General features: G+C 47.4%; 1 protein-coding gene across 2 annotated transcripts; it reads left to right on the forward strand.

The window, feature by feature from the left end:
* The first annotated feature begins 15,759 nt into the window (after positions 1 to 15,759).
* On the forward strand, positions 15,760 to 56,608 carry Syt13 (synaptotagmin 13). Of its 2 annotated transcripts, XM_076929304.1 has the most exons (7): positions 15,905 to 16,032; positions 30,407 to 30,526; positions 42,072 to 42,297; positions 44,394 to 44,528; positions 46,696 to 46,997; positions 51,968 to 52,097; positions 54,041 to 56,396. In XM_076929304.1, the coding sequence occupies exons 2-7, from the start codon at positions 30,518 to 30,520 to the stop codon at positions 54,343 to 54,345; spliced, it is 1,107 nt and encodes a 368-aa protein (XP_076785419.1). In that variant the 5' UTR covers positions 15,905 to 16,032; positions 30,407 to 30,517; the 3' UTR covers positions 54,346 to 56,396. The 2 variants fall into 2 exon arrangements, with proteins under 2 accessions (XP_034352269.1, XP_076785419.1); XM_034496378.2 differs by lacking the exon at positions 30,407 to 30,526 and having other exon boundaries at positions 15,760 to 16,032; positions 54,041 to 56,608.
* Positions 56,609 to 60,948: the final 4,340 nt, after the last annotated feature.

Genomic DNA, 60,948 nt, shown 5'->3' on the forward strand with positions numbered 1-60,948 from the left:
AAAGAGTACTCAAGCCACCAGGCTGTGCTCCAATCCACTGGGTCCTCTCTGGCCTTGCTCCTCCTTGCCTGGTCTCTTTATCTTTTCTCCTCAGGAAGACATGGAACAGATCAAGTAATCCCAGCACTCAGGAGGCTGAGGCAGGAGGATTGAGAGTTTAAGACCAATCTGGGTTTCATAGTGAGACTCTGGAAAGCAGAGAAGAGAGGGTCAGGCATGGAGCACTTGGTTCAGGCCTACTTGGTTGGCTTTGTGCTCCCTCCCCTTGGGGTGCTTGCCACTGAGACAGTTGAAGCACAAGGAGTCCCTAGACAGTCGTCTGTTGAAGTAGCCGCTAGCTTCCTACCTGTTGGGAAAGATTGAGACAGGACTGACTACTATGGAGGCCGTGGGTATAAGGGGCACATGTGCAGACAGGAAGTGTGGGTGAAGGGGTGCAGCCTCTACCAGTCCTGGTCTGGGGAGGACTTTGCTGTTGTCAGTGGCTCTCAGTGTCCCCTTATTCTCATACAGGTCCCCTGGAACTCTGGGGGGGGCCGGGGGGAGAGATAGAAGGTGCTCACACACATCAGGCCCCTGAGACCACAGGCTTCCAGCATAGACTCTCAGCCATTTCTGGGACATAGTTCTGCTGCTGTGGTCCCTGCTCAGTGGAGAAGCCAGGCCAGGAGGCCATAAGATGGGGCAGGCCAAAAGAACCAACAAGGCAAAAGGTGGGGAGAGACTTTGATGTTTGAAACCCCTCCAGGCTTTGGGAATGTAACTGGGACCCGCGTGTTTATAGGCTGCTGCAAATGGGTCATTTAGGGCTGGGGTGGGGGTGCAGCCAGGAAATTGGGGTTTTATGGCCCACTAAACATCAATAACAATTAAGCTCAGTTGGAGATCCCACGGCCCTCCTGGTGGGTTCGAAGCACTAAACAAACGCAGAGTAAGAAAGCCTCCCATTCTGCAGTCCCAGAGAAGCCAGAACCCTGCCAAGCCTTCTCCTGCAGCAGGGGAGCAGGGGCCACTCAGCTCTGGGTACTTCCCTTAGTTTTGTTTTCCAAAGAAACAAAGGCTGAGTGATAGTTTTTCTCAGAGAGAAAGGCAAGGAGAGGGAAGGAGAAAAGGAGGGAGGGAGGGAGGGAGGGAGGGAGGGAGGGAGGGAGGGAGGGAGGGAGAGAAAAAGGAAAGGGAGCTACCTTCTAAATAGTTCAAACAAAAGGATGGACCACCACGATGTTGATTGTGTAAGTATCACAGCAGGCTGTAATGGCCTTCACCTAGTCACTTGGACAGTTCTTTAGGCAGGCAGGGATCAGCACCCCTCTCCCCCTTCATAAGAGAGGAAAGAGACCTTGGCAAGGAAAGAGCACTTGCTGAAGGTCAGTACACATCTGGGGAGTTCTGCTTGTTGGGGCTGCACTAACTGCTGAGGTGGACTTGCCCTGCAACCTGGAACTTCAGAGTCTTTTAAGAAAAAGCCTGCCCTTGTCCTTGGTCATGAGATAAGCTCACCAGTTAGTGAGCAATGTGTACCACTGTAATGCTCAGATCTCGCTCTCAAAAGACAGGGCCAACAGGATAGGTGATAGATAGATAGATAGATAGATAGATAGATAGATAGATAGATAGATAGATAATACACACACATACACACATACATATTTATATATATTGATACATAGACGATAGGTAGGCAGGTAGGTAGACAGGTAGATGATAGGTTCATAGATATATAAATATATTTACAGATAGATACATAGATAAATGATAGTAAAATGATAGATAAAAAAAGAAATAGAAAGGAAAGAAATGGATTGGACATGACGGTCCCTAAGTTTCAGCACCAGATGAATTAAAAAAAGAAAAAGTATGACCGTCCTTGGGTATGGTGGAGAAGAAGGTTACTGTAGATATGTGGGAGAGTATAGCCAAAGGCAAGGACATCTGAGGGAGGCCAGAGTGGACATGTCCAGGCTGAGCTGTACCTTGTGGGGAGGGGAAAGGGAAAAGAGAGGGGAACCAGGTGCAGCAGCCAGGAGGCCCAAAGTAAAAAGACAGCAGGTGACCAAAATAATTGAGTTATATAGGGAAGAACAGTCCAGCCTTTTGGGCTGGGGAGTTCAGGGATCTGGGTGGAGTGTACCAGTCAGGAGGATCCTCTAACAAGATGAAGGATGAGGGAGAAAGTGGTGGCCAGGTCCACTTTGATGTGTTAGACAGGCACCTCAGTCATTTGTCCTGGTTTGAAACCTAACAGTTGGTAGGTAGTCAGTCAGACAAGTGATAGATAAACGGTAAACTGAGTGAAGGAAAAGGAGCTAGTTAGGGTGACCGGCGATAGTTTTCAACACCTCTGAAAGTTTCGGGATGTTGCAACCAAGAATCCAGTTGTTTGGAAACAAATACACTGAGCACTTGAAAAATAAATATATGGTCATGGAAATAAAAATTAAGGTGCAAGTACTCCCCAAAGCAGGCAGCTAAAGGAAAGCAGGAAGAGATTTGTCCAAGAGGCTCCTCTCCTCAGTAGTGTTCCAGGGAGATAACTGGGGAAGCAGTGAGATCCGAGAGCAAGAGGACACAAGTGTTTAAACCACAAGGTACCCAGAGTGCCCAGCCTGACAAACGGAAGATGCTACACACATACAGGCTTTCTGATGAAGCCCAGATTCTGGAAATCAGAGAAAAACAAACAGAAAGATGTCACCACCAAATGAGCAATGTCACTGGCATCTGACACACTGACCATAGGGCAATGGTGTAGAACAAAGTCCATAAAATTATGAGGGGGAAATCAGCTTCAGTCTCCATGCTGTGGCCAAGTAGTCAGCAGAGTGTTAAGATAAAAGGAGGGGAAAGATACACTTGAGCTTTACCAGGAATCGGACCGTTTCTTTCACCACCTCCACCCCAACACCTTTTCTGAGGAAGTTACTTAAGGATGTGCTCCAATAATAAAGTAAGTAAACCTCAAGGGGGGCGGGGGTATAACAACCGAAAGCCAGCCCAGCTGCAAAGGAGAGAGAAGACATCAGTGTGTGTCCCTGGGTCAGTGGCTCACAGCAGGTAATGGTTTTGTTCTTAGAGACATTGGATAGCAAGTCAGTTTGGGGAGTCTTAACAAAGGGAGGAGGAATTGCTACTGACATCTAGTTGATAAAGAAAGTCTGCCACTGTCCCACAAAGCACAGGAAAACCGCCCCACACCAATGGAGTTCTTCAGTGCAAAGTAACAAGTGCAAGCAAAGTAACAAAGTAACAAGTGCAAGCAGAGTAACAAAGTAACAAGTGCAAGAGCCCCATGAAGATCCACTCTGTCCTTTACATTTTAGTGTGTGTGTGTGTGTGTGTGTGTGTGTGTGTGTGTGTGTAGGAAACCCAGAGGTTATGTTAGGTGCCTTTCTCTATTGCACTCCACCTTGTATTTTGGGACAAGATGCTTTACTGAACCTGGAGTCCATTGATTGGCTATGCTGGCTGCCCAGTGAGCTTCAGGGGTTCACCTGTCTCTGCCCTGCGGTGCTGGGGTTGCAGACATGCACCTCTGCACCTGATTTTTATGCAAGTCCTAGGGATCTGAACTCAGGTCTTAATGTTTGTGAAGCAAGCATCTTACCTGTTAAGCCATCTCCAGTCACCACTGTCTTGTTTGTTGACTGACACATCCCCAAACTGCAGTAAGTTCTTATTGAAAGAGTGTGTGGTGAACATGACTGGTCGGCTAGATTGACAAATGTCTGAGAAGCTAGGTCAGTATGAATTCTGCCTGTACACCAGTCTGATTCCAGTCACCACATCTTAGAGGAGGGGTCCCAAGCTAGGGTGGCACAGGGTTCTCAGGGCTGAATCATAGGCAGATTTACATGGTTGTGGCAGGCACACGATTCTGGGGAAGCCATCAGAAAGCACTTGGAGAGTAGCTGCCAGTGTGGAGAACTCCCCCCGCCGTCGTACCCCCTTCTGTCTGCAGAAGCAAGATTCCCAGGAGGCCATTGGATTCTCCATAATTGGAACCTCTCAGGATGACATTTTATCAGCACAATGTGGAGTCCAGAGATCAGGAATGCTGACAAAGCTCTGAGGACACTTCCCCTGGGAGATGCTATCTGGCTGCTGTAGTAAGCCCTCCCCCATCCCCGTATACCCCCATGTCCCCATCTGTAAAATGCCTCCCTGCCCCCTCTCCTGTAAAATGAGGGCACAAACTACCACCAGGGGCTTCATACATACTTGGGGAGCAGAGCTGTTGGTGCTTCGGAGATGTGTGTAGGAGGCAATGCTGAGGGATGAGGCTAGCCTGAGCGAGTCTGCCCTCACTCTCCTCCCATCACTGTGACTGGAATCCCTCCTGCACCCTGAAAGTACCTGTTTCACACTCTACAACACTGTTTACAAGGACAGCAGTCATTCCAAGGCCAGTGTATATTACGTGACAAGCATTAAGCTGAACCTCCATGACCATTGTATAGACTCCTCACCACTTTCAGACACAGCCTTCATGATACTGTTTTGTCCAAGGCTTTCCAGGTGATTTTCCCGTGGGACTCAGGTTCACTGGGACCACTTTCTTCTAGCTTGACAAAAGCACAATGCTGTTCTCAGTCTGCCTGACCACTGAACAGACATGATCCAGGAAAGCCAGGGGCTCTGGCCAAGGTTCCTCTTGCTCAGTCAAGCCTCAGAGAGGCCTGACAGTCTCAGGATATTCGTGGCCTCTTCCACAAGTGGGAAGTAGTAGAGAAACCAGCAAAAGTCTGTGCATAGAGTCAGTTAGGAGTTGAATGTCCCATCCTGGACAGGGCTGGCACAGGGGTTGTCAGTGTCAGTTGGTATCATTATAGAGAGATGTAGTGTTCCTGGCTCTGTTTTCTGTTTTGCCCTGCTTTCCTAAGGCCTTCTTTCCAGAGTAGACTCAGCAAGATAAACGAGACAGATAGGCAATGTGCTGTGTACGTTCAAATGCTTGAAAAAGTAACGAAGGAAAGACGACCAGGAGGTGATGGAGCAAGAGACAGGGAGGGTGAAGCAGCGAGATGGTGATTTCAGATGTATCAGGTCCCTTGAAGGCTGTTTAGAGAAGACTAGGCTTGCAGCAGACCCAGAGAGGGAACAATTCCTGAGATGGCCTCTAGGGGGAAGCATTTCCTCATTCAAGAAACAACTTCCATCTAAAACTATTTCTAAAACAGGGGCGTCTTTGACACAGAACCTGAAGAGCCACTGGGGAGAGAATACTACTCTCTGATCTGGTAAACAGGGGTGCCCACACTATAGGAGCCTGCTGTGACATACTTAGGACCTATGCACTGTGTGCATCCTACTTCAAAAATAAGTCACAACGACACCCACACCTTAAGCTTTTATTTTAATCTGAATCACAGTTGCATTGTTTTGCCCCCGCCCCCACTAGCAAGAGCTGCCATTCTCCTTGGATTTTACGTAATCGATTAGTACCGACAGAAAGCTCGGGAGTGTGCTTGACAGGTAGGAAGCACCTAATGACTGTCAGCCTCATCTCCGGAGCACACCCACAAAGCCGCCTTTGTGATTGCTGCTCTGTCCCCTGTTCTACAAGTAGATTTCCCTGGAGTCTGAAAGCAGACTCCTAGAATGCTGAAATTTTCACCAGCCTGTTAAACATGATGATGATGATGATGATGATGATGATGATGATGATGATGATGATGATGTTCTCATGAGTACAGTTGCCCAAGGAGGCTAAAGGTATTGGATCCTCTGATCTGGAGTTACAGGTAATTGTAAACCATTTGAAATGGGTCCTGGGAAACAGAACACAGATCCTCTGGAAGAGCAGTAAGGGCTCTTACCTGTTGGAGCCCTTACTCTCCTACTTTTATGAATAACTCGCCCTATTTCATAAGCAACTTTAAAGGCACCAATTACCCAGTGGATCTGGGCAAAGCACTCATCTTGGGTTCCATAAAGTGAATGCCCCAGACTTCTCATTTGTTGGTTGACTTCTCAATTAATTAAGAAGTAGAATTATGTTGTGCTTTTCCATTTATTTATTTATTTATTTATTTATTTATTTATTTTCTTTACATCCTAATCACAGCCCTCCTCTTCCCACCCCACCCCCCTTACTCAGTACCCTCTCTCGCTTTCTCCTCTGAGAAAGGGGGGGGGGGGGGAATGATCTCTTGAGTATCAAGTCACTCACTGCAGGACTAGGCTCTCTCACTGAGGCCAGACAAGGCGGCCCAGTTATAGGGACAGGATCCACAGACCCTGTTGTCTAACAGATTTTGGAACAACCCCTGCTCCAGTTGTTGGGGAACCCACATGAAGACCAAGTTGCATATTTGCTACATATGTGGATGGGGGGCTAGGTCCAGCTCAGGTATGCTCTTTGGTTGGTGGTTCAGTCTCTGGGAGCCCCCAAGGGTTCAAGTTAGTTGATTCTGTTGGTCTTCCCATGGAGTTCCTATCCCTTCTGGGTCCTTCCATCCTTCCCTCAACTCTTCCACAAGACTCCCTGAACTCCTTCTGATGTTTGGCTGTGTGTCTTTGCATTTGTTTCAGTCAGCTGCTGGGTGGAGCTTCTCAGAGGACAGTTATGCTAGGCTCCTATCTGCAAGCATAACAGAGTATCATTAACTGTCAGAGATTGCTTCTTGCCCATGGGATGGGTCTCAAGTTAGGCCAGTCATTGGGTGGCCATTCCCTCAGTCTCTGCTCCATCTTTGCCCCTGAATGTCTTGTAAGCAGGATTTTGGGTCCAATGTTTTGTGGGTGGGTTGGTGTTCTCATCCCTACACTTGGGACAGTTAACCTGCCTGGCTACTGGAGGTGGCTACTTCAGGTTCCATATCCCCCACTGCTAGGAGTGTCAGCTAGAGTCACCCCCACAGACTCCTGGGAGTCTCCCCCATCCCAGGTCTCTGGGTCCTAGAGATAAGGCCTCTCCCATTGCCCTCTCCATCCCCTCTCCCACTTAGTCTCACCCCCATCTGCCTCCATTGACCGTTTTACTTCCCCTTCTGAGTGAAATTCAAGCATCCTTGCTTTGGCCTTCCTTGTTATTTTGCTTCTTTGGTAGCCTCATTATTTTGTACTTTAAAGCTAATATCCACTTATCAGTGAGTGTATACCATGCAGGTCCTTCTGGATCTGGGTTACCTCACTCAGGATGATACTTGCTAGTTCCATCCATTTGCCTGAAAATGTTATGCTGTCCTTGTATTTTTAATAGCTGAGTGTTCCATTGTGTAAATGAACCACACTTTCTGTATCCGTTCTTGAGTTGAGGGGCATCTGGGTTGTTTCCAGCTTTTGGCTATTACGAATGAAGATGCTATGAGCATAGTGGAGTACGTATGGTGAGGCATCTTTTTGGGTCTATGCCCAGGAGTAGTATAGCTGGGTCTTCATGTAGAAATATTTTCAATTTTCTGAGAAACTGCCAGATTGACTTCCAGAGTGGCTGTACAAGTAAAACGTGTGTTTTGATAATGATATCAACAGATATTAAAAGGTCTGGATATGAAACCAGCTGTCCCTAGGTAGGTGGGAGATAGGGTTGAGGGGAGAAGGGTGAGGTCAATTAGGGCGTGGGCTGTGGGCTATGAGCATCATAGAACAGACTGAGCCATCCGGTGTGGCCATAGCCATGTAAAGCTGTGACTAACCTAGGAAGCTGGACCAGTGGAGGCCAGTTCTGGGAAGTAATACTGTCCACTTCCTCAACACTGGGATCCGAAAGATCCTGTGCATTTGTTTGTAAGGCTGCCCCTGATCAGTAAGAAAAATAATCAAAGGTTTTAATCATGCAACTTAAAAGCTCTGCTCTGAGTAACTTAACAATACAGAGAATTAGGAGGCTGGAGAGATGGTTCAGTAGTTACTAGCACCAGCTGCTCTTGGAGAGGACCCAGGTTTGGTTCCCGGCCTCCCCACAGTTGGTTGCAGCCACCCTATTCCAGGGTTCTGATGCCCTCTTCTGACCTCTACAGGGACTAGCCACACATGTGGCAAACAGACATACAAGGCAAACTATTCATATAAAAAGTAAAGTAAAAGATACAGAATTTTTTTTAAAAAGAGTATTACTTGTCTTAGTATGAATCCAAGAATAATAGGATATCATCTCGTTGTTTATACCAGTTAGTTCTTGATATGTAACATACACTCCAAAACTCATTACTTAATGGATCTCAGAGTTCTGTGGGTGGCATTTGGCTGGGGAGGTTCTTCTAGCGTCTGCTTGGCTCAGTCATGTGTTGAAGTGAGTGACCAGTCATCTGGGCAGCTTTGCTTCAGGGAAGGGCCTGCTGCAGGTTGGGGTCATAGGAATAAGCAGCTCACTTGAACGGTCATTGTCCTTTGAGATCTACTGGGCATTGTCACATGATGCCTGGGTAGGATTCAGTAATGGACCATGGAAGCTCCCAGGGTGCCTTGGGAACTACATTTAAGTTAATAAGGGATGTTAAAGATGAAAAGGAAATTAATAAGAAAATTCTAGAGGTTGTGCCAGAGTTAAATTCTGAGTAATGTAATTTTCAATTTCTTCCTCTCACTTAGCCTTCCCTGACCATGCCTCTTTCTCTTTCTCTTCAAGAGAAGATGCTAGCTAGCAGTTTACTCTAGGGTAAGCTTTGCATCTGTGAAACACCTCCCACCCCCACCCCGACCCCTGCCTTGTAGCTGTGGAATAGGGACTGTTACTTGTACTGACAACTTGGGGATTTTGATTTCTTTAAAAATCACGTAAATATTATAAGAGTATGTTTTCATTTTAATCCCAGGTATGGAATATGGGGCCCCTTCAGGTTGTCCACAGCAGCTATGATTTACCTTGTGCTCTAGCAGGGGTGTGATTTTTTTGCCGGCAGCAGATAGTCTCTGTGATTGTGTGACATTGAGATTTCTGGGGACTTTTCTGAGGGTATATAAATGTTAGGGCCCCTAGAGGTGGGGTGGATTGTTGCTTGTTGCTTGGTTGCTGTTGGCTGTGGTTGGTTAAGTAGTCATGCACAAAGAAGAAACAAGAAAGAGAAGTTAGATATCCTGACAATGAAGATCAAACTTGCCCCATGGAACTCAACTTCCTTAAGCAACAGGAAGTAGTTTAATGATAATGTCACCCCCTTCCCCCTCTATCCTTTTTTTCCTCTCCTGTCTAGGGTTAGGAGGTTGAAAGGGTGGGGGGGGAAAGGGGTGGCGAAAAGTGGAAGAAAGAAGAATCTACAAAGTAGCCAGAGACTCCCCTGAGTTGGCTTGACAAGCTTCCCTGAGACTCTTGTTCAGCCTTTGTTTCCTCGCAAAGTGGTGAAACTCTCCACTTTGTCTTTCCAAGACACTCTGATTTATTGATGTCATGTCACGTGTGTTAATGATCACTGTTTGCACGATCCTTTTTACGGGTCACTTTTGTGTCTAAGACATTGTGAGACAAGATTCTATCTCTAAAATTAACTGAGCAACAAAATCTGTGGACATTGCAGTTTACATTTTATTTTATCGTGGACTAGAATTACTGTTCTTTGTATGCCTAACTTAATGTGTGTGTGTGTGTGTGTGTGTATTCATAAGTGTACATGTATGCATGAATGTGTGTGTGTGTGTGTGTGTGCAGGCATGCATGTGAATGTAAGCATTTTGAGTATAATTTTGATTTCCAACCATTTTTGGAAAACAGTGTTTTCAAGATCCTTATTTTGCTCAAACCTAAGTAAAATACAACTCTGAAAATTTAAGACTAATTTGTCTTAAAGGTCATTTGACAACTAAACTGCTAGCCCATACCTTAACTGTTTGAAGCTTACAGATTTAAAAAAAAAGTCACATTTACAAATGATACTAATATCTTATGTTACATCCTCAATATGACTTAGATTCCCTCTTCCACAGTGCATTTGCAACAATGATTCGTCTCTGAGCCTTCAGCCTTGAAGAACAATAAACTAATTTAAATAAATACCCATTAAATGATTAAACTGATGACCCAAATGTAAAGGAAATGACAAACTCAATGGAGACAGAAATGTCTGACTTTAGGCCAGTGTTTTGCCTGCCTTCTGCCCTGAATGAGAAGTCAATGCTTTGAGCAAAGGTGGTTTCTAAATGCCCATTATACCAAGACTTCAATCATAAAAAAAATGTGCCATGTTTCATGTTGTATTTGTAACTGTTAGATATTGAATACCTGATGTCCATGTTTTCTGTTTTTTTAAAATATAGATTTCTTGGATTTTTATGAAACTATAATTATTTTAGGAAAAAATATTTCTAAAGTTTATAAGAAAAAAATTCAAGGAACCATCAAGCAGGGAGAGAGAGAGAGAGAGAGAGAGAGAGAGAGAGAGAGAGAGAGAGAGAGAGAGACAGAGAGAGACAGAGAGAGAGAGAGGTTAAAAATGTATTTTGCTAAAAAGAAATTAAATGTGATACTATATTGTCATCTGGATTCTTCTCTAATGTGAGTTTCTATTTACTTCCCCAAACTGAAATCTGATGTAATACCAAAATAATAGAACAAATAAAAGTCTTAGTTACAAATAGGAATTACAATGATTTAGGTATTGAAGATTAATCTTTCCTAAAATTAAAACTAGCACTTCTCCTAAAGTTATAACTCTACCGTCAAACTTTAAACTTTAGAAAAACTAAATTAAAAGATAATAAATTGTTTTGAGTAGTCTAAACATTAAATAACTTTTTTTAAGTACAAGGAGCTGTAGATACAGAGGGAAACGTGATTAATCTGGTTTAAAATATGGCTTTTCATTGGTTAAAAGGCCTGTTTGCCTCATCTTCTGCCTTTATATCTTCAGCCCATACTGTGTTCTTGATTGTTTCTCTGTGGGTATGGTACTCTCAATATGAGTATATATCATATGTAAATGCTTTGTCAGTTACAGAGGAGGAGAGGATGGACGGGAGGGGAGGGGAGGACGGATGGGAGGAGGGGGAAGGAAGAAATACCAGGTCTAAGTGCTAATGGCTGTTAAAATTTGATGTGGTCCAGGGATTCTTTACACACTACCCGCCTCCTCTCTCTGACTGTCTTCCTGTCACTCCAGCTTCAGCTTTAGCAAATACTAGAAACAAGCCTCTCTAGCGCCATGAAACAAACAAACAAACAAACAGACAGACAGACAAAAAACACCACCAATATTTGGCCTCTACACACAAATGAGACACGGGCGCTGTAGACTGAAGTTCCCAGAAAACAAAAACAAAATTCAAACCAAACCAAACCAAACTGTTGCCCCAGCATTACAGTGTCTTAGGCCCTTTATGCTGTTGAGAAGACCTGGAACGTTGCAGGTCCAGAAGCAATTATCTTGAGCGATCTTTATCTTTCCTAAGTCATCTTTGCTGCCCACTACTGTCTGACCTGCCATCCCGGGACTGTTTGTTAAAAATCTAACAAGCTTCCAACAAGCTTCCAGCAATTCAAAAGCTGAGCACACCATCAGATGGCGTCCGGGGTCCATGCCAAAGAGTGTGGTATGAGTTACTTTTCTGTTGCTGGGATAAAATACCATGATCAAAAGCCACTTAAGGAGGACTTTATTTTAGCTTATGGGTTTTAGTGAGCTAGAGTCCATAACGGCAGGGAAGGCATAGTGTGGCATGGCATAGCAGCAAGAGCAGGAAGCTGGACGGTCACATTTCATCTGCACACTGGAAGCAGAAGGATCAAAACGGGAAGTGAGGCAAGGCTCTAAAACCCCAAAACCAGTCTCAGTGTGGTACTTCTTTGTTAAGACCCCACCTTGGGGACTAAATGTTCAAATATGTGAGCCTATGAAAGCCATTTCTCATTCAAACCACCACACCCACTTTGCTAAAACCTACAAAGGGGCTGCTTCCACCGAGGTACTCTAAGTGACTTTTGACTTTATTTTGTTCTGTTAGCATTAAAAAAAAATGCAGTCCTCACTTGTCTATGGTCAGACCCCTGTCTAAGGACCTTGTCTATAGACAGCCCTTAGAGAGCCTTGTGAGAACAGACATACTATACCACCCGTTATAGGAAAGCATGGTCCACAGAGCTGTGTTCATGACATCACTTGGTCACGGCAACAAACCACTGTAACTGGTTCATGTATTTGCTGCATTTACTATTATCAGGATTTTCTAAGGCATTTCTTATAATAATCATGACTGTAAAACGATGCTGGATGCAGACTCTGTGCAGCCTCTGCTCATGGTTTCCCTTAATTGCATACAGGGACTGGGGCTGGGGGTTGGCTGATCTGTGTGTTCTGGTCTTGTGTATTTGCATCCTATGGTGAAATTGTGCCTTGAAGAATTCTCAGAAGCTACCTCATGGTGAGCAGTCATGTGACTGTGTTTGACTTTTTTTTTTCTCCAGGATGAAAGTTTTTCTGGATCTTAGAGATTAGAAGTGACTCCTCCCACTATTTGAACATCCAAGCATATATCAAAATAACAATGAAGGCATTTCATCCGGAGGCTGGGGGTCAGACCTTGGGGAGCCTCCTTCTGCTTGAGATGTGCCCCCCAATCTTGCTCTTGTCCAACCTCTGCAGCCTGGCAGCCAGAATATTTCCAATTATCCACCAGCCTCTTCTTCACTGTCTGATCCATTCTTCCAGGATGACTCTGTCAACCACTTTTATCAGACCACATGATTTCATTTGTCAAAGAAACCCAGCCATGCCTTTTCATTAAAGGCCACTTCTCAGATATCAGTCACAGGAAGTGTAAGTTAGCCCTTTGATGGCATGTGTGAGACTGTCTGGTTGGATAGCAAAGGTATCTTAGCATTCTAACGACCCCTGGGGTTCATCTGTCTTGGGCTCCACTCTTGGCTCTCTAATAGGTTCATTGCATATGAAAGAGATTCGAGGTAAGCTCTTCTTCCTAGGCTGGGGGCCACTGCAGCTGCTAGCATCCCAGTAACCATAGCAACAATGGACCACATGGCAGGTGTCTGATGTCCATCAGACATTTTCTTGTGTTAAGTGCTTTTCCTCCTTCCACCCATGCCTCCCTTAGATTCTATCCTGACTGGTGGCATTAAGAGTCTCCCAGGAGAGCAGCTCAGGCCTAGTGCATTAATTAAGCCTCTCATCTTGTCTTCCCAGAATGTTTTGCATTGCCAAGCTCAGGAGCCAAACCTCCCAGGGCAGTTCTGATGAGAGAGGCTTCTAAATAAAACACAGGAGATGGGTGGGGGTGGGGGTGGGGTGAGAGTTTAAGAAGTACAGTTCACAGTTGTAAACAAATGGAGCTTAATAGGAAAATATTCCTGGTGTACAGCAGGCACACAAGTAATAACTATAGAAAGTCAATGTAATAAAATGGAGTTGATATTGAAAATGGAACTCCCTGTCAGCTGCCAGAACCCCTAGGGAGATGATCACGTGGGTTACTTAACAATTATTGAGTGCCTGCTGTGTGCAGTCATGAGTAACATGGAGCCTCTAACTTTTGAATAAATGAATGAATCTCCAACCCACTAGGGATGACTGAAGAGAAGCAGGACCAACCATGTGGCAACGTATTTGGATCTAAGTTGCTCTATAGAGAACCTTTGAGAGGTTCCATATGTGACAGTCAGGGTCCGATGCAGGCTTCAGAAACATCCATTCTGGTAGATGCTGAAGGGTTTAGAAAAACAAGATAACTGCTTTGAGCAAAGAAATGATTTTCTCCTGTACCCATCCCCTAGGGGAACTGGCAGCCGGGGCTTCCTTCCTCTTCGAAGCTGGCTGCCATGCTGGGAGATGCTCAGGCTACCGGGAGACGCCATGAAAAGAGAACCAAGGGTGCCTGCTGAGGTTTCAGATTGTTTCCTGTGGTGGCCCAGCACCAGCTGCTGCCACTGAGTGGCACTGAGTGCTCCACCACACAGCCCAGACCAGCTGGACCCCTTAGATAACTGCAGTCCCAGAAGACTGCTGAACAGAAACCACCTAGCTGAGCCCAGACAACCTACAGAATCACGCTGTGGAGAAAACCAACTGTTCTAAGCCACGGAGTCCTGGGTGGGGCTCTGTGCAGTGGGTAAGTGATAAATTAGAGAGAGGAAAGGGGGGACCCAGACAGTGATCACACCTGAGGGGAGACAGACAAGAGCTGCTGGACGTCTCCAACTCCAGAGTCATCAGCTGCCTGGAAGCCATGAATTAAATTATGCGGAGCGAGCCCCTTCTCAGAAGCGCCCAGCGCACCCCGAAAGCCCACAAACAACATCTAGTCCTCAATGAAGCAAACCTTCCTCATAGTGAGAACCACCAAACAGCTCAGTTTCCTAGAGCTAAGACAGCCACCCTCCTGGGCAAATTCTCATTTTCCCTCTCCCACAAGCAAACATATTCTCCACATTGTAAGCCCTGTGCCCCAGCAGCAACCTCTGATGTCCTTGGCCCTTGGAAGAGAGGACTTAGAATCTGCAAACACTGAGTGTGGCCTCAGGCTGGTGGCAATGCTTTTAGTGGCCTCGTGTCCTTTCTGAGCTTCAGCATCCTGAGCTGTGTAGGAGGTAAGGTCTCTGCTGGTCAGATCAGCTAACAAATGTGAGCTGGACATGCAGCCCACAGAGAACTATCAAAACACAGGACCCCATGCCAGAAGACACATTTCATCAGCCAGCTCCTGCCATACCCCAGGCTCCCCCATCTCTCTCCTTGTCCACCCCCCACCCCCCACATTCCCTCTCCCAGTCTCTGTCTTTGTCTGTCTTTGGTGGGAAGTCACTGTGAGCCTAGAAAACGAGACAGCTCTACTCCTGTTTGAGTGTTTGCAAAGCTTGGGGCTCTTGGGGGTGTCCCCTTTGCAGCCTCCTTAGCAGCTCTGGGGAAGGGGGAAGGGAGAAGGGTGGTGTGGCAAGCAAAGGGTTACTAATTTGATGAGGTGACCAGCTACCCAGAGTGAGTTCCAGGTCTGGGTTGAAGCCCTGGTTGGTTGACTCTGTGACTTTAGTAAGTTCCAGTCCTTTCTAGGTCCAACTGCCTGTGTATGTACACACATGTGCAGAGAGCATTAAAAATGATTCCAGACAACACTAAAATTCTCATTCTCTCTCTCTCTCTCTGTGTGTGTGTGTGTGTGTGTGTGTGTGTGAATATGTGCATATGTGTGTGCATACATAGAATACTAGGAATTGCTTCATACAATCCTGAGGTTATCACATGCCAATGTGTGTGTGTGTCCATACATGTGTGTCCATCTGCACGTCTGTGTGTGCATACATGTGTGTACATAGAATTCTACTAATTGCTCCACATAACCCTGAGATTATCGAGAGAGAGAGTCAGAGAGAGAGAGAGAGAGAGAGAGAGAGAGAGAGAACTAGGAATGACCCCACACAACCCTGAGGCTATCACCTGCCAATGTGTGTGTGTGTGTGTCCATACATGTGTGTGTGCATCCGCACTCCTGTATGTGCATACATATGTGTACATAGAATTCTACTAATTGCTCCACATAATCCTGAGATTATCACGAGAGAGAGAGAGAGAGAGAGAGAGAGAGAGAGAGAGAGAGAGGCAGAGAGAGAGAGACAGAGAGAGAGAACACTAGGAATGACCCCACACAACCCTGAGGCTATCACCTCAATCAATGTGTGTGTGTGTTTACGTATACATGTGTGTGTTTATGTACATAGAGCACACAAACCTGAGGCTATCATTTACCTGCTCCTGCCCTCCTGGCAATAGGGGGCGAGTCACATGGTGGCGAGGAGGGGGTAGCGGTTGACGTGCCTCTGGGTCAGCCTCCGCCTCTGACGTCCTTACAGCCATCCTCCCTCCCAGCTGGCTGCGTCCCCGCCCTCGGAGTCTAGAGAGCGGCTGGAGCCAGGCGGGAGCGCGAGGTGCAGGAGGCCGGCGGGAGGCGGGCGAGCCGCGGGAAGCAGGCACCATGGTGCTGTCGGTGCCTGTGATCGCGCTGGGCGCCACGCTAGGCACTGCCACCAGCATCCTTGCGCTGTGCGGGGTCACTTGCTTGTGCCGGCACATGCACCCCAAGAAGGGGTTGCTGCCGCGAGACCGTGAGCCCGACCCGGAGAAGGCGAGGCCCGGTGTGCTCCAGGCGGCCCAACAGGTGAGTGAAGGCCAGGTGGGATGGCCGGGCCACCCTATGTTTTGCCAGGCAGGGAAGGGACAACAGACCTGCAGCAGGGGTCGCGGTGGCCCCGAGGAATGGGGGAAGGACATGAAGGAGAATGGGCAGAGGGGAAGATGAGGACTTCAGAGGGCTGGGAAAGGAATGAGGTGTGGAGACAGTGTGCAGGGAGGAGAGGTTTGAGCCTTTGGATCGGGAAGCAGCAGGGTTAGAATACCCTTCGGGGAATGCCTGCAGAAATAGGGGACAAGGGTAGTGGGGTCTTCCAGAGGAAAGAGGGAGACTGTAGGACAAACAACTGAAAAAAATAATCAGAGAGGAGGTAACACCTCCTCCCAGCTGGACAGCAGGAACAGTGGGGGTGGGCTCTAGAGGCAGCCAGTGAGGAGGAGACTGCAAGACCCCCTGCTCCTAGCAGCTGAGCCTCAGCATCCTCGTGGGTCTCTGGAGATTAGAGGGCTTTTATCCCCTTCATTTGTGGCCCTGCTTGAGCTGGAAACGGGCTATGGGCTGTGCATCCCAGGCAGGAATTAGGGTCGGGGAGGTCTGGGTGAAGGACCTTCTTCAAGATCTGTGACCTCCAGAAAGCTTCTCAGGTGGAGGACCGTGCTCCTTGGAGAGCCAGAGGAAGGCTGGCCTTAGGTCAGGCATGCATCAAGGACCTCCCAGGAACTTACAGATTCACTGGTTTTGGTCTTCTGTGAGCGTCTTGCTCTGAGCTGGTCCTCCTTTTCCTAGTAAATTAATTATTCAGATGCCTCCCCAGGTCCCAGAGTGGAGCCTGTGTCATTGAACACAGTAGAGAGTAAAGGGAAATGGCTGCTGTCCTTGAGGCACTTAGAATCCCAGGCAAGTGACATTGTCACTGGTAAACGGGAGCTGGTGAGTGGTGGGAGGTCAGCCTGGACTGGTCTGCAAGCGGGGAGTGGGCTCCCACCACAGTGAGGGTGTGGCTCACTGCCTGTCCCTCCCATCTGGTGTGGATGAGAGACACCTGAGAGACAGATGGCATCCCGCTGCCTTTCAGCGTGGCCCTCCAGCCCTGCCCCCGACTGGGGAGCAGTTACTGTAAACAACCTCCAGTTCCCTTCTGACTGCCCTACTGACCCCCAGGAGCCCACACAGTGTTGATTATCTGCCAAAGACGTGCCAGCCACGCTATTTCTTCATAACTTAAAATCCCCCAAACACCTCATTAGAATAAGTGGCAGCAAGCCAGTCATGGCTTAGTCACCCCCACGCTGCCTCACTGGTAAGACTTTTACATATATTCTTGCTTTTAACCGACCAACAACAGTAAAAGGGAATAGCCCCAGGTTACAAATTAGGAAACACAAGTTCAGAGAGGGCAAGAGACTTGCCCAAGGCCACACAGTTTCTGAGCCCCACTGTCCCTGAGCTAGTCTGATTTAAGATTCCTAACTAGTAGCCCCTCCAGCCAACCCCCTCCTCCCCTGTCTGTCAGGTGCCTCTCTCTCTAGGAAGACTCACCCTTGTGACCCTTTCTGCAGTCTTTGCCTCTCCAGTTTGATTCTTCTTCTTCTTCTTCTTCTTCTTCTTCTTCTTCTTCTTCTTCTTCTTCTTCTTCTTCTTCTTCTTCTTCTTCTTCTTCTCCTCCTTCTCCTTCTCCTCCTCCTCCTCCTCCTCCTCCTCCTCCTCCTCCTCCTCTTCCTCCTCCTCCTCTTTTTCCTCCTTCTTCATCTCCTCCTCCTCCTCTTCCTTCTTTTCTTCCCTCTCCTGGTCTTCCTCCTTCTTTTCTTCCTTCTCCTTCTTGCTCCCTACTCATTATCTATACAGATGGTTTCTCGGCCTTTCAACCTCTTCCTGGAGGATTTTACTTACTGGCCCATGAAACAACCACCCTTATGACTGTGTCCCATATCATTCCTTCTAACGTCCTTTATAGCGCTCCCAACACTGGCAGTCATTCATATTAGCCACCTGCATTACTCATTCCTAATACCTAGAAAATGGCATTTGTGCAATAAGAAACCACTGGCAAACAAAGGCGCCCAGCCTTCTGTTCCAAGAGATGTGGATGCAGGGGCTGCGTCTCTGCAGCCTAGGGCTAGTTCTACAGAGGCTCAGTGATGTCTGCCCATGAATATCTGTTGATAAGCAATGCTCACCCATCTACATTTCTTCTCCTCATTCCTTGGTGCCAGGGAACTTGACAACAGAGGCGAAATCAATAGGTGTGAAAACGATGGCCTGAGAGCTCAAGGTGTCTTGGTGGCCACTGTGCTCTGATTCAGCCACTGACCCAGATAAAGTAACCAACAAAGACAGCGCACTTGGTTTCAAGGAAGCCAAGGAGGCAGGCTCAGGGTGGGAGGTGACTGAGGACAGTCAGCAAGGCTCAGTGAAGCCGGTCCTCAAAGAGAGGATGCTGTGCTGGAGGAGGGAGGCAACTCTAAATATCTGGCTCCAACAGCTTGCAGCTGTTGTGTCCCACTGAGGTCTGGGGTGCAGCATCCGTGCCTCCTGCTTCCAGATCTCATTGGCTATGTTGCTGGGAAATGTCTTTGGTGTCATAGGGCAGGCTGGGAATCTGATTTATGCTCCAAATGAATACACAAAATTGAGATTTGTACTGAAAAAAGAGCCCGAGGTCTTCCCTGGGGTTAAAATCTGCCAGGACTCTATAAATGGAGTTTATGGGGGTCAGGGTCTTGAGTGGGGGAGAGATGATCATGGTTTTGTCACCAGTAACTCCAACTGAAACTTGGTATTTTCTGTAAGTGGGGCTATAAACAAGAAAGCATGGGTGTGTTCCTGATCCCTGCAACTTTGTTGCAGAAAATCATAGCTCATCTGAAACATGCTGCCAGGCTTGCTGATGCTTCTCCCCCAACTCCCCAACAGCCCCTTCCCCCACCCCCACCCCCGTCGTTTATTCCCCTCCCTTCCCATTTTAAGTTATGGCATTTATTAAAGTTCCTGCTCTGTCCTGTGATTTACTACATTAATAAAGGACCAAGCATGTAGCTTTCCCTGGATATATGCTATTGACTATTCCTTTACAGTCTATGTATTTTACCTTCAGATTTTTAATCTTCTTGGAGACATATCTTGGGGCTTCTCTAGATAGGGAAGGGGTCAGGCCACGTTACAAATGGTCAGGAGCTCCTGCTGAGGGCCAGGTGGCAGAGGGTGGAAGCTCTCTGCAGCATCCCCTCTGCAACCCATGCCCTGCTGGCTTCAGGTCACAGGTCACAGTGCTGTACACTAGAGCCAGACTAAGGTCCCTTTGCTCCACCTCACTTGTATCCAGCCTCTGGGGAGATGCAGACAATTCAGTCTCTTACACAGGCCATTCCTGGGTTTCTGGGATCACTGGGAACACCTCAGTCTTCACAGCTGTGAATTTATGTGAAAGCTGCCTTCAGACCCCCTGGCTTAGTTCTCTGGAATTTCCTCTTCCCAGGTTTCCGGTTCCCACTGTCCCTTTTGGCATTCCTGGGTGAGCAGAGAAGCTGCCCTTCGCCTTGATCATCCCGAAGTCTAGAGGCTTTCATTTTAGGGTCCTGTTTCCCTTGTATGACACTTGCTTGACTGTGACTGTAAGTGCCCTAAGTGGATCTTTTCAAGTAACTTTTAGGGTCCCAGGGGACCTGGTATTATCTGTCCTCTCAAAAGCAACATGTAGCCAGCCACTTTGGTAAACTTGCTTGGTCTTTATTGGTACTCACCCAACTCTCCCATCCACACCCCTGCTCCTCACTGCCACACCCAACTCTCACATCTACACCCCTGCTTCTCACTACCACACCCAACTCTCCCATTCACACCCCTGCTCCTCACTGCCACACCCAACTCTCCCACCCACACCCCTGCTCCTCACTGCCACACCCAACTCTCACATCTACACCCTGCTCCTCACTGCCACACCCAATTCTCACATCTACACCCTGCTCCTCACTGCCACACCCAACTCTCCCACCCATACCCCTGCTTCTCACTGCCACACCCAATTCTCCCACCCATACCCTGCTCCTCACTGCCACACCCAACTCTCCCACCCACACCCCTGCTTCTCACTGCCACACCCAATTCTCCCACCCACACCCCTGCTCTTCACTGCCACCAACACCCAGCTCACTCACTTCTTTCTTTCCTTCAGGGTTGAAACATGATGGCTTTCAACAGAAGCTGAGTTCCAAGTTTTCATGGGATGAATAAATGCTGAGTTTATAACAAATAATATATGCATAGTCAAGTCCTTTCTCCCCAAAGTCCAAAGTATGTTCTTCACTTTTCCCATGTCCCTGACAATGTCTGCTGGGAAGCAGGGCATGTGATCCACCTGGATGTGTACATTGAATGAAAACATCTTATATATAACATGAACTAAGAGGGACAAACCCCAAAGTGGGTCATACAGGCAAGTACCCATTTACAGGAAACCTGAAATCAGGCTTGAGGCATGCATGGTGCCATCCTGCAAGACAAGTGTGAGACAGGCTGAATAGAGAATGGGTAGCCTCTGGACTTTGATCTCTGCTCTGCCTCTTCATGTAAGTGCTGGCTACATTCAAAATTTACCTAGCCTTATTGTGTGCTTTTCTGTAAGAAGCTAGGGACCAACATGGTTCCTACTAAGCCATCTCATTGTGACGTAGTGTTTGTGAACATTAGGAAGACCAGGCCAGTACTTTAATGATAGGGGCCTTTAGGCCTGAGATGCCCCTGTACATGGTCTATCACAAGCTATCTCTTGGCACTACCCATTTGCTACTGTTTCTCCATCTGCAACGTAAAAGTCTTGCTCTAGGGACTGGGGCCCCACAACACCATCCATGGGGCCCTAGGAACCCTCTAATTATTATTCTTCTTCTCGTGGCCTCAGTGCAGCACTTCCAGTTTGCTTGTTTTCATTACACTGATGAGTGAGATGGGCCAAGCACATCGGTGGCACCACATGTTAATCACGTCATCCATTGAAGGTTAGTGAGTGCATCTGAGGCACAGCATATGTTAAAGGCGGGTATGCTACTGCTGAGGAGACAGAAGGTGCAGCCAGCAATTCCCATAGAGTGTGTAATGGTGCTGCATGATAGGTAATATTCAGGGAGCCATGGGAAATCCTGAGGAGCAGCAATGCCAGCCACAGTCCAAAGTACATCTTTCTCCAGTTCTGAGAGGCCTCTCTCTGGACATCTTTTAAAGACTGGAGGCCCTGTGAATTGCTAACCCCACTCCTGGAACTGATTGGACTCTGGCTGCTTTAAGAACTGACCTCCATAGGTTCTCAGGCTTTTTCTTATTTGTTATTGCTGTTGATAGTTGTTGATAGGGGCAGGGGAGGCTTGAACCCAATCCTTCCTACATGCTAAGTTCGTGTGGTACTACTGAGACCAGCCCAGCCCACTTCTCAGCTTTTTAAAGGCTTCAACAGCCAGCTTACTGTTAATAAATCCCCTGACTAGTAGCTCTTCTGTCTGTATGAACAACAATTAAAGACCCATTTCCGCAGAGTCGTAAATATTAGGTCTGGCACTGCCATCTACATAAGTTCTTTATATGTACCAGACATTTACCGGTGAGAAATGTGAGAGTGTAAGTAACATATTCATAGGCAGAGCTGGGACATGAAGTCTCACTCTAGAACTAACTTGTTGTTCAGTTAACTAGAGCTTAGTAAGAAAAAGCTAGTCAAAATTTTGTTCAGGCCACTGTTTCCCCATACAGGAGAACAGGTGTCTGTGTCTTTTCAGGTCAATTTCCAAAATATCCCCCTGATGCTTGGATTTTTCTCTGCTTTATACATCTGTCAGCTCCAGGCACTGGGTACAGCTCAGGGCCCTCCTGAGAGATTTTACACAGTAAACATGTTTGGGCTGGTTGCTTAGCAACAACAAAGACAGTATGAATTTTTCATCACAAGATTAGCATAAATTATTTCAGGGAGATGAGCACACAACCGCCAGGAAGTGCTAAGCCCTTCAAAGCAATCACATAGGGTATCTCTGTACCTGGCTGGACCTATCAGTCCCATCCCAATGGCAGGCCCTGACCTATCACATTCCTGGTTCCTCCCCCAGTTTTTCTTTTTGGTATGACTTATAGATTAGTGTAATGATTAGTGTTAATTATCAACTTGATAGAACTTAGAATCACTCAGGAGACAGGTTTGTGGGCATACCTGTGGGGATTATTTTGATTATGTTAACCAAAGTGGGAAGATGCGTCCACTGTGGGTGGCACCATTTCCTGGCTGAGATCCCAGACTAAATACATAGTGAAAGAGAGCTGAGAGCAGGGTACCTTCACTGCCCTCTGCTTTCCTGTTATGAGTGTGATGTGATCACCTGCTCCAAGCTCCTGCTGCCTTGACTCCCCTGCTATGCCTTGAGCCAAAGGACGGCCTTTCCCCTTGTCTACCAGGCATTTTATCACAGCAACAGGAAAATTAGCCCAGAGTCAGGTGTGTGATCTGTTCCCTAGTGGAGCCCATACAGAAAACACTGTTGCACCCTGCCCAGGGTTTTAGATGCTGACCATGTAATCAGCAACTGGGAATGCAGAAGGACTCAGTAGGGGAAATAGCTAAAGCAGCCAGCAGGGGGTAAGGTAAAGAGACAAGGGAAAGAAGAGACCAGTAAGAGGACCCAGAAGAACAAGGGAAGAGGAAGGCACTTGAGTCAAGACCCAGGAACAATCAGAATACACAGACAGGAGCTCCTTCCTGGGCACCTGCCACACTACAGGGGTATTGAGGCCGAGGCTCTCTCTTGGCTACTCTGAGTACAGTTTCTCTGAACGTTCTTCTACTAAAGGGCAACAGTTCACTTCCGCCTTGACCTTAGTGCCTCTGTGTTCAGAACTCACAGAACCTATTTCTTGCTAGCTCTGGGGAAACCTGATTTGAGGATAAAGAAAATAGCTTCATAGAAGCAAGTGTTCTTGTGTGTGTGTGTGTGTCTTGTGCGTGTACATGAGCACTAGAGCATGCATGCATGCATGCAAGCGTCTGCAGAAGTCAGAAGAGGGCATTGGATCACCTGGAACTGGAGGTACCAGCAGTTGTGAGCCACTGGAAATCAAACCCACGTCCTCTTCAAGAGCAGCAAGTGCTCTTCAGCCATCTCTTCAGCCCCCAGTAGAGTTGAATTTTAATAACTAAGGAATTCTCTGAATGGGCATCAGAACTAACACATCTGAGCACACAAAATGCCTTATAACCAAGTTGTAAAAACCAACATGGCAGCAGAGGGGAAAAGAAAACAAGTATTCCTCCCTCCAGTCCTCTCTCCCCTTCACTATCTTTATACTTTTCCTCCTTGTCTCCTCCTCTTCCTCCTCCTCCTCCTTCCCCTTTCCCCCTTTCCCACCTCCTCTTCTTCTTTAAGGGGACTTCAGACAGGGTCTCACTTTTCTAAGTATGTAGCCCAGGCTAGACTAGAACTCACTATGTAGACCAAGTTGTCCTGGAACTTGGAGATCCTCCTGACTTAACCCCTAAGTGTTGGGATTAAAGGTTTGTGCCCCCACACCCGGCCCTCTATTCCTTTTCTTGCCCCTGTAATGACATTTATTGAGCACATACTATGTTCCAGGCTCAGTACTGGGAGATGGGTACACAGTAGTGGCTGCTTTCTCATCTGTGACACAGTGACCCACTCTCTATCTTCATGAAGCATACAGTGCTGTGGGAAGGACCAGAGTCGACAGAAAGGCCAGTATATGTGAAATGAAGAGAGCTGAGGTCAGGCTGGAGGGTCAGTGAAGCTGAGGCAGGCAGCCCACTGCAGCCTCTGGTCAGGTTCGTCCTCATGTATGCTCAGTGTTCTAATGCCTCTGTGGACTGTATGGATTCTATTTAGTTCCTGTGTGTTTTTGTATTAAGGTAAAATCCACACAAAACTCAACCACTTTAAAGTGCATGAACCATGAATCAGTGCCATTTAGTACATTCACATTGTTAACCAGCTACCACTCCACCTAGTTCCGGAATAATACATCACCCCAGCAGAAAACCTGCACCCATTGAGTGGGATCCTCTTGTCCTTCCTCCCCAGGCTCTGGTAAACACCCATCTGCTGCCTGGCTCCAGATTTGCCTGTCCTGGACATTTTATATAAATAGAATCATTTAGCAAGAGATCTTCTGTGTCTGGCGTCTTACAGTTAGCCTGATGTCTCTTTTTACAAAGCTTTATTTTATTTTTAGGTGTGTGTGTGTGTGTGTGTGTGTGTGTGTGTGTGTGTGTGTGTGTGTGTGTGAATCTGAGCATGTGTGTGCAAGTGCACGCAGATGAGGATGCAGGAGTCTGTCTGAGTCCCTGGATGGGAACTTACAGATGGCAGTGAGCTGTCTGGTGTGGGAATCAGGGTATGAACCCTGCTTTGCTCATCTGCAAAACAGCAAATGTTGGTAGCTGCTGCACCAGCTCTCCAGCCCCACCACTCAGAGCATTACTAAGATCTGTCCCAGTGTCCACACATCTCTCCTGTTTTCCTTTCTTTAGTCCTGCTGCCCTGGACATCCCAGCCTGTTGGTTTGTGTTCCTTCAGGACACAATACACATGGGAGTTGAATTCCAGATCATATGGAAATTCTACATGCAGCTTCTGGAGGATCAGCCAAACTGCCTTCCAGAGACACTCTGCTGTTTTCTATTCCCCCAACAATATTCAAGAAGCCAAATTCTGCAACTCTTTTGACATTCATTCTGATTTCCTTCCTTCCTTCCTTCCTTCCTTCCTTCCTTCCTTCTTTCTTTCCTTCTCTCCTCCTCCTTCCTTTGAGATAGTCCCCTTGCAAAAGCTGTGCTTTGGATGTAAGCTATGCCCCGCCCTCAGGTTCACTGTGCTCTAATGTCTGTTGGTCTCAGTTTTGGAAGGTTGAGGAAGTGGCGCCTTGACAAAGGAAGTGGACCACTAGGGGTGGGCCTTGGAGTTTTACAACCTGGCCTTACATCCTGTCTGATCTGTTTCCCGACTGCAGAAGCAATCTGACCAACTGCCTTATCCTCTGGCTTCCTGCCTCTCCCACCATGATGGCCTGGTGTCCCCTAAAACTGCGAGCCAGAATAAGCTCTTCTTCCTGTAAGTTGCTTCTTGTCAGGTTTTGTCACAGCAGCAAGAGATATAACTAAAATACACATGTACATCACTTCATTCTAAAATTATTCTTGTTCATTTATTCTGGCTTATGTTTCTAAGTTCTTCAACTGTTTTTAAACAGCCATTTGATGTTTGCACTGAGAGTTTATTGAAGTGAACCCAGCTATGTCTGAGTGCATCTGAGATACATGTGTCCCAGAAGCAGTGGAGTGTGACACAGTTGAGAAGTCTGTACCTGCCATTCTGTACCTTAAATCCGTTACACACTGTCATGGTCCTCTTCCTCAGCTCCCACCCCACCAACTTTTAGCCCTCCCGGGTCCTGGTGCTTCATCCAGACAAGGGGTGTCCTCTAAGCTCCATTTTATATATAATGTCCTTATGTCTTGATGCTGACAGGCCAGAGCAGTGCTAGGAGAAGCTCTGACAATGTCCCCAATGGCTGGTGTGTGGCCTGTCCCCAAGCTTTCCCACAGAAACTTTCACTAAGTGCTAATTCCTTGGCTAAAGGGCTTTCGTGCCTTTATAGTACAGGAAAGGCTTAGACCGTTTTCACACTGCATTGAAGGGTAATTATGAGATATTTGGAAAGGCTGGTTAAGGTTTTAGGGTAACAAGAAACGCATTATGAGTTTTTCCATTAAAATGACATAGTGTCACTTGCCTTCTGAAGCTTGCTCTATGGGAACAAGTCAGGATCGTGGCATGAGGGGCATTTACACATGTGAGTATGAATGAACAAGAGCAAGGAAGGGCCCTGAGGGAAGTCTGTGGCAAAGACCCAGGGCACGTTGATAGATTTCATTGATCTCCTTTGCCCTTACTTCTGCTCATTAAAGCCAGGGTGTGCTTTACTTTCTTAGAAACTGGCACAGAGCTGGGAGGAAGGCTGAGAGAGTGAGTGGATTGGAGGCTGCATGGGTGATGGCTGGGGAGTGGATGAGCAAGCTGCCTGCAGCCACAGCATGCTCACGGCATAACATGTATGCTCACAGCATAGCATGCTCACAGCATAGGCACAGGGCCGCAGGAGGACTGCAGGTTCATGGGCAATCTCTGTACTTGCCTTTTAGTACAGTGGGGACCCATGAGAGGCGTGGTGTGTAGGCAGACTCCCTCCCGATTGGTTTCCCTCCCTTTAGGCCTTCATTGATTTGCTTGGCATAGGACAAAGTAAAAACTTCACCTGTGGGCATAGGGAGCTGTCTCAGTCTGCAAAGTGCTAGCTGTGCAAGCATGCAGATCTGTTCAAATCAGTGGCACCCATGTAAAAGCCTGGCTTAGTGATGAGTGATTATAATCCAGCACCAGGGAGCCATAGGACCAGGTATCTACTTCTGATCTCCGTGTCCACAAACACACAAGTGCAAGTGTATCTGTACACACACCTAAATCTTCACCTGCCAGGACCAGGCTCTAATACCTGGGAAGTTCATACTGTGCTCGACAAAGGGTCCAAACTGCTTAGAGTGGCTATGCTGCTGAGGTATCATGGAGGGGAGGTGGCAAACAGGACGCTGAAGGAGAGAGAAAGGTGTGTGTGTGTGTGTGTGTGTGTGTGTGTATGCATATTCATACATGTGAACACTTGTGCATGCATATTCATGTATGTGTCTGTGTGGATGTGTGTGTATTTGTGTGCATGAATGCATGTGTGTATACATGTTTGTATGTGTGCCTGTGTACATATGTGTTTGTGTGTGTGCAAATGTGTTTGCATGCATATATGTATATGCATATTGTGCACATATGTTTATGTGCGTATTCATACATATATGTTTGAGTGTGCATATGGATATTTGTATAACAGGAAAGTAGAAGGAAGACTGTGGTGTGGAAGGAAGATTTCTAAAGAATGGGAGGACCAGCCAGGCAGTAGTGGTGCACGCCTTTAATCCCAGCACTTGGGAGGCAGAGGCAGGTGGATTTCTGAGTTTGAAGCCAGCCTGGTCTACAGAATGAGTTCCAGGACAGCCTACAGAAACAGAAACTCTGTCTCGAAAAACAAACAAACAAAAAAAAAAAAACAAAACAAACAAACAAAAAACAAAGAATGGGAGGACCAAAGAAGGGATGAGGATGAAAAGAAAGACATACCTTCAGACTGAAATGTGGCTTAGTGATGGAACACTTGCCTAGCATGTCCTTGGTTCAGTCTCCAGCATGTCACAAAAGGAGTCGGAGGAAGACACAACAGACTACAACTGTCTTCTCTCCTACACCAAGGAGATTCCCATACACATATAAAAGCGGACGGGAAGTATTGGGAGGGAAGAGGGGGATCAGGAAATCGAGTGAGAGAGGGATGCTAGTCGGAAGGGCGAGGTATGGGAGTGACGCATATGCGTGAAAATGCTGTAACGGAGCTCAACTAACACACTCATCTTTAAAAGGTAAGATGCAGTGGTGCATGCTTGTAATCTCAGCACGGGGAGGTAGAGGCAGGAGAGTTAAGAGTTCAAGGGCATCCTTGAGTGCATACCAAATTCAAGACTGACCTGGGTTACATGAGACCCAGTCTCAAAGAATCCAAAATTATGATGACTAAAAATTTAAAGAATGTTCTGGAGAGGACTCAGAGTAGGGGGGAGCACTGCAGGGAACAGCAGAGGATCTGATGGAGGCAGGCCCAGGCCAGGCTGCCCCCCCTTCACATTTGGTAGCGTTGCCTTTCCTGGTTTCAAATCTTCCTTTGTCTCAGTGCCTTTCAGCAAGCAGCACACACACTTCCATTTCCAGTCTAAGGAAGGGCAGGCTGTCAGACAGGGGCAATGGTGTTCTTTTAAGAAAATCCAACCTGACCTGCAGGCTTTCCTATAGCTGTGGAAGTGTGTCCTTTGAAGACCTCATCTCCTACTGTAGGAGTAGCAGATCCTTGAAGCAGCACATGATGGAGGCCCTTTGTGCAAAACATTTACAGACAAGAAGAGCAAAAGAGTGTTAGGAGTGGCTGACTCAAGGCCAGAGTTTTGCAGATGACATCAGGGACAAGGAACCAGGGGATCTTTGGGTTCCACAACAAACACTCTTGAAACAATAGATTACAGAACCCTAAAGGGAAGCCTGGAGGTGAAGATGGTCAGAGTCTGTAGACCAGAGGCAGGAGAGCTCAGCCTGGAGCTGGAATGAGAGAAAGCGCCCTGTCTCAGGGTGCCCTGAGAGTGTCACACCCACCAGAGTCTGAATGGACAAAGTGTTCTTTAGATCCCTATAAGGCAAGTAGGAGCCTTAATGGGGGAAGTGTTAGGGGACAACTGGAATACTTGCAGTCCGTACAAAGGAGACGGAGCTGCTAGCATCAGAGGAAGCAAACGCCTGTCAAACCTGCCCAGTGGATTTCTAGACTTCATTTTAGGAAAGCTCCAGAATCCTTGGCTGTGTAGCCGCCGGCTCCCTAGCAGAGTCCTACACTCACAGTGACTCCCTGTGTCTGCTCATACCTGAGCCTTGAAGTCTGGAAAAGTGGGCTGAGGCTCCTGCTAGCGCTCAAACAGCATTGCAGATGGTCTCTGGGGAAACACTGTAGGGCCACGGGCTCCTCAGGAGCACAGAGAGGTAGTTGTGGCTGAGGCTGACTAAGCCAGGAGAAACCCTGCTTGGGGACTCAGACAGGCCGCCTTGGGAGGCTGCACTAATTGCAACAGTAAACGGAATGGTAATTAGGCTAATAAATAGTATGAATAATTAAGCTGCCTTCAAAGGCTCTTCTCACAGTGATTTTGCTATATAATCTTTGAGTGAAAGCATGAGGCATCTGAGCGGATCCACCTCCTCTCTGCTTTGACACCAGTGACCTAAGCCTTCTGCACCTGTCTCGGTTACCTGTTGTTTCCCCATCATGGAATCATGGAGATTAGGTAGCATGCTGTGATGGTTAGAATCTAGAATCACTAAGGAAGCAAGCCCCTGGGCCTGCCTGTGGGAATTATCAAAATTAGGTTAATTGAGGTGACAAGACCCATCTTAACCATAGGTGAGACCATTCCAAGGGGTGGGTCCCAGACAAATTAAAATGGAGAAGACTAGCTAAGCACCAACATTTATCTTTCTGCTTTCTAACTGTGGATACAATACAACCAACCATAGAACCAACCACCTCCAGGGCCCAAGGCCTCACCTTTCCTACCAGGATGCACAGCACCAAAACAAACCTTAAACAAACAACAACAAAAAGTAGCAACTTCACACACAAAGCATGGTGCCCAGAACAGTAAGTGTTGGCGTGGAAACTGTCCCTTGTTGCCTCCAAGGCCTCTCTCTGAGCCCTCCTGACTCATTTCCAATCTTACCCATCCTCACCATTAGCCTGAGTAACCTTTATTTTCCGTCCTTTCATGCTCTGGCCCTAGAGGCTCCTTCCTGTCAGCTATGCTGGTAGAACACTGTGGTGTTAGCCCAAGAGGACCCTGAAGGAGACCTCCCCTTGATTCCTCCCTGCCAGGTTGCTGAAGGGGGCTTGCTGTACCCATAACTGAAGGGCTGAGCTCTTTCCAGGGGAATGTCTTCAGTCAGCCAACTGCCCTGGGTCTTGTGACCTCCCCTACCCTGAGCCCCTGCTGGGCCTGAGATATCCACTCATGTTTCATTAATGAAAGTTTCCCCATTCAGTTCCCCTGGCATCCCAACACCCAGTCAGTGTAAATGTACCCCATGCTCCTGCCCAAATCTAACAATGGGTGCTCAGTCAGTGTTAGCCAACATCACAGACCCTGACAGTCAGCCAGGAGAAGGGGGAGCAGACAATCAAGAGAAGGTACCCGTGAAACTGGGAAGGTGGGGCCCAACAGGGAAGATGCTTCTAGTCACACAAGGTCCCAACCTATAGCACTGCCTTTCATTTTCCGCTTTTTATCTTGCATTCAGCCAGTACCTTTAATAACAGCCTTTAATACCTGTTGCCAACCAACACCTGGGAGCAGGGCACTTCAGGGTGGTTCTCATTTCAAGGAGAACATTTCATTGTAAGGACCTGAGGAGAAACACCCAAAGTTTATAGTATCTGGAAGCCAGCTACTCTGATATTACTGACCTCCTGTGGCCCAATCATATTTTTGCACATTTTCCAGACCTGTTGGGGGAGATGCAAGAGGTTTGTATATGGTTTAAAAGGAAGAACAGCTGAGTCAAAACAGCAGCTAGGAGGGAGATGCTCGACCTGGCTCTGCTGTGGCTGGAGGTAGACACCACTCTGTATTTTCTCAAGGAAGAAGATTAAGTAAGAGTGACAGGCTGTGTAAACCGAAGGATTTTGTCTACTTGCTGACTTGTGTTTGTTATTGTTTTAGCAAAGCTAAGCAAAGCAGATACTCCAAAGAGGAACTGCAAAGGGCTGCCTTGAAGGGAACAAGCTTCCCAATGGATTCTGCATTGTGCATTTGAAATGAATTTTTATAACTATGCATGTGGTAAGCAACATATTCCTGGGCTAAAGTAAGCAAGCCATTTCACTCCCAAACTATGGTGGACCAGATCTCCCTTTAGGGTATTTCCTCCCGTGATCCTATAAAAAAGCCACAAGGGTACAGAAGTCAAAACCACAATATAAGTGATATACATTATAAAGCCAGAATCTTTAAGAGCACACGTATCTTTCATTAGCACACATCTGGAGATTGTATGAGCACCCTAACTTCTGATCTAGTGGCAGCAATCTCACTGTGACCCCAAAGGGCATTCAGACCATGAGGAAGTACAGCTGCTAACATGCCAGTGTCCTTGGCCATCTGATCCCAACTCCTTGCCTACCCAGTGTCTGTCCTTTATAGGGGTCCTTTATATAGGTCTGTCCTTATTGACCAGACAGGAGGGTCAAGGAAGGAACCAGTCTATCCTCCAAGGCCTGCTGTAGGTGCTATACAGCACCTTCAGGAATAGTTCCCTCTGGGAAGCTTACAAACAAACCCGGGAAGTGCTCCTCCTCCTGAGTGCAGCTCACTTGCACACATCCCTCCCCCTCAAACCTGGTTCCACGCTAAGCAGTCCACTGTTCTTGGAGACTTCTCACCTGATGCTCCTTTCCTCTTCTTGGTTCTTGGTGGCCCTGATTCCTGCCTCTTAGACATCTCCCACCCCTCCATCTCGCTCCCTTCTCCGGCCTCTCACCTCTGCCCTGTCCTTGCATGTGCTTGCTGATGTGAGTTATCTGAATCCATTTTGTTCAGGCCATTCTCCCATCACAGAATCTCCAAAGCTCCCGCTGTTAAAATAGAATTCTAAACCTTTTGTTCAAGGCCCTTGATGGCCTGGTCTCATATTCTTTTCCAGCCTCACCTTGGTGAGTTCACCATGCCAGGAGTGTGTGTACCCCCTCTGGATCCAGATTACTGCCATCTTACTTGAGATGCCTCTGTCTCTTCTGCCATTCATCCTCCTCAGATTCTAGGCTGAAGCCCTTCTGATCGCACCAGTGGCGAGGAGCTGTTCTTTGGGCCTTCAGTAGCACACAGCCCCAGACACTGGACTTTTTAAGACCACATTCAGGGAAATGGAGAGACAGCTCAGTAGTCAGGAACACTTGCTAGCCTTCCGGAAGACCTGAGTTCAGTTCCCAGCACTTTCGTCAGGTGGCTCACAACTGCCTATGACTTCAGTTTCAGATGGCCCAACACTCTCTTCTAGCATTCCCAGACACCTGTGTGTTTTTCTTCTAGCATTCCCAGACACATGTACATATACACATAAATAAAAATAACCCTTACTTTTAAAAGGCCACATTCAGCAGGCTGGGGGAGTAGCTCAGTTGTAGTGGGCTTGCCCACACACACATGAGGCTGTGGGTTTCATCCTCAGAATTGCCCAAAATGAAAGGCTGCTGCTCAACTTTTTATACGGATGCACCCAGGGTAGCCAATACCTTTTGTCTCGTATATCAGTTCTTATCCATTGATACAACACAAGGATGCCTGAGCTCAGCAAGAATGAACCTCGGATGGATTAGCTATGTCTGCCACGAGTTCAATCTCAGGAGTTTGATGGATTAGCTATGTCTGCCATGAGTTCAGTCTCAGGAGTTTGATGGATTAGCTGTCTGCCATGAGTTCAGTCTCAGGAGTTGTGGCATAAGCACTTCCATGCTCCTGAGTATGGAGTCTCTCATCCAACCCCTCAGTATACTCTCTGGGAGTAGGGCCTCGTGTTTGCTGCAGAGGCTGGGTGTACTTACACAGGAAATAGATGTGGGATGACTTATCAGATCCTAACCCAGTGAGGAGAATCTGGGCTTAAGCCCCAAATTTAAGGAGAATGCACACCTGTTTGCTATCGCGCTACCTCCCTGGCTGTACTCGCACCTCCAGGGCAGAGACTGCTGTGCCTTCCACATGACTGAGCAAAGAGGACAGCTCTTCCCAGAGACTTGCTCCTCTACGCACTTTTTCCACCCTGTGTCACCCTTGATGGATGATTTATAACGCTTGCCAGGCTCAGCAAATGTATTTCCTCCGCTAACACAGAGAAAAGCTGCGAGGATGCCAACATGAACAGTAGGCGTTGTTAGAAGGATAGTCTTGAGTGCACTCCTCATTTCACGGGTAAAAACTCTCCTGTTCTAGTAGCTTATGATTTTCAATAGGTTGGCATCACAACAGGGTGAAACTGTTGTCCTGGCCTGGGGCTTCATCAATTATGCAAGGATTATAGAATCAACAATTTCTCTGGCTGCTCTGGAGAAAGATTCTAGATTTGGTGACTAGGAAAGTGAGCAGGGTCTATGTAATAAAAGCTAGGCATGGTTATACTTGTAACCCCGGAGCCAGACAGAGGCTTGCTGGCCAGCCCAGTCTACTTTGAGAGTTCTAGGCCAGTGAGAGACACTGTCTCAAAAGAACTAAGTAGATATGTCACCTAAGAAACAACTAAGGCATGTTCTCTGACCTCCACATGCCTGCACACACATGGGTGCTTGAGTGACCACACACACACACACACACACACACACACATCAAACAAACTACCATGGCCACCACAGATAAGAAATGGAAGTAAAAGTGTCTAAGTGTCACCTGGATCACAGGCTATATGAAGCCCATGTAGTGCTGTCTTACAGAAGTCACTGACAGGCTGAGCTGAGCTCCTGGCACATAGTCTCTGTTAAATAGAGAGACTTTCAACCCCTGCAGATGGAGGGACCGGTGCTGAGGGAGGAGCTCACATGGAAACTTTGGAGGTCAAAGGCTGGTGGAGAGACAGCTCTGGGGTCAAAACACTAAGGGACACAAGGAATGTCAAACTCAGATTTGAACAGAAACCATATAGTAAAGCGGGTAATGCTCAAACATCCAGGCCATTCATTCAAAACCAACAGACAACTAACTGGTCTGGAGAAGGAGGCCCATGGGACACGGTGTCTGGTGTCCAGTTATGCAACACCAGAGGGAAAGTCAAGAGCCATGCCTTGGGTGCTTCCATTCTCAACTGTTTCCATAGATATCCTGACTTCAGAGCCACACAAGTTCTGAGCAGCACTGGCTTTGGGTTCTAATTCTGTCTGAGCTGGCCACCCGCTTTGAGGCCTTGGACAAACTTCAGTTTCTATGATACCCCATTTTCTTCTGGTAGAGAAAGTAGTTATGCTGATTTGATTTTTCCTTAGTTTTTAATTTTTATTTAATTTTATATGTGAGTGTTTCACTTGCATTAATGTCTGTTCACCATTTTCATGTGATTTGTGGAGGTCAGAAGAGGCTGACAGATCTCCTGGAACTAGAGTGACTAATGGTATAACCTTGTGGGTGCTGAGAATTGAGCCTAGATCCTCTGGAAGAGCCGCAAGGCCATGCTCCGCTCTGTTCCGTCTCTTCTCCAAATGGCTGGGGTCTAGCCCACCTCATCTTCTAACACTTTACCATAACTCACCTACACTCACTGCTCTCTGGATGAAAACTTTCAGCCACTGCTTTGTCCCAGAATGCTCCTCTCTAATGTCTCTGCCTGTCAAGCTGCCACTTATGCTTTGGGGTGCCTAGTCCCAAGTCAGGTTCTCTGAGCATCTTCTTGCATGGCTCCCTTCCCCCACACCCTGCCGTCTCTGGATGCTGTGTTATTTTAGCCACACCATCTAGCTGGGTTTTTATTGGGCTCAGCATAGCAGTTTCCCTTATAGCGTCTGTAACTATGTATCAATCTCACAGAATTTCCTTTACAGAGATTTAGAAGGCTCGGAAGTTTACTTGGGGCAGTGTAAGGCACTAACAGATATGGAGTGGGAAAGGCTGGAAGCCTGGGTTTAAAGGAGAGAAACAGGGATCTTCCTAAACTGGAAAAATCTGCTTTTAAATTGCTTAGCCACTCACCTCGGGGTGGGGGCAAAGGATGCTGTTACAGAGCACGTAGTCTTCTCTGGCCAGATTGTAAGTTCCAAGGAGAGCAAGGTCATTCTGACTACAGATTTAGCCTGTAGGAGGTTGTCTTCCCCTGGGGACACAGTGATCTCCCCCAGCTAGCTGGCTTGACTTAATAGACCTGCCCACATCACTCCCCTGCCTGTTATCACACTCTGGCAGATCCTGTGTGAGGGTAGAGACCATGGCTTCTTTCACAGAAAATTCCCTTGATGGTGAATGATGTCTGACCAGATGAATGAGCGAAGGTCCAGGCTAGAAAACAGAGAGATGGGATATTTCTCTCCCCCTCGCAAGCCTCTGGCTTCTCCTTACATCTTCTTGAAGTCTTGGGAAGATACCAGTCCACTGCCAGCAGAGGAGAACAGGCTAGTCTGCAGACTCTATAGTCACATGCCTGGGTTCAAATTCTAGCTTGCTATCTCATTAACCGCATCACTTCAGACTTACTGCTCTGTGCCTCCGTTTCCTCTTCTGAAAAGTGGGCAGAATGTAGGTACTTTCCTCGTGAGGTAGTAAGTTTAAACAAGTCCTTCTGGCACAATGTATAGAGCTATGAATGACACCTGAATACCCAGAGATATGTATATACATGCATATATATACATATGTATGTATGAATGAATGTTTGCTTGTTTGTTTATTGGTTTTTAGAGACAGGGTTTCTCAGTTAACAGCCCTAGCTGTCCTGAAACTCACTTTATAGACTAGGCTGTCTTCAAACTCACAGAGATCCACCTGCCTCTGCCTCCTGAGTGCTAGGATTAAAGGTGTGAGTTATATAATTCTCTCTCTCTCTCTCTCTCTCTCTCTCTCTCTCTCTCTCTCTCTCTCACACACACACACTCACACACACACACACAAAAAGAGAGAGAGAGAGAGAGAGAGAGAGAGAGAGAGAGAGAAGAGAAGAGAAGAGAAGAGAAGAGAAGAGAGAGAATTTAGCTTAAGAGAGCTCTCTTGACACTTTGGACATAATTTCCTTTCTTCCTCACTGGATTACTCCCTGCCATGGTCTTAATACTACTTCTTTCTAACCAAAATTGTCTTTGGGACTAGCAGTATCTAGACTAGTGTCTACTAGGTTGTCCTTCCCATGAGGACATTGACTTAAAGATATTGTGACTACTGCTTCTTGGCCCCCAGAGATGAAGTCGGTGCTGAGTGGATGATGGCCAGATGGGTAACTGAGTGCAGAGAGGGTTTACCTTCTCTAGGTGTGTATCACACGCTTGCCACTGACACCGTGAGCCACTGATAGAGGACTACGACCCACTCCAACCCAGATCCTAGTCTGTTGTGTCGAGTATTGGCTAGCTGGCTAGGTCCAGTGCAAACTAGACTGTCTGTCTCTCTGTTTGTCTATCATTTATCATCTATATGCCTGTCAGTCTATCTAGACAAGGTCTCAATAGAGTCTAGATTGTCCTCAGACATACTGTATAGCCAAGGATGACTTTGAACTCCTGATCCTCCTATCTCCACCTCCCAAGTGTTAGGATCACAGGTGTGTGCCATCACTGGTTTATGGAGTGTTGAAGGTTGAACCCAGGACTTTGAAAATGTTAGACAAAACTCCACCTGCTGAGCCACATCCCCAGTCCTCAAAACTAGCTTTTTTAGGTTTAAAAATAACCTCTAAGGGAAAGTAGAGTAGGAAGAGGTGAGTCCCAAGAGAAGGGATTTAGGACACAGGCTTGGAATACACAGAAGAGGAGGTGGTGCAGGCTGCAGGGTCGCCATGGAAACACTGCTTGGCACCAGGACCAGAAGACCAGCTGTTTCTTTAAAAATGAAGCTCTGCTCAGCAGTTTGAAATACACATTTTTCACTGGGACTCTGTGGACTCAACCCTGAGCAGCCAAGATGATTTACCATACCTGTGTCTCTGGGGTCTCCCTCAATCTGGGGTGGACCCAAGTGTGGTACAGGCATCATTCACACCAATAGCACGCTGGGATGCTTTTTAGACATGCAGAATGCACCTGAGGCCGGGGCCTGGGAATCTGAGTTGTACATCCCTCTCTGTGAATAAGCCAGCTAGCTCCTCCAATATGCCTGCCCCCACCCCCAATCCCTGTACTAAAGGCTGTGTGAGGCAGTATGGGACATCGAGATAAAACTCTAGAGTTTAGCCTAGGTTGAAAGGAATCCCCACTGTTCTCTGGTGCAGAGGAAGCTGTTTGTTACAGAGTACATAGTCTTCCATGGCAAAATTAGGTTCCAAGGAAAGCCAGGCCATTCTGAACTACAAACTTAGCCTGTAGGAGGCACTCTTCCCCCGGGGAAATGGTGATTATGTGTGTGCACATTTGTGTACTTGTGTGCACGCACACACACATACACATGTACATGCATGTGTATGTGCTTAACTGTGTACATGTGAACGTGGAGGCCAGAGATCAACCTTGGGTGCCTCCTTTCTTATTTTTTGAGTCAAGGCCTCACTGAGTTTGGAGCTCACTGATTCAAATAAGCTGTCTGGCCACTGAGCCCAGAGAATCTGCGTCACCACCCCCTGAACACCAGAGTCACTGATGTGTGCCACCATACCCTGCTATTTATGTGGGCACTGGGATCTGAACACAGGTTCTCATGCTTGCATTCTAAGCCCTTTCCCGACTGAGCCATCTCGCCAGCTCCCTGAAACATCCGTTACTTTAAGAAGGATGTCCCAGCACAAAGCAGCAAACTAATAGCCAGGGTCAATGAAAACCTCAGGTAAGCTGAGTCTTCACAGACGGCTGGCTCTGTAATTAACTTCTGCTTTCCCAACATAAACCTCACCTGGGAGGGCATCTGTCTCTTCCCTCCTGGAGCCTTCACGCTCAGGTGAGGCCTGGCCTGAGGTGAGGCTCCATCAATATTTGCTCATTAGATGAAGTCCAGGTCCTCCCGCCCTGCCCCCAAGCCATCTGTCAGCCTGCAACAGCTGATGTAGACAGCCTGAGGAAGCGAGCCAGGAAGGTGGAGCTGAGGCTGGGAAGAAGGGCACAGGTGAGCAGCAGCCTCCACTTAGTATCCAGAGTGACAGCTGGGACTGCAGGAGTCCCCGTCAACCCCGAAGTTCTTAAGATGTCATTGGGGCAAACAAAGAGGAAGAAAAACAGAAATTCAGTTAGGCCTCTTGAACACAGAGTCAGGTACTCCCCAGAGCTACTGGCTTTTCACAAGTTTTTTTCCAAAAAAAAAAAAAAAAGACAAAACTTTTTTTTTTTATAGATGTTGTTTGTGGAAGGATCTTACTATTATAGACCTGGTTGACCTTCAACTTGTGATCCTCCTGCCTCTACCTCCTGAGTTCTAGAGTTACAGGTATGAGTCACTATGCCAGCTTGTATGTATGTATATATATATATATATATATATATATATATATATATATATTTGTGTGTTATATATGTGTTTATGTTTTTATATATATGTATGTGTGTATATGTATATATGTATATGTATGTCTTAAATGTGTATATATGTGCATCTATGTATGTGTTCTTATATATGTATGTATGGATATGTGTATGCATGTGTATACATATGTATATGGGTACATATGTATATTTATGCATGCATATACATGCATATAACACACCTGTGTGTTATATGTGTGTATGTGTTGTATGTATATATATATATGTATACATATGCATGTGTTTATAAATGTGTATATATATGTATGTTTATGTATGTATAAGTGTATTATGTGAATGTGTATATGTATTGGGTTTTTTGAAACAGAATTTCTCAGTACATAGCCCTGCCTGCCTGGCCTAGAACTCATTAATGTAGACCAAGCTGACCTCAAACTTATGGCACTCTTCCTAGCTCTGCCTCCCAACTGCTATGATTACAGGTACATAGGGAACCATCATGCCTGACCAACACACTAGGCTCACTATGCTTTATTGTACTAAATACACATGACATGAAATCTGATTAGTGTGGCATGTGTATGTAGGTCCATGGTGTTAAATACGTTCACAATGCTGGGTAATGACCCAGCATCTCCATAGTATGTTCCATAGGCTTCTGTAAAGCTGGAACTCTGTCTCCTTTCAATGGTAGCTCCCTCCCTCCCCACTGTGTCTGGATACCACCCTTCTGCATCCTACCTAGGTAGTCTGACTACTCAATGTCCCTCAGGTTTGTCTATAGCCAGCATCTTCCAGTTGCAGTGATCTCTAGGTTTGTGCACACGGCAGCATTTTAAGACTCCTCTTTTAAGGATGAATAGCATTTAAATGCCTGCATTCTCAATTTCTTTCTCTCTCCTCTGTCTCTTGGTTCCTCAGACAGGAATCTGGAGGCAGGAATGGAAGCAGAGACCATGGAGGAACACTGTTTACTGGCTTGCTTCCTATGGCTTGCTCATCTTGCTTTCTTATATGGCCCAGAACGACCTGCTAAGGGATGGTACCGCCCACAGTGGTCTGGCCACTCCCACATCTATCATTAATCAAGAAAAATTTCTTACAGACTTGCCTACAGGCCAGTTGTATGAAGGCAATTTCTACTTGAAGTTCCCTCTGCCCAGATGATCCAGCTTGTGTCAAGTTCACAGAAACTACCCAGCATATCTTGCTTAGGTAGTAATTGTGTTTCCTCTTTGGAGAATGACCTTAAAAGTCCTTTGCCTGCTTTTGGGTGAAGTGGTTTGGATTTTTTAACTCTGACTTCCCCCCATGGACTTTTAGTGCTCTGCACTCCCTGGTTGGTTTTGACTGGTTGACTCAGCCTGCAACAGGAGGCAGGCTAGATGTGACTGGACATGTCACAGGCACTGTGGTACACTCCTCCCCAGCCTGAACCTGGTACCTGCAGAGTCGGCCATGGTGCAGGGAATCAGAGGCTAACAGTCTAGGATTCAGATGAGGCTGGGACACCAAGGGGCTCCTCTGAGGCTTTGATCCGAATGCATGTCTCTTCTGTCTGTTTGGCATTCCTGATTATAGTCTCTCTGAATTCCTTTCCTGATGCATTGATGCCCACTGTCTCAGATCCCTGTCCTAGACTGCAGGACAGGGAGACCAGAAGTCTCCTGGTTCTGAAGTCACCTCTCCACCTCCACTTGGGTATAAGTGTGCCTGCAGGGCCTGCTCGTTAGCATTCCCTTCCTCCCAGGCATTCTTAGTCCCCCCCCCAAACCCCTCCCCCTGGCTCCCTCTGCCCTCAACCTCTTTTATATGACTTGAGCAGTGAGGTTTCAGTTATTTGACATTCAAATGAAAAGGTGAAACATTTTCACATGCATGCATGTATGTATGTATGTATGTATGTATGAAACACACATGCCACGGTGCATGTATGGTCAGAAGACTGCACACAGGAGTCAGGTTTTTTTTTTTTTTTCATTGTTGAACTCAGGTTGTCAGACTTGGCAGAAACCCCCTTACCCAGTGAACCAACTCAATGGCCCCGAAACAGGGTTCTGAACTGGGGAGCAGGATGTGTGACTGTGTTTTTGTGCCTTGAGGATGTAAGTTACTGACAGCAGTTCTGCTCCCAGAGCTTGGACCATTAATCATTCTTGCAAAAGGCCACTTCTGTTTGCCCTCAGGATAAGGATCAATACCAAGTGTGGAAGCCATAGGCTGGGTAGAAGATCCATGGGTATAAAGTCCTGCCCAAGGCTGAGTGGACAACAGGCTGATGACCCCTGAGGGGCTTGTCTGCGGTGCTGGGCATCCATTTGGCATGCTCTGGGTTGCAAGGCAGAGCTCCAAAAGTAAGAACAACATCACGTGTGAGCATTTGAGGTGGCCAGGCCACAGGGTGGATGGACTTGGTGGCCAAATAATATTAATATCAGAGAGACAGCATCTGTGTCCTTCCACCTGAGATTGGCTTTGTCCTAACTCTGACTCATCTTACAGTCACAAGACAGGGGCATGTGGTTTCTGCCTGATGGGGACACAGTCTGTCTGGAGAACATGCCTACCATAGCAACTGGGCTGGCTTCCATAGAATTGATACAGGAAAAGCCACCAAGGTAATGCCATGGATAGGGAGGATCAGAGTAAGCAATCACAGCCTAGGGGGTGAAGATGGCCCCAGACAACCAGGTGATAATGTGAGGGAAAACAGATGGAAGAGAGTCAGAATGGAACTTTCTGCTTCAGGATAGGCAGAAAAGCACTCCCTGGCTCTGTGAAGGGCCCCATAGAAAACCCCATTCATTCCTGGAGCCAGTGATGAGTCCCCCACCAAACCCTTAAGTTCATCCAGCCATGACTCAAACCCAAGAACCAAACCCAGCCCTTCTATAAAGCAATTGAGGTGGAAGAAAGTCAAATGCAGACAGAGGCATGCTCCCAAGGCCACCCAAACACACTCACTTCTTGTCTCAATATGTGTCAGACAGGCTGGCTCTGAGTCAAAGGTGATTGAGACCCAGCAGTATCTAGGAACTTTTTGGGGCCGAGGAATAAGGTAGAACACCTGAGGCTGGACCAGGTGCTGCAATGGCCATTTGGTCCACTAGCAATGTTCAAATGACAGGCGATACTAACAGGCAAATGTTATGAAACCCAGTCAAAGTCTCTAGTGGCTCTGTATGGCCCCAAGTACTTCTGAGTCTCAGTAAAACAGATGGAACCCACACTTATGTGAGACACAAGGTATGGCTCTGTACTACCACGTTTCAGAGACGTGGTCCTTCTGCCTTCTGCATACCTCCCTTCTTCAAGGTCAAGGTCAAGCCTGACTTGCAGGCTCTCTAATTTCCTGTGGATCACTTGCTGTCCTGCCCTTGACCTTCGGTCTGCTGATGCCATATCCTAAACAGTTAGATGGACTCGCTCTTTCCTTCTGCTGTTTGGGATATCTCCCCAAAGGACAGTGTCAGCGACCTTTTGCAACCTGAAGCAACAGCTCAGAGGTGTCAGTTAAGGCAACAGCTCGGAGAGGCAAAGTGATCCAGCCAAAGTGGCCCAGTTCTGGTGCTAGGGTCAAGACTGGGGCTAAACCTAGCTGCTGTGCTCATGGGTCTGACATGCTAGGGCAAGGGACAGACCACCAATAGCTAAAACATTACTGGAGGAGGCCAGTGCTGTGAGCCAAAGACCAGATGTGGTGGTGAGGAGATGTGGGAATGGTTCAGATGGGTGATGGGTGTATCAGAGATGGTCTTTGGGGCCTTAGAAGTGAGGTGGACAGATTTGGAAAGTGCCAGAGGCCAGTGGGTCAGGCAAGGCAGGCTTTTACAGGTTACCACAGGGGTCTGGATTTTGTGGTAGATGTGGTGGGTACCACTAGCCCAGCTCAGCCACTGGAAAGGGACAGAGAGAAGGAACAGAATAACAGACAGACAGACAGACAGACAGACAGACAAACTGTCTGAGAAGCAGAGAGGAAGGCCATAAATGGGGTTTCGCAGAGGAAGCATGATCTTACCCAGAGATGATTGGAGGGTGAATGATAAATTATGACCTCCCAATGTAGTTAGAAGTGACATTTTCCTTTCCAAGGCTATGTTCTTGGGGCAGACTGGAGGCAGACTTCTGATCCTGTCTCCTTCAGGAAGTCAGCCCCCACCTCTCCTTCTTGGGGTGGAGATGGTCCCTACCACATCCTTCTGTTCACACCAACTAACCAGTTCTATTCACATTTGTAGTTCAACGTTAAAAAGTCCACGGAGCCTGTCCAGCCCCGACCTCTCCTTAAGTTCCCAGACATCTATGGCCCCCGGCCAGCTGTGACAGCCCCAGAAGTCATCAACTACGCAGACTACACCTTGGGGACCACAGAGGAGTCTGCCGCACCTGCCAGTCCCCAGGCCCAGAGTGACAGTCGCCTCAAGAAGCAGGTCACAGAGGAGCTATTCATCCTCCCTCAGAATGGTAGGATGGCCTGCACCTGGTGGGCAGCATGGGGATAGGGAGGGTCTTGCCTGTGTCTTTGGACACAGTGTGTGACCTGCAGAAGCTGTCCAGAGCCCGGTGTGGTGGGCCCCAATGTTTGACATCCAGGTTTCCTGTGGGAAATAAAGAATCTGTTTCAGATCTTACTGTGTAATTACATAAGGGATAAAAAAAATCAAGGTTAAAAATAGGCTTCTGAGTTATAAAAAGGCAGACTCTCTCTACCTTTTTATATGCTTGCTGTGTGGCACTGGGCATCCTACCAAGTCTCTCTGGGACTTCATCCTCATGGATGGAGTGAGACCATAATATCACCTACCTGTGAAAGTTACTGTTAAATGTATATCAATGATGACTAAACTATGACTAAAATAAATGCCTGAACCAGGGCTTAGCACAAAGCACCAAAACATATGGCTATTGTCACTGTCCCTATTCTTCCTATGAGTGCCAGGCTTCAGAATGCAGTACCCAAAGGTGTCTATCACAGTGCAGCCAGAGCAATAGCAGAGGAGCTGAGATGTAGGTCTTAACCCACAGGAATACAGAAGCTTTTAAGAGAAACAATCCTGAGAGTAAGAAAGTAGCCAGCCCTGTGGTTCAGGTTTGCTGCATTTGGCAGTGCAGGAAGCAGCAGCTTTGACGGTGACCTGGGTTCATGTATATTCCTGTTGGCCAGTGGACAGATGGCCTAACGCAGAGGCCAGCAGTTCTCCCTAGCTTGGCTTTGCAGAAACTACTTCAGTCTGTGCTGCAGATGCTCCGATCCTATTGGCTGTCAGTAGTCAGGCTTCCCTGCCCACATTTTAAATAGATTCAAAATTGGAGACGAGAGAATTAAGCCAGGCAAGACTGATGGGTGTGAGTACTCCTGGAGATGATTCCCACAGCCAGAGCCTCTCTCAGGAGTCCCTGATTGCTCAGTGCTTAGATGGAACCAGGATGGAACCCTCCATGGCTCCAGAGAATCCAGCACACATAGACTCCTGTCTTCATTTCCTTCCCATCGAAGAGGGCAGCCATCCTGGTTCTGACCCGCAGACAGCTAGCCATGTTGGCCGCTTCAGCCAACATCCCATGATGCACTGAGTGTGTTTGACTCCCCCAGCTCCACTGCTCCCCTCACTCAAGGAAAAAAACAGCTGCAGAGGGAGCTTTGCAAATGCTGCCCATGAACAGAAGCCCAGCCAGGGATAGGCAATGCCAGATGGATGGGGATTGGGTCCTCAGTCTGAGGCTGCATGAGCTCCATGACCTCTAGATACCACTATGCCCCTTCATTTCCCAGTCCACTGCAGCATCCTTAGGATGGCTTTGGAAGCCAAGAGCAACTTGCACACATAGATGTCTTGGTCTTACCACAGTCGATCTGCTCCTTAGAGGACAGTTTGTAGAAAGAATCTAATAATGAATCCTTGGGGACATTAATGGTCCCCTAGAGTCCTGCCCTCTGATTTATTCTGAGGATCAGCAGTTCAGTTCTGATTGCTTAAAAGTGTCATCTGCAGCAGCCACTGTGGCTTCTTAATTCTCCTTTTAGGCTTAACTCACGAGAATCTTTCACACACTAGGCTCCAGCTCCAGAGAGGGGTGGAGCCAGCAATACTGGCGGTTTTATTGGTGGTTTTAGGAGCTTCTTGATTAAAGATAAAGTCCTCGGCTCACTCAGCAAATGTTGAATGGACATGAAATCAAAATCAAAGCCACCAACCATCCTTGCCAGTGGCATCGACTCTGGCCTTGGTTTTGGTGCTGTCTCCACCTGTTCTGTCTTGTGATATTTGCCCATATTTCCATCCCCCACCAGAATCATGTGACCATGTGACAGCTTTCCCTGTGGAAAAGTTGGTAGTCTACACTGTAGACCAGCCCAGAGCTGAGAGCATTCCCCTAAAGAATACACAGCTACTACACGGCAACTTAAGTGCAATATCAGAACCCACATATTGACCACAATGGTCCCTTGAGGTGCAATTCCATAGTCCCCCTTAGGGACAGTTTTGGGCTTGGATGGCAGAAATAGCATGATATGATCAGAACCCCAGCGTGACAGTTATGATCACCCTGTCTCCCAGGTGTGGTAGAGGATGTCTGTGTCATGGAGACCTGGAACCCAGAGAAGGCTGCCAGCTGGAACCAGGCCCCCAAACTCCACTTTCGCCTGGACTATGACCAGAAGAAGGCTGAGTTATTTGTGACTAGCCTGGAAGGTACCACCACTTTGTGTGATTGGCAGGCCCTGAAGGTGGGATGGGAGGGTCTGCAGCTGGAGAGAGCAAGGGTGAGCGCTCTGACAAACAGTCCCTCATGCACGATGCTCAGACACAAAGATTCTTCCTCCCTTCCTCCTGTAACCATGCGCACCAGGGATTCCTAGCCAGCAGACATCTTTCTTCCACATGGTGACTCAAGGACAAGTCCTTTCCACCTGTGGTTTTCCAAGCTCCTCAGGCCTCCTGCTAGGTGCTCGTAGTTGAAAAGCTGAGAATTAGAAGAGCTCGAAGCCATTCCACAACAGCCTTAATGGATAGAGCATGAGTCACTGCTTCTCATATCTATTGGTTGGAGCCTTCTCAGTTGGCCACACTTTGTTGCAGGGCATTTTAGGGAAGGTGGCCTGGCAGGCTGCCCACCAGGGTAGGGAGGTAAGTGATGGATAAACAGCTAGCAGCCTTTGCCAGTAATGCCTTTGACATTGAGCAGGGCTCTGGGCCAGACAAAGACAGTCTTTCAAAGGTCAGAAACATTTCTGAGAACTTCCCCAGGAATCAGGTAGTCTGTCTGGTAGGATATCCTTGGGGGGGGCGGGTGCTCCTCTGACAGTACACTCCATCACCAACAAAGTTCAGATTTTATGAAGAAACCTGAGCTGGTGGCAGTGGTGCATCAACTGTGCCGTTTCTATTCCTAGTGCCTTCTGTTTCTGTGTTAGCCAACTTTCCATCACTGTGGCAAAGTACCTGAGGAAGGAAGATTTGTTCTGGCTCACAGTTCTAGAAGTTTCACTCAGTCCATGGGTAGCCCTGTTGACCTTGGGTCTCTGGTGATCGGAACACCATGGCAGAAAGCACACACTGAGCAAAGTCACTCACCTTACAGTGATAAGGAAGCAGGGGGTGGCCAGAGTCCCAAGATCCTCTTCAAGAATATGCCCAGTTTCCTTCTGCTAGGCCCCACCTCCCTAGAGCACCATCAGCCAGGGGTCAAGCCCTCAGCCCACTGCCTTTGCAGGACGTTTGAAGATCCAAACCTGCACTAGTGACTTGTCTAGCTGCTGTGATACAATATCCTGACAAAGACAATTTAAAGGGAAAGGGTTAGTTTTGGCACACAGCTGGAGGATGCATGTCCATTGTGTATCATGGCTGCCCGAGCTTGAGGCAGCCACCCACATTGTCTGCAGACCGGAAACAGAGAGTGATAAACTCTGACCCTCCTCCTCCTAAGACCCTGGGAGGAGGATGTGTCCTCCTAAGGACACATCTATGCCATGACACTTTAGAAACACCAGTCAGCAGGGAAGGAGTTAGTGGCACAGGGCGGGGCACACTGTGTAGGAGACCTAGGTCCCTTTCCTGGTGTGGTTAAAGACCAAAGCCTATCAGAGTGGCTAAATGCCTGCTAAGATTCACGAAAGTGTTATAGCGCGGTTCCTAACTGTCCCCAGAGGTGCATGCGGCTAACACTTGCTCCCCAGTCCACTGGACTCTTTCTCACACACTCATTTGTTCCCTAGCCATAACGTAATTGTTCTGCTGGATCATGTGATTCCACTATGACATGCTGCCTCACAAAGCAATGTAACCAACCACTGGTACCATGGGCTAGTGTTTCTGAAACTATGAGTCCAAGTAAACCTTTTCATTCTCTAAGCCGGTTCTCTAAGGTATTTGTTACAGTGTCAGAAAGCTGACTAACACAATCCACAGTGGGACACATTCAAAACATCAAGGTCTAGAGTCGGAAGCAACATTCATGAGGCAGCAGCCGGGTGATTCAGATCGCAAGTGGCTGTGTGGTAAATATTTAAAATACAGAAATACATGAGTCACACTCAGCATTGGTAGCTATCCTAACCGAAGCTTGCCAGGGGGCTTGGCACTAGTGGGTACATCTCTGCATCTTGAGGTCAGAAGGGATCTGTGAAGTGCCTCCTCTTATCTTTATTATCCAAGGAACCCTTCACCCCAGCCCCATGATGTCCCATTTTGAAATGCTTTTTCCCTACAAGACAGGAACATAGTGATGGAATGCCGTGTCAGCCCCATGGTCCTACAGACACCCAAGGTCATCTGTGTTCTGTATCCCTGTCTAGGGACCTACTCCCCCCAATGCCTGGGAAGTCCCAGGACTGTCTTGTTTTGTTCCTGCCTGCAGCTGTCACCAGTGATCACGAAGGAGGCTGTGATTGTTACATCCAAGGCAGTGTGGCTGTCAAGACCGGCTCTGTGGAGGCACAGACGGCTCTGAAGAAGCGTCAGCTGCACACAACCTGGGAGGAGGGCCTGGCCCTGCCCCTGGGTGAGGAAGAGCTCCCCACAGCTACCCTGACACTTACCCTGCGGACCTGTGACCGCTTCTCCAGACATAGTGTGATTGGGGAACTCCGCCTGGGCCTGGATGGAGCATCTGTACCCCTGGGGGCAGCACAGTGGGGTGAGCTGAAGACCACAGCAAAGGTAGGGGGTTTTCAGACCAGAGGCTTACAGCTGGCTGCTAGGGTGTGGGAGTAGAAGGTTAAGATGATGGAACAAGACTCAGAGACACTCTTCAGCTCAGGAAAAAAAGGCAGCTTGGGCTTCCGGTCAGAGGCTAGAACAGATTCATAGCCCAGAACTTGGGGTTCCTGGCACCTGTTTGAAGACAGCCCTGCCACGGGGGGCGGGGGGGGCAGCAGCATCAGTTCTTATGTTCCTCTCCAGCTAGCAATGCAGAGGGGAGGGGAGGAAGGAAGCACAGAGCCCCTCTGATCTCAGAGCATGCAGACCTGGGAGGGAACTGATACAGATGGCTGCTGACAGCTGATCTGAGACAGGATTTAGATCCTGAGATGTCTAAGAAGAGCCTGTATGTGCTCTGATGGAAAGTTCTGGAAGGCCTGTTAGGCAGGGGTGCTAGTACTGACTCTAAATAAGCTGCCTGGGCTCTGTGAAGACCAGAGTATAGTCAGTGGTCTGCACAGATACTGGTCTGGGATAGTGTCCACTGTGGAGGCTGCTGAGACCTTGGGCTCCTTGGGGATCAAGCCATGTTCCCCACCAGCCAGGACAATATATTGGTGTTAAGGCAAGTCAGGGATGGTGTGTCAGTCCTCAGAATCAATCCAAGAGCCTGTCACTGAGCAGCCTTCAGGGAACTTCTGATAATGATAGCTCACCTGTCAGTTGGCTACTCTGCACCACTAAGATGTGTCTAACCTTTTGACACTGGGACCACTGGGACATGATGTCATTCACATATCATGATTTACCATCAAGAACCATCCAGTCAAGTCATCAAGTCTCTCATATATATGTGTGTGTGTGTGTGTGTGTGTGTGTGTGTATGTGTGTGTGTGTGTGTGTATGTATATATATGTATGTATATACATATATACGTATATATATTAAAAAATTACAATCTCAGAATGCTTTACCTGAGTTTATGGTTTTGCATTGGGTGGCATTCATAGAGATCCTTGGGCCAAAGGCTTCACACAGCCCATGGGTCACAGGCTGGACCAGTATGGACTAGCTTGTAAGACTCACAAAGTTGCAAGCCTTTCCTATCACCCTTCTGGATAAAGCAAGTTGCCAACCTGCCCACTGGGACACTATTTTTCTGTGTGCCCTATCTCAGTGGCTTGGCTCAGGAAATCATTTATCTGAATAGGAGTAGTAGCAGTAGCAGTAGTTGTCATCATCATCACCATCATCACCATCATCACCATCATCACCATCATCATCACCATCACCACCACCACCACCACCACCATCATCATCATCATCACTTCCCAAACCAGCAAGGTAAGGGCAACACTGTGACCACCCTGTCTGCACACAGGGGAACTGAGGCTGACCTGATTAGAAAATCACACAGCATCAGCAGACCAGATGGGGCAGATAGCTCAGCCTCAATGGCATGTCCTTCTGACTCACCCTGGGTGCTTTTTCAAACTGCCATGCACTTGCTAGAGGAGGTGATAGACAGGTATCTTTCCTAGTCAAGCCTGAACTGGAGGAGGCAGAGCAGATTCCCCTCCTCACCTGCTTCTCTTTGGCTCATGGTTTCTCCTGAGCTCCGTTTCGGTCTTTTCTCTGCTTGGAAAATTGATAGGAAAAAAACCACAGGCACCCTTTGAGACCTGGTGTCTCAAAGCCCATTTTCTAATGACTGTGTGGCTTGGGGTGAATGTGGGGTCGCATACAGGGTCCCTGGTGGGAGAGAAGACATGTGGGCTTATTAAACTAATAATCTTATTTTCTCTGGAGCTTAGATGGTCCCGTATCAGGCTTGAGTGTTTTGGTATGACCCCAGAAGGGCTGAAATCCACCTCACCGAGACAGAATCCTGGGTGTCTTGCCTGCTTCTGTCTATTCCCTGAAAGACAACAATCACTCATTCCCAAGCACCTCACCCAACCCCTGCTGTGTCCCAGGCAGCCAGCCACAGCTGCAGCAGTAGTCCTGTCCTTAGGCTCATCCATCTTAATGTCATCACTGGCTGCAGCTGTCACTACTCCAGAGCTAGCCAGGCACATCTCTTTCCCTCCGGGCAGTGGTGTTCAGAGCCATCCAGCTCCCAGCCAGGTCAGGAACCACACCCAGATGCAGACTGAGGGCTGTTTAAAGCTGGTGAGGGAGTCTGCAGTTTCTGCAACCCAGATGTTTTTGTTTTGTTTTGTTTTGTTTTCTTTTCTGGGCTTGAATGGGTTAACAGAGGTGGCAGCAGTGTCCCAGTTCCTGCCGGAAGACATTTAGCCAAAAGTGGCATGTGCGTCATTGGGGACAACAGAGCACCCCACTCTGAGGGCAGCCTGGAGTGATTCACTGAGCATCTAAGAGAAAAGGAGGCAAGGAGAGACAGGAAGAGGGAGGAAAAAAAGGCTGTTTTTTTTTTTTTTTTTCATTCGTGGTGCTTTGAGCATGGGAGCCCCAGGGCCAGGTGTTGCTGCAGTTCTCTTGTGTAATGACATACACAGGGATGGTCCTGGTTTTCACTCTTGAATACGTGAGAAGACCATCAGTAGTGCAGGCCTGCTGAGGGATGGGGGACAGAAGGCTCAGGTCTGGTCATTAGTAACAGCAGCCCAGGCCAGCTATGTCACTCTGATGGGTGACCTTGCTGGCTCTGCTGCTCCTGGGCTGTGTGCTTGTCACCTGTCCTCAGACCTCGCTGCCTCCACTGTGATATGAGATCACAAAGACAAACTGTCTACCTAGGAAGCCGGAGCAGTGACCTGGGACTTAGAGCAGACTCCACGTCATAGCTACTGACCCAGGAGGTAGCAAGCCCCACCTGGCTCTCCTGTGGATAATGAGAATTTCAGTGCCCTTCCCAGGGTCACTGAAAAGATTAAGAGAGATGTCTGAGAATTTTCTGGCAAACATTTATTTTGTATCCAGTGTGAGCTGGTCCCAGGGATGTGTAATGAACCTCCAGTCTGGTGGGACAGGCAACGCACTTGGGTGGATCAGAGTGCTCATGTTTAATAGAGCTCGGCCATCTGCACTCTTGTCACAGCAAGAGTCCCTGACACTCCCAGATCAATTTGTCATGTGACTAGCCATCTATATCTAATTAAACTTCTACGGAAATCTCAAGGCCAAGGCCTGCCTCTGGGCACCTCGACAGACCAGGATAGACCACTAGCTGCCTCGAGGGTCCAATTAGCAAGGACAGGAATGAAGGCAGAGCAGGAAAGCTTGTTTCCCATGGTGCACCAGGAGGATGGGCGCTCAAGTCTAACAAGCACTTAAGAAAGCTGTCTGCCTTCCTGTCCTGAAGTAGCCCTGAAATGGCAGGGGAAGAACAATGTAGAGACAAAGGTGTGGGTGAGGTTTTCTCACTTGTCTTTGGGGTATTGCTACTGCTTTGGGGGTTCAGTTTCCAACATGAGGTAATGGCCCCACAGGTTCCCCAATTCTTAAAGCTAGAAACAAAAGGGGAGAAAAGATTAGAGGAACAGAACAGAATCAGGGTAGAGACCTGGCTCCTCCCTCAAGAGCAAAGAACAGTTTCAAAAGAGTCCCCTGGGAAGAATGAGCCATTGGGGTCATGGTAGAGACAGTTGTCCTGGATGACGGGGCATGCTCTGAGGCAGAGGGCATGCTCAGACACACAGCAGGGTTCCACTATCCATATGGGGGTGGGAAGTAGGGGACTGGGGGGGGTGGCCTGACAGGGCTCTGTGACCACTCACCAGTGACCTCAGTGTTTGGGTGGGAGATGGGCTCCCTGAATCCCCTCAGCGGGCAGCAAAAAAGGACAAAATCTAGGTTCTAAAAGCTGTGCCACAGGTCAGGGAGGGCTTCATTCAAAAGGCTTAGCAAGAGTTTGCACTCCTGCAGGAAGTTGATTGGGGACACTGTAAACCAGCCAGCACGTGGGTGTGGACGTGGGGCTGGAAGGCACTGGGGGCACTGAGGGTGCTGGGGGTAGCTGAGGGGCGCTGGGGGCACACAGAGAAAGAGTGTCTCAAGCCTACTCTGACTACAACACTGGCCGCTGGCCCTTGCCCGCTGTCCTTGGTGCCCAGCCTTGTGCTGAGGTTGCTGGCTCCTGTTGGAGAATCCAGCATCAGGGCATGCAGGTCATTGGTGATGTTAGCCTGCAAAGCTGGAGTCATCTCTTCAAACAGAGAAATGGACAACCTGGGCCTGAAAAAAAACGACTCAGTGACAGAGAGCTCCAACCATTCCTAAAGAGGACCCACATTCCAGCATACATGTTTGGTGACTCACAGCTACCTGTAACCCCTGTTTCAAGGGATTTGATGTCACCTGGTCTCTGAGGGCACCTATAGTCACACATGCACACACCCCTCACATACACACAAATACACATGATTAAAAATAAACAAAAACAAGGGGAGAAAAGCAATAACTCTACTCCCCCAGGAGTCTGATGGGTCCATGCTATGACTCTCAAACTGGGTTCCCTAGGGCCCTAAATATCTACCAAGGCACCCCCTGAGTCTAGGCAAAGAGTGCAGAATGAGAGAGACCCCCTGCTTTCCACCCTCAGTGTAGTGTGAGAGGGGGCTACTTTCTGGTTATAACTTGGACTTAAAGAGAAATCATGTGCCAGGACATGGCAGCTCATGCCTAGTCTCAGCACTCAAGAGGCAGAGGCAGGTGTATCACTTAAATTTGAGGCCAGCCTGATCTACATAATGAGTTCTGGGCCAGCTCAGGCTACATAGTGAGACCCTGTTTCAAATAAATAAACATAGAGCAATGACATATAGTAGACCAAGTTCTCCTGTTGGCATACATGCCAGCCCCCTTCCTCTGGGCCCTGCTGCCTTGTACAGTGGTAGATAAATGAACCTTAGGCGAGTGGACCCTAGAATGTCTATGGGGTATGAGGACAGTGTGACTCCAGCCTTGGCATCAGTTAACGGGTCAGAAGCCAACTGCAAATGCAATCTCTACCCTTCTATGTTCAGGAGACATCTGCAGGGATGGGGGAGGTCCTTCTGTCAATCAGCTACCTCCCAGCTGCCAATCGCCTCCTGGTGGTGCTGATTAAAGCCAAGAACCTCCACTCCAACCAATCCAAGGAGCTTCTGGGCAAGGGTAAGTGTGGGTGCAAGGAGACGGGCAGGATGCCCCAACTCTAGAATATGTGAAGAAGGAAGTGGTACCTGGCATAAAATAGAGATGGGTGAATGAGGAGTCCTGTTGTGGAGTCACCCTCAGCATCTGTTGCCAGTTCTGACGGACACACTCATGCCTTTAAGTTCCCTCACCTCTCTGCTAGTGATCTCACACCCTCCCCGCTCTCTTCTCCATTCCAAGCCTTGCCCAAATGCCCCCACCCCCACCCCATACACACCTGCTGCACATGGGTGACAGCAGCTGATATGTGGCTATCAAGGTAAAGTCTAGGGCTTAAGGAGTCTGTGGTACAGATGCCCACATAAACCTATTCATAAAAGCCTGTAGGTTTAAGGTTGCCTTCTGATACCTGGCACAGTTTCCTAGTCGTGAGGACCAAGCAGGCTCTCCTGGCAAATCAGAAAAGCAGCACGGATAAGCTGGGACATACCTCCACAGGGAATGGAGTGCTTAGTGCAAGATAATACAATAATACAGAATTCAATAATACAGAAATCATCCTTATGTATTAAAGTTAAAAATACAGATTTACCTGTTCATTCCTAATAGGTCTTGGGTAAATGAAATCAGAAGGGCTGGTGCTGCTACAGTCCTGAGCCACAGGTCAGAGGCTGATGCCTGGCTTCATCCCTTCCAGTCAATTCTGTCTTGCTTTTTTTTTTTTTTTTTTTTTTTTTTTTTTTTTTTTTTATAGTTCCCATCAGTCCCATTACAGAAGAGCACTTTGTGTCTGAAATATCTCTGTAGAAATAACAAACTAACCACCCAGGGGCGATAACGAGAGCAATAAATACAAAGTAACAATTATTCTCACATTCGCTTGGGCAACCTTGACTAATGAAAACAAACCGTCCTAAGCTGTGGAAGCTTGCCTGCTGACTTGTGAATTTCCTGGGGACCTGGAGCCAGGGAGCCTGCCTTCGCCCTCTCTATAGTAAATCCAGGTCCTCAAGTAAAACTTAGGAAAGAGACATGTGAACAAAACTCAGCCAGCTAGAACTGTCTTAACAATGAACACAAAGGCTTGACCGGAGAATGGAGAGAATGAAGGTGGAGAGGTCAATTTTTTTCTGGTTTGGTTTGATAGCAAACTAGAGGATGCTTAAGCCCTTGCCCCTGCCTTGGTTTATCAAGTCACTTAGAAAGGGCTTTAAACCAAAGTGGTTTCCCAGGGGTCTGAGCTACCCACTGACCTCATATGTTTTGTGACAGGCTAATGTTATCTCTAATCTGAAAATCTAATAAATGCCAACTTCTCCTGACCACTAGTGGAGAATTCTACTCCATGAACACTTGGTTTTATGCTGTATAAAGGTATCTTTAGGCTGTGTGTAAAACGTATGTGTGCAGGCCTAGAATCCTAGCTTCTGTGAAGGCAGGAAGACCTCAAGTTCCAGGACTGCCTGGGCTGCAGAGGAAGTTCGAGACCAAGTGTAGTGACTTGTTACAACCTTGTCTCGAAAGAAAAAGAAAAAGAAAAAAGAAGACTGGGGATTTGGCTCAGTGCTAGAATGCTTGCTTGCTTAGGATGTGTAAAGTCCAAGGTTCAGGAAAATAGAATCATTAAATCAATGTTATGCTTACACTTGAGTCCCAATCTTTGCATAATATATGCAAATGTCCCCTAGTCTGGAAAAACACCCCAAATCTAAAATGTTTATGGTCCCAAATCTTACAGAGAAAGATATTCAACCTACATGGTCTGTCTTTTACATTCTAACGCAAGCTTTAGACATGCAACCAGTTCCTGCCATCTGGTAGATCCTTAATACCTGTTGAGTGGATATATGGTCCAGTGGAAGTGTAGGGAGCCCCAAGCAGAAGCAGTATTCCAGATATGACCAGATCCTAGCAGCTCACTTACTCCCCTCCAACTCTCTTTTCTCTGTACCCCTCCCTAGATGTCTCTGTCAAGGTGACCTTGAAACACCAGGCTCAGAAGCTGAAGAGGAAACAGACAAAACGGGCCAAGCACAAGATCAACCCTGTGTGGAACGAGATGATCATGTTTGAGCTACCGGATGACCTGCTGCAGGCCTCCAGTGTGGAGCTGGAGGTGCTGGGCCAGGGCGAGGAGGGGCCAAGCTGTGAGCTGGGCCACTGCAGCCTAGGCCTGCATGCCTCAGGCTCTGAGCGCAGCCACTGGGAGGAGATGCTAAAAAACCCACGCCGGCAGATTGCCATGTGGCACCAATTGCACCTGTAGTTGGCCGTCTGCCACCAGCCACTGACCGTTTTTCTTGGGCACAGTCATCTTCCAGGCTCAGCTGTCAGTCATCCCCTCTTGCCCTCCACATGCCTACACCCAAAGACAGATGCAGACATGTTGGTTGAGGCCAGGACCTCATTCCTCTCTTACTGTATTCCCAATACTAAAAAGTGAGCAGCGTCACCAGGACAGTGAGTCGGATTGGCACATCGGGTCACTCAGAAGACTGTGTCTTGTCATCTGTGTTACGGAAAAAGATGTGTGTCAGGGACACTCAGCAGGCAGTCCCTGCTCACATTGATCTAAAGCAGCAGTTCTCAACCTGTGTGTCAGGACCCTCTATCTCCGAAAATATTTACATTATGATTTGTAACAGTAGCAACATTACAGTTACAACGTAGCAATGAAAACAATTTTGTGGTTGGAATCACCCAAACACAAGGAATTTTATTATAGGGTCACAGCATTAGAAAGGTTGAGAATCACTGGCTGGCCAGCAGGTCCCTGGACCACTGAGGGTCATGCTACATTGATGCTCTGGGTTGGATGCACGAGGCATCTGTCCTTCTTAGCCCAGGTGTTCTGGAGCAGAGCAGGAGGGGCTTCACTTGATGAGATCCCTTCCACACTACCCAGGCAGCCTTTCCAGCCCTGACCTCCAGGAGCTCAGCACCAGGGCACTATGAAGACAGGAACTCTCTGCTTACTTTATTTCCCCCTTTTTAATATTTCTGCTGCTTGTGTCCCACTCTTGGCTATATTGTGTGTTTTGACTGTTTTATTTAAGAAATCGAGTGGGTTTTGTTTGGTTTTTTATCACACGTCGAGCATCCTTTCCCTGGCATGCTCCTGTGGAGTTGGTCTACTGCATTCTGAGGACAGCTGTCAAGTCACTCACGCAGCTGACTCCGTGTGACACACCTGTCCTTCTCAGTATGGCTGTACTTCAGGAAGAAGCAGTTCTGAACTTGACTTGTTCCATCTGGCTGTAGGCATGAGGAGGCGGATGAACTTTAAAGAGGAAACGTGGCCTCTTGAAAACATGCCTCCCTCCTGTTTGGGGGACATGTCCCTTTAACTTGGAAATGACAAAAAAAAGCTAGGTTTGGTTGCTACTGTTGATATTTCCAATAGATGCCTCACTAGGAATCAAATATAAGTAGCTAGCTAGCTGCAGGGGTAGATGCTTGTGAGTCAGAATTCAGGTTGTCAGTTACTTCCTTGCTCCACAGCGCCTCAGTGTGGCCACCTATAGCACAGCACCAGTGTCATGGGAGCTTGCCAGTCCAACTTCAGAAGGTAAGCAATGAGGCATCTTAGCAGGCATCAATTGTCACTGCTCACTTGATGGCACTTCCTGGCTTCTCCATTGGCTGTGCTTTTCCTCCAAAACCTCCTCTGTAAATTGCTCAGAGATGTTAGACTGGTGAACCAAAAACTTTCAGTCACCTTTTACATTGGCTTAGCCTGTTTCCAGCCATGCTTTAAGTCACCTCCAAATCAGCTTGGGAAGGAACCTATCTATGTCTTTGCCAGGGAGTGTTTTCTGGCAAGAGGTGGAAATAAAGTGAGAGGCCATTACAGGCTGGGCTACTTCGGGGCAGTTAGGAGTTCACCCCAGTCTCCTGTGAATCCCCTTCCAATGTCAACTGGTATCTATTTGTTGAGTGTCTGCCAAGACCTCGAATGTGTCTGTCCATTCTGATTAGAGAAGGCTCTGGGGGTCGAGTAATCAGCATATCACCTTAACAAAAACAACAGATAAGAGGAGCCAGAGAATGTTGTTCAGGTCAACAGCTCTCAGATATAAAGAGGGAGAAGGGAGCAGTGTCTGAACTGAGCTGAGGTGGGAATCTTTGGAGGAGACAGTTAGTCCTGTGGAGTGTTTCTGCCCTCCCTGGTTCCTGTTGTTAGATGCTGTGTGTTCATTATGCCGTCCCAAATCAAAGCACAAAAAGACGCATGAGACATTGTGGTCACATGTCTGGCTACACTTTGGAGCACAAATCTTAACAGTGGTAAATAAATTGTTTCCAATTGGGTTGGCAGCCCGGTGTTTCTCTCTGTTCCTTTTCATTACTATTTTAGATGCATAAAATTCAGAAAAGAGCTCTTGTGTATCAAGCACCTGTGGACCTTTGCCAACTTCAACAGACCTACTCCTCTAGTGCCCTATACTGAGAAGACCAGGATCTTACATTCTGATTTGTTATTTTAAGCTTTCCTTTGTATTTTTACTAAATGATCATTTGATCTCTGAGCACTAGTATTTGTGTGTCTCCAAGTTTTACTTCAATTCTTAAATTGCATCACACTTTTTGGGTCAACATTAAAATTTTAAGCTTCATGCAGACATGTGGTTCTAACTAATTTCCCTATCACAGCTGTATAATATCCCACTGTATGGATCTGCCATAGCCCATTCAATTGATGTCCACTTAAATCTCTCCCTCTCTCCCCGCCCCCTCTCAGCAGTCGTTTTCCATGTACATGTATAGTCTCTTGGGGGATATGTCTAAAAGTGAGTGGAGCTGCTAGGACAAAGAGGGGGGGAGCTTGTGTGTGTGTGTGTGTGTGTGTGTGTGTGTGTGTGTGTGTGTGTGCGTGCGTGTGTGTGTTGGAGCTTTGAGTTCATTCCTGGTAAGGAATATCAGGTGAGCTCTTGTGACTCTTCAAAATTCCCCCAGCATCCTGTCAGTGGAGGATTGAGAAAATAGAGGACAGACAGAGGCAAATGGCCTCCTGGAATCCTGCCACCCTAAGCCTTCCAGGTGACACATCTCAGTGCTGGCCTCTGGAGGAGGTGTCTTGAGAGTAAGAGAAGATATTTGATTTTTTGAGGGTTCATTTTATCTTATTTTTGAGACAGGGTCTTTCTGTGTATTCCTGATTGTCCTGGAACTCTTGGTGTAGCCTTAAAGTCACAGGTATTTGCCCACTTCTGCTCCCTGAGTGCTGTGATTAAAGTGGTCATCATGACCGCTCAAATTGGAAGGTTTTTAACCAGGAGAGAACCTCTAAAACAGCCATGTGATATTTTCACATTGACTCCTTGCTTTTATTGTTACATCCTAATGGCAACTGGCAGGCATTTATATTTCTGTAATAAGATGGGCTAAGTGGGCTTTATTCCACGGAGCCAAGTAGTATTCACTATAATTCACAGGTAACTGAAGACAGCTCACTTGAGCCCCAAAGTAATATTTGCTTATAGCCATATGAAAGAGAAATGATGGGGGTCCCTGGTTACTGAATCAAGGACTTTCCAATGAAGTGACCTCAACAACAAATTATGCTCACCTCTGCCTGGAGCTCTGAGTCAGAGCTATGCCCATGTAACACTATGGGGTACTGTCCCTGGGCACCATTAGGTTCCCAAGCTAGTTAATTGCCTCTGAGCCTCAGTGCCCATATCTATAAAATTATGTTGGACTAAATGACCTGCAGGACCCTTCCAGCTTTAACCTTTTGCAGTTCTGTGTCTTAGTTAGGGCTATTACTATGACGAAACAACCATGACCAAGAGCAACTTAGGGAGAAAGGGGTTTATATTTAGCTTACGTATCCCACATCACAGTCCACTGAGGGACGCTAAGACAGGAACTCAAACAGGCCAGGAACCTGGAGGCAGGAACTGATGAGAAGGCCATGGAAGAGTGCTGCTTATTGGCTTGGTCCCCAATGGCTTGCTCACCCTGCTTTCTCATAGAATCCAGGACCACCAGGTCAGGGGTGGCACCTCACACAATGGCCTGGCCATCCTCGATGAATCACTAATAGAGAAGATGCCCTACAGGCTTGCCTTACAAACTGATCGTATGGAGTCTTTTTTCTCAATTGACCCTCTCAGATGACCTTTAGCTGTGCAACACTGGCATAAAAGTAGCCAACACAGCCTGGTAACAAGTTCCTTCCCACACACCTTTACTTTAGTGTCTCCTGTAGAGATAAAAGGAAACCTGCTCTCTCTGCCCAACACTGGATAAGGCTTTGGCACCTTACAGCCCCTCTGAAGGCTACCTGGTGCTCTCCTGAGCATGGCACCTGAGGATCTGAAGGAATTGGGTCTCATCTGCTTGATTGTTGCTGGGCACTGGTACTTTTCCACCCAAGAGTTCTTACACTTTAAAGCCAGTCGGATGCCACCATTTGGGAGATCCCATTTGGAGCACATGTCCACTTCCCTCCACAGCAGACATCTGCAGAGAATATAATCAAGGAATAGAGAGGTTGGGTACCAGCTTACTCCTGAAGAATGTTCCTCCCCTCCCCCACCTCTGCACTACTCCCCTTGCAGGTGAGTCAGCACAGATAGGCCCTGGAATTGGGAAACCATAAAAGTAACTTTTATTTACCAGATATAATTGTCAATTAGGAGGCTTACTGTTGAAGAAGCTCACCCTTTCTAGCTCTTTCTGAGCTCTGGTTTGCTAGTTCAACTTAGATATTCTGGCTCAAAACTCATCTCCAAGCTGACCAATTCAAACTGGCTTCTCTCAGCTTCTCACTGAATCGCTCTGCTTGGAAAAACTGCTTCTAAACTCCATGAACTTAACAGCACTGACTGTACAGACTGCTGGAACTGAACAGAACTGAACAGAACTCAACTGAACTGCCCTCTGTTCTCAACTGCATGGCTCTTAAGTAGCTTCACTTTCCTGTCCTCATGAGAGTTGGGTGTATCCAATCTCTGACTCATTCTGTCAAATCTTTCTCTGATTCGTCACTTCATCTGTCTCTCGATTAGATGTCACTTTCAAACATGGTTGGTTTTTTTCTACAAACTAACCTTACCTTTTTTGTTTGGGATGAAAGGTGTGTACTAAGAGTGTGTCTATATTCTAGCCAGATCATACTGTGACCCAGAGCCTATCTGCATCCCAGTCAGATCACATAGAAGGTCTTTGGATATAAACCCTTGCCCGAGCACCCATGTTGCTGGATTAAAATTCCTCTACTGGAAACAGATGTTGTCATGGAAACCAGTCTGGTGGCGATGAAAGCTTAGCTCCCAAGGATATGGTCTTTGGCTAGGCTTTGTCATTTGTGAGAGTTGTCTCCAATTTCCTGATGTTCTTCCCAGAGATTTTGAGACAGCTTGTTGGCAAATGTGGGTGGCAAAAGTCCTACTTCAGAAACTTGGATGCCATCCAGGGACAAGCAAGGAGAACCTGCTTTTCCATCTCAGAGGAACAAATCAAATTTTTCTTCAGCCCCTCTTGCTAGGGTGTTCAGGTGAGATAAACAGATGTGAGCTGAGAAAAGAACCCCAGTTGAAGGAACTCTAGCCAGCCAGGGTGTGGCAAACACGGCCTGGCAGGCCTTGCCCTCTTTCCAATTCCCCTGCCTTGCTAAAAATCTTTAGATTACATTCCTAAAGTTAGCTACCAACGTCTAGTCCGTTATTTGGCCACTTCCTCCTCCCGAGGCTGATTACAAGGTCTAACTATCAAAGTATTGAAGTCCAGCAATCAAAACCCTTGTTGGCTCACCTAATTAACATGCCCAATTAAAATTAAACACCTCAGGGCTGGAGAGATGGCTCAGTGGTTAAGAGCACTGACTGCTCTTCCAGAGGGTCTAAGTTCAATTTCCAGCAACCACATGGTGGCTCACAACCATCTGTAATGGGATCCAATGCTGTCTTCTGGTATGTTTAAGACAGCGACAGTGTACTCCTATACATAAAATTAAAAAAACACCTTATCCTAAAATGGATGACAGACCCTGTCTGTCTCCTCTCTAATCAGAGGTAGTCCTTCGACCCCCTCTGGAACAAATAACCCCTTCCCTTTCTCCTTTATTCCCTTCCTCTTCTTCTTCAGCCTATATCTCCTATGTTTGTCTCTTATTCCCTATCCTTTGTCCCTCTGGGACAAATAAACCTCCTTTGTGCTAAGAACTTGGTGTTGGGGTGTCTTGAGCTGGCTCCAGCACACCAGTGCTCTCTCTGAGGTGGAACGGTGGTTCCCACTCAGGCTAAGGTATAGGCTATCCAAGTGTCAGGTGTGGCCAGTAATTCTAGGAGATGAGAACCCCAATACTTCCTGGCACCCACTTCATCCTGATTGAAGAGGATATAACATTAATAAGAAGATAATTGTTCATAGCAGACCTCAGCTCTGTGCTGAGCAACTGAAGATGTAGACTGGGATTCACCATTTGTCCAAGGTTGTGTACTTCCAAGACTGGGGATTTGACTCCATAAAGTCAAGACTCTTAGGATATATCCAAGAGCCATGCATCCCTACTTGAAGGCCACTTAGACATATAAGTTATAGTCCCCAAGTGTTATCTGGAAGTACAGAGCCCAGACATGGCTAACTTAGAAAGAGCTGGGAAGATCTTTTCCAGGGGGACTAAGAGATGCTTGGTGGTTTGGCTGGGATTCTGTCCAAGGTCAAGAAAAAGGGGCATAGGCAAACTTGTAGACCTCTCACTTTGCAGAGAAGAGACTGGGTCAAGGTCAGATGCTACCAGGAGTCAAATGCAGGGTTATTCTGATTGCCTGAGGAAACCAAGGCAGAAAGGCAATGAGGAGGAACCCAGGACTCAAGCTGTGGCCAGTGCAGGGCTGGCACTGGGCTCCTCTGAGGAGCT

Source organism: Arvicanthis niloticus, chromosome 2 (assembly GCF_011762505.2).
Source record: "Arvicanthis niloticus isolate mArvNil1 chromosome 2, mArvNil1.pat.X, whole genome shotgun sequence".
NCBI classification, from domain to species: domain Eukaryota; kingdom Metazoa; phylum Chordata; class Mammalia; order Rodentia; family Muridae; genus Arvicanthis; species Arvicanthis niloticus.

What these genes read in the sequence shown, in the direction of transcription:
- Syt13 (XM_034496378.2), top strand. Translation starts at nt 15,850, where the DNA reads ATGGTGCTGTCGGTGCCTGTGATCGCGCTGGGCGCCACGCTAGGCACT. An exon ending in ATTTGTGACTAGCCTGGAAG is followed by an intron (nt 44,529 to 46,695) that starts GTACCACCACTT and finishes TCCTGCCTGCAG; the next exon opens with CTGTCACCAGTGATCACGAA. An exon ending in CAAGGAGCTTCTGGGCAAGG is followed by an intron (nt 52,098 to 54,040) that starts GTAAGTGTGGGT and finishes ACCCCTCCCTAG; the next exon opens with ATGTCTCTGTCAAGGTGACC.